Here is a 71663-nt window from a genome sequence, read left to right as displayed (position 1 = left end):
GTGAGAATTTTGTATTTATATCTCTGTGTTAACAGGAAAATAATTGGAAATTCGGGTCAGGCGAATATATAGGGGAAATGCTGCCCGATTTTCGTTAAGTCTTTAACTAATGGAAAACCCTAAACGAGGATGTTGAAGCTAAAGGATAAGTTCTATAAGAAATGGGCTATAGATTTGCGAACTAGAAAATATAGTTACTAACGATATCGTTATTCTTATATTAAATAGGCTAAAAGAGCGACGAGGCGAACGGATTTACGAATAGCCTCTAACAGGTATGTAAAGCCGATCCTTCCTTTCTTTCTTTTGGCATGTCCTAGATGTAAGTAAGATATGATATGAACTTTGGGGTAATTCTACTCACTAGTTCTGAGCATGACTTATGATTTTTATTTGTTTCTTGATGATAGAACTCTCAGGATAGTTGAGCTATTTCCCTCGAGTCTCTTATATGATTGACTAGTATATGATGTATAAAAGTTCCTATTCTTAAAGAATTCCATAATGAGTGGTGTCCTTGACTTTCATAAGCTATGTCGTATTAATTTGATACATGTCTATGATTCCTGAGACGTTCCTTGATATAGTTCGTAATGACATTTAGAAAGAACTTAATATAGCTATTATCCTGATACTTGAGAGCTGATTAGTCTACTTATCTATTGAGTCTCAAAAGACGATCTGTATGTATATGGTTACTCACTACTCTGCTCGTGCTTACTGTTACATCCTTCACTTAGTCCCGGGCCAGGACATGTTTTCGTGCACAGATCCACTGCATTATTCACCGAGTCCCTCACTAGAGGGCCGGGACACGTTATATATATGTATATGATGATATGATGACATGATGATATGGGGATGGCGGCCAGGATGGCACATGATGATCTTATTCACCGAGTCCCTCACTAGAGGGCCGGGACACGTTATATATATACATGATGATGATATGATTTTATTTACCGAGTCCCTCACTAGAGGGCCGGGACACGTTATACATATGCATATGAACATGATGATTCTCTAATGGAGACATTAAGTTTCATAACGAGTTAAGTCTGATATTGACACCATGATTTATGATTCAAAGGTAAGCCTTGTGGTTTTCTGGTTATTGTACCGGTTTTCTGTACTCCTCACTTCAGTATGATCTTGTTTATTGTATTTATGTTTTACATGCTCAGTACATATTCCGTACTGACCCCCTTTCTTCGGGGGGCTGCGTTCATGCCCGCAGGTACAGATGCTCACGTTGGTAACCCGCCAGCTTAGGAGTCCTATTCAACTATCTTGGAGAGCTCCCTTGTTCCGGAGCCTAGATTTTGGTACAGAATCTCTGTGGTGTATATGTATTTTATCCAGGGGTACGGTGGGGCCCTGTCCCGTCATATGATACTGTTGTTACTCTTAGAGGTCTGTAGACATATGTGTGGGTTGTGTATCGATGTTGTTCAGTTGTGTCTATATGGCTTATGTTTTGGGACGTTCCCATTCGTAGTGGCAACCTTGTCGGCTTGTGTAGATATATATATATGTTTTGAGAAGTAATGTGTTATGATAGCCTTGTCGGCTCGTTTATGGCGGGGATGTTCCCTTATATATTATGAAAGCCTTGTCGGCTTATGTACTATAATGTCTGTTGAAAGTTGTACCTCCCCACGAGACAGGTTGTTGTGATACGTCTAAATAATGCGACAGTTTTGAGATGACGCCTTGCCTTGGTATTGATAAGTCTGTATTATGCTAGTTGTGGATGATTATAGTTAACAGGTACATACGAGTGTCCAGCTCGGGCACTAGTCACGGCCTACGGGGTTGGGTCGTGACAGGTCCACAACCCAAAAGTCTTGGCATTTACAGCTACAACTTGCCCACAATGGGAGATAAGCCGTCAACCATAATGAATGATCATTCTAGTTGGAACGTCATTCACATAAAAAAAAATGGAAAGATTAATTGTCTTCTTATGTTTAATTTGTCCACAAAGCTTGAAATCATGGAAACCAAAAAAAATTTGAGAGAGGGGCGGCCCCACCCATCGTGGTGGTGGTTGATAGAAGGAGAGAGAGAATTTTTTTTAGGGATTTGAGAAATGAAATATCTGAAATGGGTAGTGAGTGAGAATAGAAAATGTCAAAAATTTATGAAAAAGGAGAGAGAATGATAATATATATTAAGTGATTAATATTGTTACCATTAAAAGGGGGATATGAGATTGGGAGTGCTAAATTTTAGGTGTATTTGTGCACCAGTAACTGAAAATTACTGTGTAGCTATATTAGTTAAATTCAAAAAGTATTTAGTTATTATTAGTAATTAAAACAAAAGGTAGTTAATATCACTAATTATGTACTAAAAGTAGCTATAACACGTAATTTTTCCTTTAAAATATTAATAGTTGTTTAAAATATGTGGACCACAATTTTTTTTTTGAGCCCACAAACGGACGACGAAGTGCCCAAACCGGTGCTTCTAATATAGTAGTAATGTCTAATAAGAACCCGATTTTCTTTTTCAAAAGAAAGATTCCATACACAAGGTTCCTTCAATGAACTAAATTTATCCTGAATTTCCACTTTAACCAAAATCTCTGATGATGCACAAAAGTTTTGACAAAAAGACGAAAAGAGAATTCAAGTCATTAATTGCTCAAATTAGTAAGCATTTACCCAAAAACTCGCCTCTCAATTGACAACTAGTGCAAGTCATCCTCAAAGTTGACATGTACATATAATGTTCAGTTGAATCAAAGCCCAAAAAAGAAAAATCGTACTACATATTTACATATTGTTTGCTCACGTCACAACCTAACAGGGCACTATTACACTACCCATTAAAAAATAACAAAAAAAGAAAAAAAAAGGTAACTCCCTCAAAGAGGGATCTTGACTTACTTATACATCTTATCATTATGCTTCTTAAAGTAAACAAAATTGTGATTTTTTTTTTAATCTCTGTGTATTGCTCAAGCTGGAGAGACAGAGGTAAATCCATATTTATCAGACAAGTTGGTTCTTGTCGAAGGTGAAAAATGCTCCATCTGCTGAATAAATTGCACGTCGTGTACCAAAGGATTACCGGTTCTTCCAGGAGGAGAACCGGAGTAACAAGATGGTGAATTTCTTCCATCTCTAGTCTGCATTGGAAACAGAAATTAAGACGTATAATCGACTTGCCAAATTAAAAAGAAGTACGTGAAAAATCATAAGACGCATGCAAGATTTGAAGTCATTAGAGAACAAACCTTTTCAGCGACAATGTTGAGAATCCCACTTCTTCCATCAAAATTCTTCTGGCTGATCACATGAATTTTCCAAATGTTATTTCTCAAGAGATCTCACAAATATAATACCCCATTTTGATAAAAATATTAAGCGTGAATTATTGGAGTAAAAGAATTAAGTACCTGTTATCATTGCAATTTAGGGATTTGAGGAATTCAGGAAGAGTAGAGGATCCAAGTCTTCTAGGCTTAGGGCAAATAGGCGGCACATCATTTTCTACATTTTTCTCCTCAACAAAAATGCTCTTCGCTGAAGAATGATACATCTGTCTCTCAATGTTTCTCTAATTAACATATGAAAAGTGTAATTCTACTAATTAAATGTCACAAGTAAGAGAACTTGTGACACTTTCTATAACTGTTCCTGCTTATTTATACCTTTCTGGAAAACGATTACACATGTTTTTACCATAAGTTAACATCGGCCACAAGTTGTGTCTCAAAGACTGGGACAAAGAAAGAGATAAAATAGTGATTAGTGAGGTGCACTGGCTTATACAAGTTTAGTTAGTTATAGTGAAAGGTTGAATGAGGCAATTAATTGCTTGGCCAAGATTTCCCGTAACTTAAGGTATTTGACTATAGTTTATTTTTCCTATTTCTTCTCCATTTCTCATCTTGCCTATAATTCATTTGGTCCAAGTATTTAGGTTTCCTAACACTTATTGCATTCATAATTTAACTCAATTCTCTGCTTATGTTTTGAGAAAATTATCTTTTAACGTATACATGCATTTGTTAATGTTAACTTCTTTAATCATAAGTAGGGTTAGGGTTGTCACTGTATGCCACAAGTTAATTCCCTAGATGATCACTCAAGTTTGGAGAATTGCCTCAAAATATCACTTTTGTTACTTTTAAGACAATACAATCACTCAATTATCACTATTTTCCTCAAAATATACTAAACACCTCAAAAGCCTCCTTCTTTCCTAGTTGGTATGCTATGTCATTAAAAATCAATTTTTTGAATAATATACCTATTTAACTCATCAAACTCATTTAACCAAATTCATATTTTATACTTAGTCAAATATAACCCGGTTAAAAAAGCGGCAAAGTAAACCATGCTTTCTATTATGCCAATTTTTCAAATCTATGTTTCTTTTTTCTCAATTCAAATAAAAGAAAATTTAAATTTAAGTAGGTTTGTCTTTCTATTCAAATTCAAATATTCTTAAATATCATATTTTTTTTTCACATTAAATGACATATTCTTTCCACATTAAAATGGAATTACATAGATAAAAAAAAAATTACTTTCGTATAAGCTTAACATATAAGAAAACTAATTGAATCTTATATTTTAAAAAATAAAGTTAGTGTAAAAATTTTCCTTTGTATTTTGAGTTATCTATCCTTAATTATGTAGTATGTAATTTTTTGGTATTTTAATTTCTAGACCATCGAGAAATTATCTTTGCATACATAAAGCACTTCTTCAGCTAACTTAGTTGTTACAAATTTAATTATTAGTATGCATAAGCAGATAATTCAATTCTTACAAAGTATACATAACCAAGAAAATTCAATTCAAGACTTATAAGAATCATCTATTCATATTTGAGTTATATATGTCAGATCCTGCTTATCATAATTTCTCCATTATCACATTATTAACTTTGTTGTTCTTTAGCATAAGTTCCTTTTTTCCAACAAACTACGACATAACTCAAAAAAGATTTATAGACGTCAATAAAGAGGATCTGTGGCCATCAAGAGTGGTGTTGACACTCAATTTTGTCCCGCCTCTCCTCCGAAATACCTATTTATGCTTCTAATATTTTTGGAAAAAATTAAAAAAAAAACATAACATATATATTTATATTTTACTATAATTATTAGCCTTTTATCAATACCGGCGTTTCATTATTCTATTACAGTTACTAGCCATCATCATCATCATTTATTATTATTATTATTATTATTACTATTACTATTACTATTATTATTATTATTATTATTATTATAATTACTATTATTATTATTATTATTATTATTATTATTATTATAATTCACAATTTTTATCATTTCGACATCTTACCAGCTTACGCACACGCATCACATTTATCTTTGCATAATTAAATAATAGTGCTTATTTACTGTGGATTTTCGAAATATTATTGCACGACTATTGCAACGCCATTTTTTATCTGAGCACTAATAATTGCATATTTTATATTAAGTAATATTTTAACACAAGTTATTTAAATAGGTCTTTTTTTTTAGTAGTCCAACCAACTCATACTATTTTCGGATCAATTCACAAAAAACCAGTCCACATTTTAATCTACCAGCCATTTCAATTCATCCCAACCCATTTTAATGCCCAATCCACATTTTAATCACCAGCCCAAACGGACCAGCCCAACAATTTACCCGACCCGGAAGCCCAATTCCGTTCAAAATAAGGGAACCCTAGGTTCCCTTCTCATTTTCTTCTTCTTCTGCGCCGCTTCCCCCTCCCGCTCCCTTCTCTCTCTTTCATCACCTTCCTCTCCACCACGCCCTGTCCCCCACGCCACTGCCACCCACGCGCGTCTGTCACCCCACTCCCGCTGTCCCCCCACGCTTCTGTTCCCTCCACCTCCGTCTGTCACCCCACTTCCCTTTGTCCCCGCTCCTCTCAAACTCAAAACCCTAATCTATCCTATAAATAATCCTATCTTGAGTCGTTTAGAACGGTTCTGGAATGGGCAAGAATCCCCTTACAAAAACGAGTTCTTGAACCCCAAAAATCCACTATAAAGACAGGTTTTTCGGAGTCGCAAAAGTTCCCCCCTAAGGTCTTTTCCTTCAGCCGTCGGGGAATTCCACAGGAATTAGAATCTTTTGTTTAGTCGCTCAAAATCCAAAAAAAAGTTTTAATGCTTAGTAGCTGTTGCAGTTTCTGATATCAAAAATCTATATCATTGTTTTTTGTTTTACCCCTTTGGTCTCTGTTTGGATCCGAGTGTGTACGAATTCGGGACTCGCAGTGTTCGAAGTAGATCAAAGATTCGAGGCCTCACTTCGCTGCACCCGAAGAAGGTAATTCTCCATTCTTTTTTTTATTTCTGTTGCGTCTTTGTTGTTCTGCCCTAAAATCGTAGCAAATAAGTTCCCTATTGATAGAATCTGTTAGACATGTGTTGTGTGACCCTGTATGTGACTCTGCATGCTTGCTTTCATTAATTGTATGTTTGCTTGCTTCTGTTTGTGTTTGTTAAACTAGGAACTGATGATGAAACATGGACTTAAGGGTAGTCTAAAGTTAGACAAGTATTGAAAGGTTGGCTTAAAAGGAGTATGGCATTTAATATATGGATGAATAAGAGTGTGATGCTCTATTCAAGTAAGATATATGTTGCGAATGTTGGTTAAACTGATTAGTTGTTAATGGGAATTTCACACCAGCAGTTTACAAATAGATCTGCATATACTCCTTATTCATTTTCTTTGTTATTTAGAGTTTTTACCTAATCTAAGTATGTTTGTGTTTGTTGAGTTAGCTTATGATTTGGTGTTTGTTTCATGGTGGTTCCCATTTGCTAAGGGAGCTGCTTTTATTAGTTCTGTGCTTAAACTTGTGGTCTATGTAAGGTAAAACAGTAAGAACAAGGTGAATGTTGCATTAAAATACATCTAAGAAAATGGGCTGTTCGAACCTCCTTTTAGTTTGCTTGCTCATATGATTCTAGTATTCCTATGTTGCTGGGAAATGATGTGATAGAAGTCTTTTTTTAAGTCTCATGTTTTTCCCTTTCCCTCCTTCCTCAAAGTCACATTAGTCGTTAATTACAATATTAAGCCTGTCCAATATTAACTTTGGTTCTGTTAGTCTATTATTAAAGTGGATGTAATGCTGTGATTGGACTAATTGAAACCTAGAAGTTGATGTTTATTGTGGTCTGATGTGTTCTTAACCCAAGGTTATCCTTATGTTTCGAATAAGTCTATTATCATCCAAATATATACTCGCATACTTCTCATCCCTCAAGTTGCTAGAATTGAGCAGCTCTGCTCTATCCCTTTGTTTACTCTGGTTTGTTCCCTTTGTTTACTTTTGGTTTGTTTTGCTTAATATTGCAGTTGGTAAGAAAACTATGTTCAGGTATTTAGTTTGTTTTGCTTAGTATGGCAGTTGATAAGGAGCTGTAATTAGCCTTTTAGTTTGTTTGCTTAATATTATAGTTGGTATGACACCATGTTTAGTCATTAAATCTATTCTGCTTAGGGTTATAATTAGAATAAAATTGCACTCAAAGTGGCCTAGTTTGTTTGCTCAATTTGAAACTGTGATCATAGTTGAAGGAGAAAGACCCTCCTGGTTTGCTTAGAAATTAAATTGCCTAGCCTGTTTAAAGTTAGTTTAGTTCGATGAAATTTGTCATACGATGAGTTATTTTTTTTTACAGTGAAGCATGGTTGGATGTTTGTTTGGCCTAGCATAGTCAAAGTGTGTTTTTATGTTATCCTAGCCTAAGTCTATCCATATTCAAGCATATGTAGAATATCCTGTTATGGTTAATTATGATTTATATGTCATATATATGTTATAGCTAGTGGCTGCATAGTGAATATTTAAAAAACAATCTGCTGCTTGTCCTTAAAATAAATGCCACTGGGCATAAAATCTGCTTCTTAAAGATGGAAAGGACAGTCATTCTTCTTCATTTCTAAGGAATATAATTTGATCCTAAGTCGAAGTTCGACACTGTTTTCTTTTGGAGTTAAAATGAATTAAAAGACTTCTGATATCTAGCCATAGTTACTAGTGCCTTGCCTTATAGTTTATTGCCATTTGGCGTTTAAATTTGGCGCGTCGTTGCAAGTATATATTTCAGTTGGTTATGTATATTCATGTATTACCGGTATACCTCTATTTAAAACCGCTATGAACATGTATACAGAAAGTATACTTAAATATACGTAGTATATACACGATCTGCTGATTTGTTTTGAGTTTATATTTCATATGTTCGATACTATTTACTGATCGTATACTAATCCTTTTCCTTTCATTTTTATGCATGACCATCATATACGAGTCCGAGGGACTCGTTCTTCTTCCGCATTCGGTGTTGGGCTAAAAGCCCAATGAAATCCTCTTGAGTCATTCTCCATCAGTCCATCCGCAACAGCGTATAAAAATTATTATTGGGCCAAAGCCCATACAGCAGCAACAGACTGCGGCCCTACAATGAAAGTTACTGGGCCGAATCCCAATGGCAGGAATAGTCCGCAGCAGTTGGGCCTGAAAAATGGGCCAGATCCATTCAATTTTCTTCCCCTGTACCTTATTTTACTGTTGTATATTTTTATTTGCTTTGTATGACTAACCTTATCTTATTTTATTTTTCTTAACTTAGATGAACCTTAGTAGAATTAGTGGGGCTTAGTCTTAGTCATGGGTAGTTAATTTAAGATAAACTAACAATAAATTCCATAAGTTATTATCTTCTTTTCATGCTTTTATTTTATTTGGAATAATTGATTTGCAAAATGGAATGACTATATATTTTAAGTAAAGGGAATCATATTTTATCATAAACGTTTCAAACGTCACTAATACGCAATTATAAGTATATTTTATAAATAACTCTTCAAGTTTGAATCAACCATGCATATTTTTAGCTAAGCATAATTAATAAGAAATAATAAAAAAAAAGGAGAAAGAAGACTCACTTCCTTTTGAATCCTATTTACAAGTCTAGATTTCCTACACTACTATACTGATATAATGTCATTTTATTCCAAGTTAAATTGACTAGATTTTCTCTTAAAAGCTTCTATTTATATACAAATCATTATATTTTGCAAGTCTCATTTTTACAATAAAATTATTATTTTAAGCTTAACAACATTTATAAGTTTTATTTTTGAAGTGGACTACTATGCATTTCTTCAAGTCAGTTTAAATAGCATCATTATGTTTTCCTTTTACCTCAATAATATTTACAACCTATTTTTCTTAAGATTTAAGCATTATAGTTAATCTTAATTAATTAACCTAAGTTTGGTCGGATAACCGTAAGTTAACGGATTCTAAAGGATGCCTAACCCCTTCCCTTTAGGATAATATAGAGCCCTTACCTAGAATCACATTGGTTAAGCAGACTATTAACAGAGGTTTAGTTTTAACTTTGCCTTAGTTAACATCTAGGTGTCCTAATTCACCGTTAAATTAATTAGGTGGCGACTCCTTAAATAAAACAAATAGGAATCTCCAATATGTTGTACTCCCGCTTCAACCCGGTTAAAATGGGGTATGACAGCTTGGCGAATCTGCTGGGGACTTTAGGCTCTAACCATAACAACTTAGGTTAACAAATAATTTGTTGGATGCTTTGTTTGTTCTGCTTTATTTTGCCTATATTGTTGTTTTATATGTTTTTAAGTATTTGTTATTGTTCCATTCCTTATGTGTATTTTCTATGTAATATGTATGTTACTGCTTTCCTTAAATTGGCATTCCGTTCATATCTCCTCCATTTCTGGAAAACTCACACTATCACACGTACACGCGAGGTGTGTTTTGCGCACCCGCAAATTTCTTCGTAGAATCCAAATTTTAGGAGAGTTGGCGTATGCGCGGGGTGCCCGAATAACGGGGACCGCGTAGCCTTCTCACTCGAGCAGTCCGCTCGGGAACCTTGTGTCTACTAAACCCACTCTTAGTCCGCCTAGGATAGAGCGAAAACCAAAACCTTGTAAGGACATGCATCATTTTAAACCTAGGAGGCTTAATACCCTTGGTGTATTAAGTTCATTAGTCAACCTTACCAAATGTCCAAATGAGTCTATGACTCTAAGTGACACTATTCACTATCTATGTGCATTATTTGAAGGACAAATATGTTGAATATGTGGACCTAGGACTCTATAGATAAATATTTCAGGAAAACTGACATTTTGTTGCAGGTTGCGTGGGGCATTCAAATTAATGTCGGAGGTTGGAGACAACCAAAGGAAATTAGTGGAGTTGAAGTATTAGATATCTTAGATTAATGTTGAGATGTATTATTGATTGGCATGTAATAATTTTTATTATTCACGTAAATCAGGAAGAGTTGTGAATGATACATAAAAGACATGTTTGTCCTTCAAATATTCGTTAGGCCTACCTCTGGCATAAAGAGGTCCCTTGCATTATAAAACGCGATGTATTATGTGCAATAATGTGTTTATATGCAATAATATGTCCTTACCGTATACTGACTTCTTTTTCTTTTTCTTTTTCTTGTTTTATCTTTTTTCTTTTTAAACTTATTTTCAAAACAAAAGGTTGACTTGTGCTAAAGGGGAACTGACGGAGCATTCTGTTTTCACACAGTCTAAAGTCAATAAATTAGACTCTGGCTCATCACTAACCACCTGGTTAACCAAAAAGACTCGTTCTAAAATGGAGCAAATTTTGATCAATGCAACCACTTCATCCGAGCCATCTCTTAGTTTACCGATCACAAGTAATCTCACATCCTCTAATGAACCAGAAACACATTTGGAGATAATTGCTCGTCTGGAGCGACGAGTTGCTGAACTAAGTCACATGGTACTCCAAAATCGGTCATTTTCTCAAACACCGCCACATATGACTCCATCCCATGGGGTTCGTTAGACTTTGCCTATGCCAGATTCTCAAACCAAGCAAGCTATTTTACCTCTTCTCGACCAGCTCATTCCGAATCAGGCGCCCACCTCATAATGCGGGTATTTTAAATTTCAATTTAGGCAACCCACATCGGGTTCGGCCCTCCCTTTATTAAAAACAAAAACTCAAAAGTTCTTATTTTGATCACGAACTACGTCTGGCCTGATTCCTTTGGGATACGTAGGCAACCCGAGGCGGGTTCGGCCCTTCTATTTTAAAATTTTCAATATCTTCGGTTTATCCAACCATTTTGGTTCCTATAGGATACATAAGGATTTTTATATAAGATTTTGGTCTTTCCACTGTATTAAATTCATGTGTCTTGGTATCCTGAAACTGGGACAAAATTTTGAAATCGGTCAAATCAATTTCAAAAACTTTAATTATAAGTCCTCACTTTTCAATCATTTAGAACCAAGTGTCTTCAGGACTGAAACTGGGACAAATTTTTAGAAGTAGCATAAAAGTGGTCTTAAATGTTTAACCATTTTAAACAAAAGTCCATCCATATATTTCTAAAATGCGGATAAATTCAAAAATCGAGTCTTCCTAATCATTTTACCGATTAGAGCCACTAAGTATTTCCTTTCGAAGTCATCCAAATCTCATTGCTTTTATTTTCAAAATACACTTTTTATAACTGAAACTCCCCGGCAAAGCAAAATATGTGGTGAGACATCGAAGAACGTGGACGCGACCGAAACAAGAATCAATTCAAGGGCCAAGTTCCCCGACATGCACAAGCCAATCAATTTTCTTTTAAACTCACAGTTTTTCTTTGATGAGACAGGTTTAATCAACATGAATGTGGTTCGTGTTTGGCTCCTTTTAAAATTTTAATTATGGACATGATCAAAGAATTGACTTTCTTCAAAAGGCAAATATTCTTCAATTCAAGGGTAGCTTGCGCTAAACGGTGGGCATTGTTCCACTCGTCATGAAATTTCGATCACAGCAGTGGACACAAACTCATCTTCTCAACCAAGGGTTGTGAGCATAATTCTTTCGAACCCAGCTATTTACATATTCTTATCACTAACAGTTGTTTTAGCTCGTGGCATTTCTCGATAGATCAAGTACACATAATCGTGGATTTAACCTTCTCCAAAGTGGATACTGACCTTGGTCACCTGTTATTGGTTAGAATTCCTCAATTTTGTCATCACTTTATACATATTCAAATCTCTATCAAATTCTTTTAGAATGAGGTATTTTAATAAGATAACAAGATCGAAATCTTGCGTCAAATTGCGGGGATAATTATAGATCTAACTTCCGTCACAAACGGGACATGGATTAAGATGTGGATACCTTTCTACAATACTATTTCTAAAGTGGACGTGGATTTACAGTTACATTACGGATGTGGGCGTGGAAGCGGAAGTAGATTTATATTACAAAAGAAAAATACACATATAATTATGGAAAGTGGATGCGGATTTATTTTTTCGAAAGTAGAAGTGGATTTATTTTTTGTACCGTATGATACGGACGTGGAAGTGGAAGTAGATTTATATTACAAAAGAAAAAATATACAAAGTGGATGCGGATTTATTTTTTCGAAAGTAGAAGTGGATTTATTTTTGCACCGTATAATACAGAGGTGGAAGTAGAAGTGGATTTATTTTTTTGCACCGTATAATACGGACGTGGAAGTAGAAGTGGATTTATTTTTCGCACCGTATAATACGGACGTGGAAGTAGAAGTGGATTTATTTTTTGTACCGTATAATACGGACGTGAAAGTGGACGTGGATTTATATTTCAGTTCAGGCACCCACCTTATAATGCGGGTATTTCAAATTTCAATCTAAGCACCCACCTTATAATGCCGGTATTTCAAATCTCGATTCAGGCACCCACCTCATAATGCGGGTATTTTAAATTTCAAACCAGGCACCCACCTTAAAATGCGGGTATTTCAAATTTCGATTCAGGCGCCCACCTTATAATGCGGGTATTTCAAATTTCAATTCAGGCGCCCACCTTATAATGCGGGTATTCAAATTTCAGTTCAGGCGCCCACCTTATAATGCGAGTATTTCAAATTTCAATTCAGGCGCCCACCTTATAATGCGGGTATTTCAAATTTCAGTTCAGGCGCCCACCTTATAATGCGGGTATTTCAAATTTCAATTGAGGCGCCCACCTTATAATGCGGGTATTTCAAATTTCAATTCAGGCGCCCACCTTATAATGCGGGTATTTCAAATTTCAATTCAGGCGCCCACCTTATAATGCAGGTATTTCAAATTTCAATTCAGGCGCCCACCTATAATGCGGGTATTTCAAATTTCAATTCAGGGGCCCACCTTATAATGCGGGTATTTCAAATTTCAATTCAGGCGCCCACCTTATAATGCGGGTATTTCAAATTTCATATAATGCGGGTATTTCAAATTCCAATTCAGGCACCCACCTTATAATGCGGGTATTTCAAATTTCAATTCAGGCGCCCACCTTATAATGCGGGTATTTCAAATTTCGATTCAGGCACCCACCTTATAATGCGGGTATTTCAATTATCAACTCAAAAGTGGATGTGGATTTATATTTCTTATACAGTGGAAGTGTGTGTAGATTTATATTTTTTCCTTAAAATAAACGTGGATGTGGATTTAGTTCTCGTTAAAGTGGATATCAATGTCGACTTAATTCCTCTTCAAGTGGAAGCCATAAAATTAATTCATCTCCAAAGTATATTGTGGATTCAACTTTCGAAACAGGGGTTACAAGTGTAAACTTCTCCAACCCTGTCTTATTTACACATATATTTCTTTGTTGCTAATAATTGTTTTTAGCTTGTGGCTTTTGACAATATTAAAGTTGGCATCACACATCAATTCGTGGAACTATTTCTTCGGCAGCGAACTGGGGCAATTTGTCGGGAAGGATAATCAAACTTTCCCGACACGGGTCAAAGATCTACCTCGAACACTCGTCTCTAACCACAAGTATTCTTTTGCATTCCAGCAATTCAATCTTCAGAATTCTCAAGCTCTATCATAATATCCAGTGTCATCATAATTCAACACTGGGACGATATTTTGCGAGATTCGCGCCAATCGGGGTTCAGGTGTCGTAGTTGTTCCAGAACTACACTCGACCTGATTCTCGTACAGCCCGAGATATGTAGGCAACTCAGAGACCGGAGTTCGGTCATAATCCTCTCAAGTTTCCTTTAGCCGGGACAAAATAGGGTACTGAGTCAACGTCTTTGCCCGACAACTCTTTTCATCATTACCGGGCAAAGAGGGACAAGTTGTTGACACCCAATTTTGTTCCGCCTCTCCTCTGAAATACCTATTTATGCTTCTAATATTTTTGGAAAAAATTAAAAAAAAAACATAACATATATATTTATATTTTACTATAATTATTAGCCTTTTATCAATACCAGCGTTTCATTATTCTATTACAGTTACTAGCCATCATCATCATCATTTATTATTATTATTATTATTATTACTATTACAATTACAATTACTATTATTATTATTATTATTATTATAATTCACAATTTTTATCATTTCGGCATCTTACCAGCTTACGCACACGCATCACATTTATCTTTGCATAATTAAATAATAGTGCTTATTTACTGTGGATTTTCGAAATATTATTGCACGGCTATTGCAACGCCATTTTTTATCTGAGCACTAATAATTGCATATTTTATATTAAGTAATATTTTAACACAAGTTATTTAAATAGGTCTTTTGTTTTAGTAGCCCAACCAACTCATACTATTTTCGGATCAATTCACAAAAAACCAGTCCACATTTTAATTTACCAGCCATTTCAATTCATCCCAACCCATTTTAATGCCCAATCCACATTTTAATCACCAACCCAACAATTTACCCGACCCGGAAGCCCAATTCCGTTCAAAATAAGGGAACCCTAGGTTCCCTTCTCATTTTCTTCTTCTTCTTCTGCGCCACTTCCCCCTCCCGCTCCCTTCTCTCTCTTTCATCACCTTCCTCTCCACCACGCCCTGTCCCCCACGCCACTGCCACCCACGCGCGTCTGTCACCCCACTCCCGCTGTCCCCCCACGCTTCTGTTCCCTCCACCTCCGTCTGTCACCCCACTTCCCTTTGTCCCCGCTCCTCTCAAACTCAAAACCCTAATCTATCCTATAAATAATCCTATCTTGAGTCGTTTAGAACGGTTCTGGAATGGGCAAGAATCCCCTTACAAAAATGAGTTCTTGAACCCCAAAAATCCACTATAAAGACAGGTTTTTCGGAGTCGCAAAAGTTTCCCCCTAAGGTCTTTTCCTTCAGCCGTCGGGGAATTCCACAAGAATTAGAATCTTTTGTTTAGTCGCTCAAAATCCAAAAAAAAGTTTTAATGCTTAGTAGCTGTTGCAGTTTCTGATATCAAAAATCTATATCATTGTTTTTTGTTTTACCCCTTTGGTCTCTGTTTGGATCCGAGTGTGTACGAATTCGGGACTCGCAGTGTTTGAAGTAGATCAAAGATTCGAGGCCTCACTTCGCTGCACCCGAAGAAGGTAATTCTCCATTCTTTTTTTTATTTCTGTTGCGTCTTTGTTGTTCTGTGTTATTTTAGTTTATTGTTCCATAATTCAAATATGTTAGTTTTAGTTAAGTTATTTTAGTTCGATAAATAAATCCGTTTCTGTTTAGTCTATTTTATGTGGTAAAACATGTTTATGCATAATAATTTAGTTTTGGTCTACTTAAGTATGTAAACAACTCTTCTTTATTGAGTTAATTTCTGTTTTAGCAGTCAAGATGTGTTCTTGTGTTTATATGCCAAGTTCGATTCAGGTTTAGTTAAATATGTTTCAGTTAGCCTTAATCTTGATGTTTGTTCATGTTTGGCATTATCTGAAGATTACCTTAGTATAAATCTGCATCTGTGTATTGGCTTGTTGATGTGGCGTGAATTTACACCATAATCGATGCTTTTTAACTATAAGTTTTACTTGTTTTTGAGCAAGTCTGTGTTATTTTACGTGGTTTTTGTCATGTTTCAGGTTATATGAGGTCCCTAGAGCCTAAGTGTGGAAAACAAGCAAAAAAGTTGCAAAACTGGGGATAACTGGAAGTTCTGGAAAATTTCGCGGAAAATTACTCTGCGCGATCGCGCCGTGTACTCACGCGATCGCGCCATAGCACAAAATTAATTCCACGCGACCGCGCCGAGACTTCACGCGACCGCGCCCACGCGCTATTTAAATGACACGCGATCGCGTCGACTCAAACCGCTATCGCGATTGAGGGACAGGGGACGCTGACGTCATGAACGCGATCGCGCTGTCTCGCGGCGCGATCGCACTGAAGGAATTATGAGTGTTTTCGACCAGAACCTGGGATTCGCCGATTTCTTCCATTCCAGTTCATATAAATAGAAAACTAGGGCAAATTTTCAGTTCATCTTTGGCAGTTTTTCATCAAGTTTGGAGACTAGTATTTACAACACACTTTGGGGTTGAAGATTTGAAGATTTGGTTGAGTATTTCTTAAACCTTTAATTCATTTCTTCAATTCCTTGCTTTGTATTGTATATCTAAGTGTGTAGCTTTCTATTCCATAACTTGAATCTCGTTTATGTAAGTATTCTTGATTAAAGTTTGGTTTGAAACTCTTGTTGTGCTTATGTATTGAATGGTTCTTATTGCTATTGAAGTGGGTCTTTGTTGATTTAATTAATCTCGTTCTTGAATGTTTCCAAAGGGATTAGCTAACCCTAGGACTCACCCATTTACTTAGATTGAGCTTGGAAAAGGAAATCTAGGTTGGGAAAGATTAATTAACAAGAATTTGGGTCATTAAACTCATCTAATAACTTGAGCTCGGAAGAGGATAGTTACTTGAGGTTAGATTGATTGTGCCTAATATCACACTCTAAGGCTTGGAAAAGCTTAGAGTGAAATTCATTGATTTGGTTGGAAGACTTTCAATGAGATTTTAGATATCATTATCTATTGACACAAACCCGTTCTTAGTTGTAAAATCGTGAAATACATTGGATCGTTACTTGAGTGTAATTTCCTTTGTATCCAAACTTGTGGCCATTGATCATTTTACTCGCTTTCTAGGTTAGTTTACATTTCCGCATTAGTTATAATATTTCTCAAAAACCTAAATATTATCCATCGTTTGGCTTTAGCGTAGTTGGTGAAAGTTCCTTACTTTCTTAATCGCCTAGCATATTGTTCCCTGTGGGATCGACCCCGACTCATAGTTGGGTAAATATATTGCATACGACCGTGTACACTTTCTCTTTGAGGAGTGTATTTGGACGTTATCACTTGTTTAATCAAATAGTATGATTGATAATCCTTAACTAACATACAGTAATCTCTGCCCTAAAATCGTAACAAATAAGTTCCCTATTGATAGAATCTGTTAGACATGTGTTGTGTGACCCCGTATGTGACTCTGCATGCTTGCTTTCATTAATTGTATGTTTGCTTGCTTCTGTTTGTGTTTGTTAAACTAGGAACTGATGATGAAACATGGACTTAAGGGTAGTCTAAAGTTAGACAAGTATTGAAAGGTTGGCTTAAAAGGAGTATGGCATTTAATATATGGATGAATAAGAGTGTGATGCTCTATTCAAGTAAGATATATGTTGCGAATGTTGGTTAAACTGATTAGCTGTTAATGGGAATTTCACACCAGCAGTTTACAAATAGATCTGCATATACTCCTTATTCATTTTCTTTGTTATTTAGAGTTTTTACCTAATCTAAGTATGTTTGTGTTAGTTGAGTTAGCTTATGATTTGGTGTTTGTTTCATGGTGGTTCCCATTTGCTAAGGGAGCTGCTTTTATTAGTTCTGTGCTTAAACTTGTGGTCTATGTAAGGTAAAACAGTAAGAACAAGGTGAATGTTGCATTAAAATACATCTAAGAAAATGGGCTGTTCGAACCTCCTTTTAGTTTGCTTGCTCATATGATTCTAGTATTCCTATGTTGTTGGGAAATGATGTGATAAAAGTCTTTTTTTAAGTCTCATGTTTTTCCCTTTCCCTCCTTCCTCAAAGTCACATTAGTCGTTAATTACAATATTAAGCCTGTCCAATATTAACTTTGGTTCTGTTAGTCTATTATTAAAGTGGATGTAATGCTGTGATTGGACTAATTGAAACCTAGAAGTTGATGTTTATTGTGGTCTGATGTGTTCTTAACCCAAGGTTATCCTTATGTTTCGAATAAGTCTATTATCATCCAAATATATACTCGCATACTTCTCATCCCTCAAGTTGCTAGAATTGAGCAGCTCTGCTCTATCCCTTTGTTTACTCTGGTTTGTTCCCTTTGTTTACTCTTGGTTTGTTTTGCTTAATATTGCAGTTGGTAAGAAAACTATGTTCAGGTATTTAGTTTGTTTTGCTTAGTATGGCAGTTGATAAGGAGCTGTAATTAGCCTTTTAGTTTGTTTGCTTAATATTATAGTTGGTATGACACCATGTTTAGTCATTAAATCTATTCTGCTTAGGGTTATAATTAGAATAAAATTGCACTCAAAGTGGCCTAGTTTGTTTGCTCAATTTGAAACTGTGATCATAGTTGAAGGAGAAAGACCCTCCTGGTTTGCTTAGAAATTAAATTGCCTAGCCTGTTTAAAGTTAGTTTAGTTCGATGAAATTTGTCATACGATGAGTTATTTTTTTTTACAGTGAAGCATGGTTGGATGTTTGTTTGGCCTAGCATAGTCAAAGTGTGTTTTTATGTTATCCTAGCCTAAGTCTATTCATATTCAAGCATATGTAGAATATCCTGTTATGGTTAATTATGATTTATATGTCATATATATGTTATAGCTAGTGGCTGCATAGTGAATATTTAAAAAACAATCTGCTGCTTGTCCTTAAAATAAATGCCACTGGGCATAAAATCTGCTTCTTAAAGATGGAAAGGACAGTCATTCTTCTTCATTTCTAAGGAATATAATTTGATCCTAAGTCGAAGTTCGACACTGTTTTCTTTTGGAGTTAAAATGAATTAAAAGACTTCTGGTATCTAGCCATAGTTACTAGTGCCTTGCCTTATAGTTTATTGCCATTTGGCGTTTAAATTTGGCGCGTCGTTGCAAGTATATATTTCAGTTGGTTATGTATATTCATGTATTACCGGTATACCTCTATTTAAAACCGCTATGAACATGTATACAGAAAGTATACTTAAATATACGTAGTATATACACAATCTGCTGATTTGTTTTGAGTTTATATTTCATATGTTCGATACTATTTACTGATCGTATACTAATCCTTTTCCTTTCATTTTTATGCATGACCATCATATACGAGTCCGAGGGACTCGTTCTTCTTCCGCATTCGGTGTTGGGCTAAAAGCCCAATGAAATCCTCTTGAGTCATTCTCCATCAGTCCATCCGCAACAGCGTATAAAAATTATTATTGGGCCAAAGCCCATACAGCAGCAACAGACTGCGGCCCTACAATGAAAGTTACTGGGCCGGATCCCAATGGCAGGAATAGTCCGCAGCAGTTGGGCCTGAAAAATGGGCCAGATCCATTCAATTTTCTTCCCCTGTACCTTATTTTACTGTTGTATATTTTTATTTGCTTTGTATGACTAACCTTATCTTATTTTATTTTTCTTAACTTAGATGAACCTTAGTAGAATTAGTGGGGTTTAGTCTTAGTCATGGGTAGTTAATTTAAGATAAACTAACAATAAATTCCATAAGTTATTCTCTTCTTTTCATGCTTTTATTTTATTTGGAATAATTGATTTGCAAAATGACATGACTATATATTTTAAGTAAAGGGAATCATATTTTATCATAAACGTTTCAAACGTCACTAATACGCAATTATAAGTATATTTTATAAATAACTCTTCAAGTTTGAATCAACCATGCATATTTTTAGCTAAGCATAATTAATAAGAAATAATAAAAAAAAAGGAGAAAGAAGACTCACTTCCTTTTGAATCCTATTTACAAGTCTAGATTTCCTACACTACTATACTGATATAATGTCATTTTATTCCAAGTTAAATTGGCTAGATTTTCTCTTAAAAGCTTCTATTTATATACAAATCATTATATTTTGCAAGTCTCATTTTTACAATAAAATTATTATTTTAAGCTTAACAACATTTATAAGTTTTATTTTTGAAGTGGACTACTATGCATTTCTTCAAGTCAGTTTAAATAGCATCATTATGTTTTCCTTTTACCTCAATAATATTTACAACCTATTTTTCTTAAGATTTAAGCATTATAGTTAATCTTAATTAATTAACCTAAGTTTGGTCGGATAACCGTAAGTTAACGGATTCTAAAGGATGCCTAACCCCTTCCCTTTAGGATAATATAGAGCCCTTACCTAGAATCACATTGGTTAAGCAGACTATTAACAGAGGTTTAGTTTTAACTTTGCCTTAGTTAACATCTAGGTGTCCTAATTCACCGTTAAATTAATTAGGTGGCGACTCCTTAAATAAAACAAATAGGAATCTCCAATATGTTGTACTCCCGCTTCAACCCGGTTAAAATGGGGTATGACAAGTGGAAGATGGAAATACTGAAAAATTACACACTACATATTTAAAGATAAATAACTCAAAATATAAAGGAAAAATTTACACTTACTTTATTTCTTAAGGTGGAAAGAATATATCGTTTAATGTGGGGGAAATATGATACTTAAAAATATTTGAATTTGAATAGAAAGATAAAACTACTTAAATTTAAAGTGAAAAATAATATATTTGAGTTGAGATAAAAGAATTTTAGATTTGAAAAAGTGACTTAATCGAAAGTATAGTTTGATTCCTTTGCCGTTTTTGATCGAATCATATTTAATTGGGTATAAAATATAGGTTTAGTTAAATAGGTTTGATGAGTTAAAAAAGTCTATTCTTTTTTTTTTAAAAGGAATTTAATGACATGACATGACAAATAGGAGAGAATGATGCTTTTGAAGTGTTTAGTATATTTTGAGGAAAATAGTAATAGTTGAGTGACTTTATTGTCTTAAAAGAAACAAAAGTGATATTTAAAGGCAATTTTCCAAACTTGAATTATGATTTAGGAATTAACTCGAATTACCTCTGTATGTCACTTGTACAACATTTCACGAGTTGGACAAGTGATATAATTTAGGATGACTTAAACTTGACAGAACCTGAATTGACCATTCAACGTTTCCTCTATCAACAAAAATAACTTCAAAGGGGAATAAATTCACACAATTTTTTTTATCCAATTGGAACAAGAATTGTTTGACAAGTGGTCTTGAGTGAGCTGAGCTATGTTCTGAGACACAACACGTATTTGACACAACATCTTGGAGCATTAATTATTGACAAATCGGGACATGATCTATATTTTGGTTATAGCCTATTTGACTGGCCCAATTTTGACTTGGTCCATTCATTTGATAGTCGAGGTTATTTTGGTACATGTACACATAAAATGCATTGTTCTTTAGAAGTGCAATACCATTAGTATCTTTCATTCTTAACCATTGTACCTCTAACGAACTGATTCCTTACCTCCTGGTAACAAAAACAAAAACAAAAATAGCAATTGTATCCTCTAAAAAAGTCTTAGGGTTTCATTAAACCAATTTATTACCCACTTCTTTGGCATAGGGTTGACCTACCAAGACAACAATCATATGCTAACGTGAACGCACGAGAAAACAGCAAACATCAAACCTTCTCCAAGAACCTAGTTTCTTAAACTTATCTTCCTGGTTGTAAGGCAATATTTTGAACTTAAAAAACCACACTACAGCTGTTACGACTACTATGAAATGGACTGTCCTGCAATGCTACAAAGTGAGGACAAACAAACAGGGCAACAGCAATTTTGCTGATACAATGAACATATTAAAAACTAGTTAAATGAAAATTCTAGTCCTTTGAGAAAGCCAAAAGTATATAATGTTTCTCCCAAGCAAAATGGACCAAATACGCAACAACTCTAAAGTAACCTTGAGCAGATGTTGGCGTAAACATCTATTCACTCAGTAGATTGGTCAAAACTTGATCTGCCAATGCTGTATTATGGATACAGAATAGCAGTGAGAACTAAATTTAGAAATCTCACACTAAGATAAATTGAAGGCATACTGTCGTCAAACACAACAATATTAAACAAGACCTGATCCTAACACTACGGACTACTAATACACTGGAACCAGGGTAGACATTAGAACATGTGACCCGTTGCTCGTGTGGTCCTAAGCCAAATATCTGTTTACAACTAAATGTTCCAGCCAAAGGACGAACCATGAAAAAGAGAAAGAGAGATCGATAGATGCAGAAACACATCCAATTACAAATAAGCATATATACAAATCTCAACACAAATCTTTGATTTTATTCACAAGTCATGAATTATATGTATCCCAGTCAAACGTAGGTTGTGAGAACACCTCATAATCAGTCGGCCCTTCTACAATGTTGTCAACAGTCTGTATGCCTTGTAATAAAGTTGGCTGAAAGGCATCATTATCAGAGGGCAAAATTTTATACATCACTAACAACCCCAGTGTGAATATGGCTTGAAGCTTTGTTGAGTCTCCTCGTACAGAAAAGAAAAGTAGCATCGCGAGGAGGAACAAGTCAACACAAAACCTCATGATAGATAATACAGTATCCATCAATCTCCCATCATTACCAGCAGGGAAACCTCGCACTCTGTATACAAACAGGAAGTTATACTTGTCAACCACATACCTGTAACCAAAGTAAACTGCACCAACAGGAACTACCAGAGGAGCAAACGAACAATAGATCAGGGTCAGGGCAAATATTGTCAGATTGAAGGCATAATATTGCGCAAAATCAAACTTCGGTTTTGGAACCGGTGAGGTTCGGCTGACTGGAGGGTATTCAGACAAATCTTGTCCTGGGAAATCAATTTCATTTGGAGATGCATCATTTAAAAATCCATTGTTGTCAGCAACCACAGTTGAACTCCTTTCATGAATCAGAGGCCTCTCCAAACTATCAATGTCTTGATTTTCCAATGGATAGTCCTCGATCCTTTCTGGCACCAGCTGAAGCATGTCATTTTTTCGAAACTTTTGAAGCTGCTTCTTAATCCAAGGGATTGGAGCTAATAAATCAAAAGATATACCCAAGAAACTGCTTGAAATTAAAAATGCAAGAGACGAAAGGCAAGACCTTGTCAAAAAGGAAGCACTCATGTACTGCTCGATCTTTTTGCAATCTTCTCCATCCAAATAACAGCGACCCATACTTAAGAGCGCACCCTCAAGAGTAGACTCGACCAGAGCCCTAAGGAGAATCAGATTTACCAGAAAGAAGCAAACCATTTTCAGTAGCGCAGCCCTTTGCTCACCAGATACAGTAAGATGTCGTTCAAATTTCGAAAGATAAGAAAGAACTGAAGGGACGACAATGTACATGCTCACAAAAATCAGAACATTGGGCAAAAATTGATATATTATTGTTGCTAGCCAGCTCGAGCTCTGCACCCAGTTCAGCCACATCTGAGCATGATCCATTGCTTCAGCATTGATTATTCTCCCTGCGCTTTGAATGGCACTAATCACAGCGAGTGGAGAACTGCAGAATAGCAGCATCAAGAGTAGGCATGTGTTCACCAACACTCTGCGTAACCTTAAAGAGAACTTTGTCGATCCCAGGTGGTTCCAGTATATGTCAGTAGCTAAAGGAGCTCTCTCTACTTTCCACTGGTTCCTCTGCAGTTGCAACTCAATGACAGAAAAGAATCGGCCATATCGCCTCCTCTTCTCATTTCGGAGGTCCTGGACAGCCTTATTAGCTGTAAAGACATCCTTAAACACCACAAAAGCTACACCAGCACCTCTTGCCCGCCCTTCTTTATAAGATGCCATTTCCATCTCCAAATCAGCTCTCAACTCTTGCAATTTTCTCAACCTCTCTTCATCTGAGAAACCCAACTGATCCATCACACGATACCGCATATCCTTGGCCTTTCTCCACATAAAGCACAGTCTCCCCAACAAACCTCGAGCCTTCACACTATCATTATCATCCTCATCATATTCCTCACCCTCATTCAAATAACCCCGTGACTCAATCCTCGACACTAACTTAGATATATCTTCCCGAACCTTCACCAACTCTGTAGCTAAATCATCCAATGCACACAAATCCATAGGCACAACTACTCTATACACCTTTCCCGGATACTTCTGCTGAAAATACTCTACCAATGGTCTCTTATCAAAACCTAAAGTTTTCGGTACACCCTGCACCATAATAGTAAAAATCGCACTGCTATTCCCACCAGGGCTACTCGGAATTCCATACCCATCTCTAAGCCTAGTAATTTTCAACCTTTTCTGTATTTCACTAATACCATAACGCACCAAAACAACAACAATCACAACAAATAAAAAATGAAGCCAAAGTAAAGGAGAACCTTTTTCAATATGATTAATCGTAGTTTTCGAGAACTGATCAGCCATAGGAGCCTTACCAGCATGAATATTCAAAGGCAACATAACAGCAAGTGCAAGAAAAGCTATAAATAACAGCAGCGCCGAGCTGCCGCCCTCAATGAGGAGATATTGCGCAGCGTCGGCCCCACAGTGGCGGGCGATTTCGATGCCCGTCGCGTGCCAGGCAGCGAGGAGTTTGGAGGCAATGGCTGTGGGACCGGGCATACGACGGTGGTCGCTACGAAGTTTCCCGAAGATGAAAATAGCAAGGCAAGTTAGAGCTCCAATAGCGGAGATATTGAGGAGGTACTGGATGTTACCATACCAGGCGACGTCGTAATTGAAGTCCCCGTCACCTGAAGGGGGTGGAGAGAAAGTAGTAAAGGATGACATGGAAGGTGGGTATGCAGGGGAAGTGGCAGGGATCATATTGAATTCAGATTGTTGAGATAGGGTTTGAAATTAATATGAAGGCACGAGAATTTGAGATTCATCTAGATTTAGGGTTTTTGGAATTGCAGAAACGATTGACCCGGAGAGGTGATCAGAATGTGGAAAGGTCATACCTTCGGCGTTAAGATCTGATTTCAATTTTTCAGGTATAAAAGTAAAATCCCTGTTCCTGTTAAAGCCTATCATAATGACACAACTAGTACTTTTTAGTTACTTCACGTCACCATGTCGGAAAGAAAAGGTACTGTTAACGCTCACACAACCGATATTGCTAGGCCCAATAGAGATAAACCGACTTTTTCTAAGATGGACCAAATACGATTCTGAGGCCCAAATTCGAGTGTCTGCTGAACATTGTAGATTTTGTTGAAGGGTCATTCGCACAAATGACCTATTCCGTGGTGGTCTTTAATTTTTTTCCTTCAGCAGTTTCGGTGCTGTATAACTTAGATTCCGCTCAGAAAAGTTTATATTTAGCTTCAGCATATATATCATAACATTCACACAAATTATGCCGGAAAATCCAAAACTATGACTAACTTAATTTGTACTGGACTTGTGCCGAGCGAGGCAAAAGTTTAGTTTCTGAAGATAAAAATGTTAAAAAACTTATGCCTAGCCGAAGCGGGACTGTATATTTTCATTAAATAAGCAGTAGGGACAAAAATTAAAAATCACAAATATGAGGGACAAAAAATTAAAGACCACTGCGTTTGAATGCCAATCCGCGCAAAAACTTCATATAACAACTCACACGACCGAAATTGTTGGGCCCAATAGAGATAAAACCGACTTTTTTCTAAAGGACCAAATACGATTCTGAGGCTCATATCTGAGTTTGTGTTGAACATAATAGATTCTATTGAACTGAGTACTACAATGGTAGATGTAGATCCATCACTGATTTCTGAGCAAATGATGGATAAAGACACCATTACAGGCTCGATAATAAAATTATAAATGCAATTACAGAGAGTCGCAAGTAGAGGTGTCAAATTAATGGATCAGGTCAAAGTTCGAACAGGTTGAGACGAGTCAAACGAATCAAAATTCAACTCACTCAAAGTTTACTTGAGTCAAAATGAATTGAATTAAGTTCTTGGTAGGACAAAGATAATAACCCAATTTTATTTAACTTGAACCCATTCAAATATCTTGCGAATATTTTCTCTGAAGAGGCTCATGCATTTAACAACAAATGCTAAATCTTCACACTCCTCCATTATTCATGCAATTATTTTTCTGCAACCGTAAACAGCTTATTCTTTTCCTTCTCCAATTTTCTTCTTTTGTCCACTAATACCTATTCAATAGGCTTTAATTTGTTATCAGTCTTCTCTTTTTTCCACCACCGTACGTCATGAAAAAATGTCAGGTTCATCAAGTGATTGGACCTTCAGATCAACACAATCTTCACGTATCCTGAAATAGTAAAACGTGAAGGCTCACTTCAAAATGGGCATCATATCTTATGTAGTATCTTACTTTACCCCATGAAAAATATATGTAGTTGACTTCAAATTCTTGAACTTACGAAGACCATTGGCTGGACATTTTCAGTTTCAGTGCTCAGCCTCAAATGTTTCATAATTAGGCGTTTATTATGGACTTGAGTGCTTGAGCTTTCCTTTTCTTTGTTGACTCCAGAATTTGTGCTTTCATATTTCGTTGCCTCCCATCATGTTGCTTCGGTCCTCATATGGCATTTGGACAACTTTTTTAATCTTTTCTTCTTCCTTTTTGAAAATTTTCTCTAATTAATTAACAAAATTGGATTTTTGGTACTTCTTTAAAATTGTTAAAGATAAAATGATTGTTTTGTAGTGGCCAAAATCTGACTTGGGCCAAACCTGCTGATTTTCGGCATCAAAATGGGTCCATGCAAGATGATTCACAGTACCTTTAACAATTACTCCTTCCATCTATTTTTAACCATACACCATACTAAAAATAAATGTCTATTTTTACTTGGAGAAACCTGAGATAATTTTACAATTCATACATATTTTACCCTTATTATTAATGCTTTAATTATTTCTAATTCTTCTCAACATTGGATGACTTGTAATAATTATGAGTAATATAGTAAAATTATCATTTTATTTATTGTTTCTAGCGGTGTGCATGTTTGGACAAGTAAATGAATAACTCTTAAGATTTCTCTTGAAGTGAAGATCTAGATGAAAATACTTTATTGCTCCTCTCTTTTGTTCTAAATTATTTATGTAATAGACTTAGATGAGACTGAAACATCTAGAAAAGTCCCATTATGTAATACGATGCATAAGTAGTAAACATAATATTATCTTTTGAAGCCCCATAAAAACTGTTCACCTTTATCATTCATTGTTATTACTATAATCAAAATATAAAGATTAATCAAATCTAATGCTGTGAGAACCATTCAAAACTGGAGTTACAAGTACCAAATAAAAGGAAAAAAGGCATTTTTAAGGAATACTTGACTACTAATGACGGGGTCAAAAAGGAAATTTGCACCTGACCTTTACCCTTTCATTATTTATATGTAAAAGCTGCGTAGTGCATCATCACATGGGTTGATCAATTAAAGCAGACACTATTATAATGACAATATGTAGATTAGCTTAATAAGAAGAACAAGCTCTTCTTGTAAATCATATATAATGGCTTGATTTGGTCCGTACAGAAAATAATTACTTACTTAAAGATTAAAATAAAGAAAAATTGAATTCTATTTTCAAATGAGGAAGATTTAATGTATAATTTGTTGACTTGATGATAATCACAGGTCTGTTCAATAAAATAAAATAGTCGACTGTATCGGGTATGCATTTCCTGCATATGTAGTCTGCCTTGAATTAATTGAGGTTAATTTTATTTTGAGTTTGACAATTGAGATTGTATCTTGATAAGAGTAGTTATAACACATTAAACACATGATCTTTTTCAATGATGACTTCCACCATAGGAAAACTTCAAGTTTGTGACATATACTCTAGGGGTGGGCACGGTACGGTATATACCGAATACCATATCGATATCGAAATTTTTAATACCGCGGTTTTGGTATTACGGTATTTGGTATGAATTTAAATTTTTTTTGGTATTCGGTACGGTATTTGGTATTTATAAAATGGATACAGAGATACCGTATACCGTACCGAAGTTTATAATACATCTATACAATCCATATATATTATATTTACTACTGCTAAATATATAGACTAGATTTCTTAGAAAAAATTACATCACATCTCATTTAATGCCAATTTATACTGTGGACCTGTTTCCATTTCTGCTTATGGTGATATTACTAAGATCTCTTCTTCTGTTCAACAAGCGTTAAATAATACTGGAATTGGCCTTAATCATGTTCCTGTAGGTATAATTTTGTTGACTTGTGTTAAGTTACGTTTTTTTTTATGTGTTTTTTTTTTTTGATTTATAATTGAAGTAATACTCACTTGCATATTGATGTTTACTGTGACCATGATAACTGCCAATAATCTTACAGCAGTCGTTTAAAATTTAACAAAAAAGAAAACCATATCTGAAACTCAAAACTACCACAAGAAAACTCCAAGCTTGTTTAGTAATAATAAAGCAAAACAAGTAAACAATGGGCCTTCTAACATAACTGAATCACAACATCTGGAGGAAAGCCTCTGTGAACCTAAGGGGTGCCACCTATTCGCGTCTATAGGATCTTTTTGTCTTTCAGTGGACCTCTTGGAATTTTGCTTAGAACCTTGACGTTAAAAACAGCATACTGCTTTTTGAACTCTGCCTCAGGATCGGTTAGATCTTGTTGGATTTTGGGTTTGTGAGTGTCCGGTTGGTGATGATATATATGTAAGTGGAAGTTAAATAAATTATGGTTACCGAAATACCGTACCGTGAAATACCGAAATCGAACTTAAAAATACCGAACCGTACCGAATTAGTTTGGTATGGTAATGGTATCGTATTTTTAAAAACCGAATACCGAAGTTTCAAATACCGTACCATACCGTACCATGCCCACCCCTAATATACTCCCTCTGTTCACTCTTCTCCAGTTTGGACTTTGCACGTCCTTTAAAAAATAAAAATTGATATGACTATTAGACCACATTATCCATATTAATTGATATTTAATCTTAGTCTTGAGAATAATTTGGGAATAAGTTTTAATGGTAAAGGTATAAAAATCTGAAATAAAATATGTTTTTCTCTTGATTTACTAAAAGTGATAAGTAAATGTGAAAACGTATTTTTAATATAGTGGACAAGTAATTGTGAACGGAGATATGGAGGGAGTATATATTAGGAAGTAATATGATTTCTTTTCACTATATAGTCTTTTTGCCAAAACAAGATAGAAGTGATAAACTTGTGAAAAGTAGAGGGTGCATTAATTATTCCAATTAATTATTTTGGTAAAAGGAAGTACTTATTATACGTACATCAAAAGTAAGTGGAGTTCGATATGATTTGAGTTAAGGAAGTAAGAAAAGGAATTTTTTATTTGTAAGCTGATCTAGAAAAAAAAAATCTAAATTAATCTTGAAGTTCCAATATTGATCACAACAAGCAGAAATGTCCCAATATTATATTATTGCTAGATTAAGTATTTAAAAACTGCAGGCGTTCTTGAAAAGAAACAAAATCTAAAAAAAATGTCAATCTTTCAGAGTAAAGAACAGCTTTGTTTCACACCTTTTGCCTCCATTCTTTCCTTGACAAAGAGCTCCCTGTCATATATATGGCTTATTGATTTTACTACTATGATATATACACTTCAATTAGTAATTATTTGAGACAACGTACACAAGCAAAGCTTATTGCATGTATTGTCCATTTTGACCCAACAAACTACTCATATCTATCCCTTGATCAGCTGTGCATCACCCAAAAGCGAATATCATGTTAAATTTGTATTATGCTTTAGAATTTTTTTTATTTTCTTTCTCATTTTAATACGAGATTTGCCTAAGATATCATGAAACTTTTTTGAGAAGTTTGTTAATCCTTAGCTATTTGACCCACCCTCCTAGGCTGACCCTCAGATAATGGGGCGTCAGATTAATAATAATCTCGCATATAATAAATATGTAGTTATCTTGCAAGCTATAACCAGATAGCAAAAAAAAAAAAATTATACTTTATTACGGAATTAATCAATTAAGCTATACCTATACTTAAATCATATACACCAAATCTTGGAAGATATGTAGAAGAGTTCGTGAAGTGTGAGCTCCTCAATGACGTCTTTAATTTCCCCCAAATCGTATCTGCCATGAGATCCTTAATTCTGCAAGTATTGTATGCATGAGATTACCATGATATTGCCACCCAAATTCGTAATTAATTTATTATAATAACACAGCTTTCAAGAAAACACCAACTTACACATTCACAAAAATCATTCAGTTTGAATCGCGTACGAAGAATATACAATGAAATATTCCATCTTATTGTGCCGCACTCACTTTAATAGAAAAATGATTGAGACTCGCTCTCTCGTACGTGTTATTTGGTCTAGAAGTATTACTCCCTCCGTTCACTTTCACTTGTCCATTTTGAATTTTTTACGATGTTTAAAAAATAATAAATGAAGTGCATAATTTATCAATGTACCCATATTAATTAGTGCATATTTTTATTGGATTTGAAAAATGATTTGAAGTGAGTAATTAATACTATGGGTAAAACAGGAAAAAATAAATTGTCTTATCTTGATATGCTAAAAGTGAAAATCTATTTTTGGAATACTGGATAAATAAAAGTGAACGGAGAGAGTATAACATTATAACACTAATTAATGATAACGAAAATTACTAACTAGATAATTAGAGATCGATGCTGTTTATAGTCAGCAAATGAACGTGATGGCTCTCGTGATTGCAAATTCAACAAGTTTCTGAAAATAAATTGGATGTTAATTTTTTATGAGAAGAATTGAGAGAGCACCATTAAATAATCTTGTGGTACTGAAATGTACGCAAACAAGATCGTGTACAAACACCCATATATAATACTAGTATACATGCATGCATAAGAATGAGTGCGTTCTTGTTCACATATACAAAAACAACACAGAGAACTTTCACACTTTCAGTAGGATTTAATCTAACGTAAGTAACGTAACAGCGAATATAATTTCATTCTAGGTTATTAATTCTACTTATTATGAATAATTAGATTTGATTATTTTTAAATTCATGATTTGACGTAAATTTCTTTTGCAAGAATAGTAATGACCAGTGCAGTTGTATTGACATATTGTTCATTCCAGTTAAGGAAAAAGTAATAATGGGAGTTGCATGAATGTTAGCTATTGCAATCAAAACTTTTTGATCCAAACAGGTTTGTTACAACTGTTCATGCACGTTAAGTTATGACGATTGCCTGAAAATTTCTTGAATTTGGTAAATTGAGCTGGAGCTTTGAGGGCAAGAGGGACAACACATAACTTTCTGGGCTTTGCTGATGTAACTTGTTAGATCACTGTATCAGATTTTTAGCTGTAAAAAACACTCTTGTTATCATTTGGGTTGATTCGTTTTAGCTCAGCCAATTTTTGGCATATTCCAAATCCAGTAAGTAATAGTATTCTCTTACCAAAACTCCTTTATTGACTCTGAAATAATTGATGCTAAAAATCATGAGAATGAGTACATTAATTAGATATTATATGTTCCAAAATGACATGTACGATGACTATAGGGGAATAAAATTGTGGACGTTCAATATGTGTCTGGAACATACGACCTCCGAACCAAATCTAAAAGAAAGGTCAGTGCCCAACTCAAACGGAAGTTTAATGGACAGTAAATCCGGAGATAGTTAAATTTCAAACTCGTGATTCTATAGTTTGAATTATGACCTTTTAGTGATTATTACAACAAAATTATTCGAGAATTTTGATCAATACAGTTTTTTTTTTTTTCATAAAGAATATTATTTTGTCCGTTATTAGATAGACTAGTTTCATTATTTTGCCCAACCTTGAATTTAGCATTCTTATTCATTGGATCCTACTGTAGATAGTTGTAAACTGACAATGTTGTATGCAATATTAAGGCTATAATTACATTTATAAAATAAGCTCTTCTCATGCTGGAATGTTTAGAGCATAATACTTCTTTGTGTTTGTTAATGGCGATAGTAATCATGCCATCTAAAATAGTTCCGCCAGGGAAGAAAAATTAGGCATATTACTAAATTGTGATCTTATCTACACCTTGCTAAGCGTAAAACATTATGTGTTAAATTAAGATTATAGTACAAAAACATGTTATAAAAAATTAATAGAGAGGCATCTTTGGCAAAAGAAAACAGAGTATTTTATTGACCTTATTAGTTGTTAAAAAATATTAACCTAGAAATATTATACAAGAGAGACTCTGTGGCAAAAGAAAACAAGAAAATTGTGGTGACATGACATCACGGTTTGAATTGTAAATTTTTAACTATTGAGCTATATCTTTTAGGTATGTTACAAATTTTATTTGAAGCAAAAAAAACAGGAGTGTTTGGAAGAAATGACAATGCAATCATTTGTTGGAACTAAGATTTTTGAGAAAATCAAGGAATAAACAAGAAATAAGAAAACCGCGATGTGCAGAAAGCGCCTCACTTATCCAGTTTCATTTTATTGTGCTAGTTTAAAGTTTAATTAGTTTAAGGGAGATAAGTAAACATATACAGATAGGCTTAATGCATATTTAGCCTCTCAATTTGTACGAAATCTCTTTCATACGTCTTTACAGCAAAAGTTTTACACGTAAAAAATTCCCCAACCGTGTCTGTAATTAATACGCACAACTACGTGGCACATACATGTTTAACCAAAAGATAAATATTCCAACTCACTAATTTAAACATGGATTTTGGCCTAATAAACTGTGTTAGAAAGTAAATTGCGCGAATAGTAACTTCTATATAAAAAGTTTTAAAACGAGGTAATGAAATAAAAATCATGATGGACATAAAAATTATTCGGGACTAAAAAACTTAGTGTTGGGCATGAAAAATCCAAATTCAACTAGAAGTTGTATTTTAAATTTAGAAAATAACTTATAGCTTATTTTTCAATTCACTTTTCACTATTGAAGTTATTCAATTTTTTCCGGATAAGGACTCGTTTGACCATGAGAATTATTTACTTTTTTTTGAAATACTTTTAACTTTTTTCAAAAATTAGTATTTGGCCATAGAAATTCCAAGTACGTACTTGAAGTTGTATTTAGACTTTGAAAAACAACAAAAAACTGTGTTTGTCACTTTTTCCATTTTCTAATTTGGACCCTTACTTTTGTTTTTCTGTTTTCAATTTTACCCTAAAACTTTTTTTTTTAATATAAAAAACCCCATTTATACTAAAGAATCAGCTTCGAAAGGGGAAAGAAATATGTTTTTTATTCTGGGTCATTCTTGTTTGAATCTTTTTCTAGTATTGATAGTGTTTAGCTATTTGGTTTAATTTTTATCGGGTTTTGTATGGAGTACAAGTGAAAGGTGGACTTGATGAAGCAGTTTTTATGCACTGATTGTGTTTATTACTAATTGCTTTAAGTGATTTTGCTATTTTTTTAAAATTAGGGGTATCAAATATTATTGCAAAAACGTACTAAACCAAACAAAACTCCTAACTTCAAAAATTCCAAAACAAGTGAAATTGTTTTGGATTTCTATGGCAAAAACGCGTACTTAGTTTGCTATACTACAGGGAAGTGAGCTATCTTTATCTTCTTTCTAGTGTCTTATTATAAGGTGGAGCCCATGGCAATTGGCAACCCATTTGCATTGCTGGTTTTCAGCCATCGATTTTGATGGTTTTTCTATTTAAAGGGTTTTTTTATCTGCTCAGAAACACAAGAAAAGAAACTCAAAATACGACATATAAAAAAAGAAAGACTTTCTCTTCAGTTAGTTCAATCACAAACTGATTCAGAAAAAAAAAAACCTTCTATTTCCTTCTTTATCTTCTTCAAATCTTCGTTTCCTTTCTCATCTCTCACCTTCAACTGAAAACCAGATAGAGAGAGAGAAAGGAAAACAAAAAACTGAACAGAAAAATAAAAGACAGGAAAAAGACTTAAATCTTTTTTCTGTATTGATATTCTTTAACCGTATATTTGCATAAGCAGGTCTTGTTTTTTGATGGATCTGTAGATCTAACACTTTCAGTAATTGACAAGAAGATAGCATATAAGGCCTAATCACAACTGTAAGTCTTCTTGTTTTCTTTATTTAAGAGGCAATTGTTAAAGCTGTGAACTTGGTATTGTTTTTTTTTATGATTTCCTGTGGGTCTTTACTGCTATTTTGTTCATTGCACATGTGGTTTTACTGGGTTTTGGCTTTTACAACCTTATAATTGACCCCCCCTTTTTTTTGTGACTGTAATGGGTTAGTTTGACCATGTTTTTTTGCCCCTAGTTGTGTTCAAATCTTGAGAGATTTGTAGTTTGTGGGTTATGATTATCTTCATTGGTGTTGAAATTGGGAGTTATTCTTTCAATTGAGTTGTTGATAAAGCTATGATCTTGTCTCTCTTCTGTGGTAGTTGAAGTTGTTGTTTACCTGAATCTCTTGTTGTATTTGTTACCAATTTGTAGGATAAGGGAGTAGTGGTGAAAGTTTTTAGTTTGGACAGTTTTTGCATCCGTTTGGATGTTGAGAAATTGGCGGTAAGCTAAAGGTGAAATGAGGGATGTTATCAAAGTTAATAAATTTCCTGAGGGCATGTTGGCGGCCATCTTCGGACCGTTATGTACATACTGGTCCAGATTCAGCTGGACGGCAAGATGGACTTCTTTGGTATAAGGACAATGGACAACACTTACTTGGTGACTTCTCTATGGCGGTTGTTCAGGCCAACTATTTGCTGGAGGATCAAAGCCAGATTGAGTCGGGTTCTTTAAGCTCGCTCGATTCTGGCCCCTATGGAACGTTTGTCGGGGTGTATGATGGTCATGGTGGGCCTGAAACATCACGGTATATCAATGATCACCTCTTTCAGCATCTCAAGGGTAAGCATATTGGATATATTTGTCTAAACTGCTTGTCTGCCAAGTATTCAGTTGATAACTTGATCTTGATTACTTTGCAACTTATATATTTGCAGGGTTTGCAGCTGAACAAAGTTCCATGTCTGTTGATGTAATACGAAAAGCATTTCAAGCAACAGAGGAGGGATTCCTTTCTCTAGTTGCCAAGCAGTGGCTAACGAAACCGCAGATGGCTGCTGTTGGATCTTGTTGTCTGGTTGGGGTGATCTGTGATGGGACCCTTTATGTTGCGAACCTTGGTGATTCCCGAGCTGTTTTGGGGAGACTTGTTAGGGCTACAGGAGAGGTGATAGCCCTTCAGCTTTCAGCTGAGCATAATGCAAGTTTTGAGTCTGTCAGACAGGAATTACATTCTATGCATCCGGATGATCCGCAGATAGTCGTTTTGAAGCATAATGTATGGCGTGTAAAGGGTCTGATACAGGTATGCAAGGCTAGGTTTTCATCCAGTATTATGTGCTTTACATGGATTTCCTATTTTAAAGTATCTTGTATTAATCTGACAGATTTCGAGATCTATTGGCGATTTATACCTCAAAAATGCGGAGTACAATAAGGAGCCATTGTATGCAAAATTTCGTTTGCGAGAACCTTTTAAAAGGCCCATATTGAGTGCGGATCCATCAATTTCAGTGCATGAACTCCAATCACATGATCAGTTTCTCATACTTGCTTCTGATGGTCTTTGGGAACATCTTAGCAATCAAGAGGCAGTTGATATCGTCCAAAATAGCTCTCGCAACGTATGCTCCTTCACTTGAAAGCATAACATATCTTATTCTTCTTTTAATTTCTTAAAATTTTTTTTTTACAGTCATGGATAGAAAGCTGGTCTGATTTCATTAGGCGGTGCATGTCTAATTTAACGTATATACAAACTGAAACCACATATCCTGTAATGGACTACTGCACTGAAAGCTTTAACTATGAAATATTCCTTTTTTGGTGATACACAATTGCATTGCATGTAAAAATTACATTATTTTACATGGTATTCACTTATTAGCTTGCTGGTTAAAGAACATATTATTTCGGTAATAACACCTTGAGGACACTTAGAGCCCGTTTGGATTGGCTTACAGCTTAAAGCTGTTTGCAGCTTATAAGCTGAAAAAAATAAGTTGGGGTAGTCCAACTTATTTTTTTTGGCTTATAAGCTGTTTTCAGCTTATAAGCTGCTTTAGATAAACTAAGGCAAATGGGTCCAATTATTTTTTTGAGCTTATTTTAAGCATAAAATGACTTTAAGCTGGCCAGCCAAACACTCAAAAAAGCTGAAAACAGCTTATAAGCCAACTTATAAGCCAATCCAAACGGGCTCTTAATATAGTGCTCATATAGAAGCACAGTACGTTAACAATATGCCCTGTCCTTGACATACAAGAAACAAATCTTACTCCTAATCCATTGATCCTCATCTGTAGTAAATAAAAGGCAAAACTATATGTAGCCACGATTCATCATTAGTTTGTCCTTTGGGGGACTTTTCTTCAAGTGACATGTCTCATTCATGTTATACAGACATGGTGAGATAAAAAGGTACAGAAATCGTGAGATAAACAGAAGTGCACAGGATGATTAAATACAAGACTGGGCAGCTATTGTCAAGGCATTGAAAGTTTACTGTTGCAGTCAAATTAAGAAATAAAAAACTGACTGTTGAAAAAGGCAATAAAGAATTGTTAGAAGCAGAAATCCTTAACAAAAGCTAATCAGATTAACAAATAACAATTGTTTTTTGAGTGATGAAAAATGGAACTAAGAACTTCACAGTTCGTTGTTCCAATGCCTGAATGGAAGTATGAAGGGTTTATATACTTTCCCTGCCAAATTCTCTTTTGTGCTATGCTCTTCTATGTCTTCCTGGCATGAATATGGTTGAGTTTCATCTGAATGTTGAGCTTATTGGTAAAGTAATTACATTTTCTAAATTGCAATCTTCAGGGAAGTGCTCGGCGGCTTGTAAAAACTGCACTGCAAGAAGCGGCAAAGAAAAGGGAGATGAGGTATTCTGATCTGAAGAAGATTGATCGTGGTGTGAGGAGACATTTTCATGATGACATCTCGGTCATAGTCGTGTTTCTCGATTCAAATCTTGTGAGTAGGGCCAGCTCACTTAGAGGGCCCTCTATATCTCTGAGAGGAGGTGGTCTGAACCTCCCAGCAAAAAGTCAGGCTCCCACTCCCACATAACTTGGTACTGCTTCAACTTTTCACTCTGTTGTATACTTTGCTGTGTCCTTTCTGAAACTTCTTATGACAAGATCTTGTAGTAGATTAAAGAGAAATAACAGAAGTTGCAGCGCTAATTTATTCTTTTGATGTGTAATGTAATGTTTAACTTGGAACATGCGTCTTATTAACTTTATGAGCAGGCAAGAAGATGGAAAGAATTTACTGTAGAGATTCTTTCTTGAGGATGTACTTTTCTGCTTATTTCATTTTCGTTCTTACCACCTGACTGATTCAAAGATATTATGATATAGATGTTGTAGAACTGAAGTCCAACGAATGAAGAATTATTATGTTCTATCATGGTTCTTTCTCCCCTGTTTGCCGTGGAATTGTAACTTTCTGGTAACTCGATTATTTGGTTTTCATGATTAATCACTCAAAATTACAAAGACGTTTAGAACAGTGCATCAAGTGCAGCTGTTGCAGCCAAACGCCATTCATCTTGCAGCCCATAATGTGTTTTTTTTCTCCTGGAAATGGATTCATGACTGTTGATTTTGGGCACTGTTTTCCAGTTTGGTTACCATGGCATCGGCCATGTATGGACGTTTATTTTTAGAGGAATTTTCCACTGGAAACGCAATTTATTTGTGTATCTTGAATTCCTGGCACCTAATAATCAGCAGTGAAGAATCCGTTGATAAGTTTTAATTTGGCAGTACAGCATTGATCACTACTAGGACCTTCCAGAAGCAGCACTGAATAATGGACCATGTACTTTATTGACATTATTTGTTTGACTGACCAACAGTAGTATGTGGGGGACAGATGAAAAATTGACCATTTCTCCGTGGTATCCATAAAAGTTTCCTCTGTACTTTGGGGTTGTTGATTAAGGAATTGTTGATTAATGAATTTATTCAGGTTTCCTATTCTCTGAATTCACATGTCAATTCGTCCAGTTTTTTATGCACTTATTTGCTACTATAACCTATTAAATTGTGTTGATAGTGTAAAGACCTGAAGACCCCTAAACTTTGACTCATCTTATATTTGTTACCCCCAGCAAAAGAAGAAAAAAAAAAGATTTCCAACATCTTCCATGAAACGTGCTTTAAAATTAGGTGGATTTTGATTTAAAAAATAAAAAATGAGAGCTTGCATGAGAGAGAGCGAGCATTTGTTAAAAGATATAGAAAGTTGACAACATTCTGGAAGAATTTCATCAATGTTCAGGCGATGACATTTTTATTATTCGAAGAAAGAAGATTAGTGGGTTGGGGAGGAGAGGAGAGAAAGTAGATAGAATTGGGAAGTCCAGTTTCACAAACTCATTTATTATTGCCACTAGTATTTGTTCAAGAACGGAATTGTAAGTTTAAATAAACCAGAAACCTATCGATCTATTACTCTAAGGATTAAAATCGCTCAAATCATTTAATTGAAGGTAAAAGTGGTAAGTTTGATTAACACAAGGATCAAAATCATTCTATAGAAGTAACCGATGGACTAAAAACGCCATTTCCCCTAAATTTTTTTAATGAACTTTTCTTATTAAATTGGGATTGTTCTTGTTTTCCGAATCAAATTAAGGTTTCCCACCCGTGTGGCCTAGGATTTGGGCTTTATAGAAAGGAAAATTTTGGGCTTTATAACAAGGAGTAGTTTCAAACTCATCACAAAGGTGAAGTTGCAGTTACAGACTTACAGTTGAATCATGGTGGCGGCAGCAGCACCACTTGAAGTTCCTTGGTTGATATTGGCGGGAGAAAGAGGGGAAGGAAGAAACACGTGAGTTTTTCGACTTGTCGAAAAGTTTTTATCTGCACTATGAGTTTCCCCGAACTAGTGGGCAAGTGTTGCTATGGTGTTGGATTTCCAGGTTGGCATTTAACTGCTGATGAACAAGGACACATGAATTTGTTTCATCTTTTTACGCGACCATAATAAACCTCCCAGACATGGGCATGTTGAAAGGTTTTGATTCCGAGGAGGAATTTTGTTGTGATCGTGTTACGAAAAAGCATTAATTTCTTCTGATCCTTTGTCGTCAAACAGACTATTTTTTGGCCCTGATTCAAGGGTCTCCTTGCACTTTTGCTTTCTGGAGGCCAGGGAGCTAGTCCTTTACTAGTCTGGACACAATACCTGATTGTGCCTATTCTGACATCACTTGGCATGATGGCCACTTCTATGGTGATCTTCGACTTCACATCTTCTCAGAAAGATTATTATCCAACCACTGCGAGAGTTGTCAGAGGTATACCTCCCGACTCGGTTGGCAGTTGCCAGGTTTTCGTCGTCTATTCAATGGGTGAACTATTAATGATCACTCGAGACAGAGCTTATAGTGACAAGGGCGATGATAGTGGTCATTATGGGGCTAAAACATTCCATGTGTACAAGATTAATGACGTCGATAGGGAGGGGGAGAGTACTAGTACTAGCTATCAGGAGATTAAAGACTTAGGGCAATAGGGTTTTGTTCGTTGGCAATAGTGCCACTGTGGCTATTGAACGATTAGCTGCTGGCATACAGGGCAGCCATATTTATTTCACAGATGATTGTAAAGACACATACTACAGTCGTTGGTGGCAAGGACATGGGTGTATACAACTTGCTTGATGGAACCATCGTGCCCCACTACACTGGTCAATCTTACCACAAAGCCACTCCACCACTTTGGGTTTTCAGCAACGTAACTCGCTCTTGATTTAGACTAGCTTATTTAATTTGCCACAGGGCCTATAAGTTACTTAGTTTACTTTACTATTGCTTTGTCTTTGCTTCCTAGCTTTCATTAGCGTTACTTAGTTTACTTAACTATTGCTTTGTCTTAGCTTCCTAGCTTTCATTAGCTTTCTTTCTGGTGTTACTGAATGGAAGTCTTTCTTTTTTAAATTTAATTTTGTCAATCAATTCCTTAGCTTTCATTAACTTTCTTTCTGCTGTTACTCAATGAAAGTCTTCTTTTTTTGTTTTCAAACATAATTTTGTCAATCAATTCCTTGTACATAGATTTGTCTGCTCTTGCCTGAACAAATCATGCCTAGTTATTGACTAAGAACTACTTACAAAGAAAAACGAATTCTGTTTAGGCTTTGAGCACAAAGCGTGCAATTGAAGGGAAAGATAAAAAGACTTACAAAGAAACACGAATTCTATTAAGGCTTTGAGCACAAATCGTCCAATTGAAGGGAAAGTTAAAAAGAATAAAGCCTAGTGGTTTTCATCTGTCTACCTGTGCTGCTGGAAGTAGCAGGTATTCCGTGGAAATAGTCGAAATGCGCACAAGCTGGTACTGACACCACAGTTACTAATCACTGCTAACTGGAATAATTTGTGATTATCATGGAAAAAGGTTAGTTAAATATCATCCTTATGATTGCCTTACTAGGAACATATTGTTGATCCATTCATTGCGGCAATCTTCGCCCAAATAATTTTGATTTTCTACATTCAACCGAAATTCAAGTATACAATTACCCGTCAATCTAAGCAAGTTGAAAATATATTAAAATATTATGTATTGTGAAGATTCATGATAACTTGACTAGGTTAACTCACAAGTTACAAGAGCTGATTACTGAGATATTGCTTGGTTCTAACATCAAAGAAGGTCAACCAAGATTGCAGTATGGGAAATGATGGGTGCAAATTCTTTAATCTGTTGATGAAAGTTTAAACTCTTACATTAATCAAACCTTAACTGATGTTAAATGTTAAGCCTAAACTCTTAGTTCCCACTCGTGGTAGTTCCCTCTGAAGTTCCTGTCAGGTTGTCTGAGTCGTCTTCAAAGCTTATACTATAGGCATCTAAGCACCTCAATTTTGCACTCCCAAAGGATATGCGGTCCATGTCCATATAAAATTTCTGCAACCTAATGCCATCTATGCTAACTAAGCTTTGAGAATAATCAAGTTGTTTCGATCGATGGTTTCCCCGTTCCACTGATAGGCTAGACAAGCTAGCTAATTTCAAAGAACCATTTGAAGGTTGCTTATATATGATATTCTCTGCAGAAAAGAGGGCAGACTCCAGTTCTTGCCACACTTGAGTCATTGTAGGCCTTTCTTTGGGGACTTTAACCGCACATTTCAGACCAAGCTGTCCCATTTTTAACATCATTTCCATGTTGCATTCCTCCATTAAGAGATTGGCATCTATTATTTCATCGATGCTTCCTCGTTCTAAGCTAGGTCTTGCCTGCATAACAAACAATCAATTGAGAAAATGAAGTGGAAAAATACTATAAGGCAGACAACTTTATCATATTGACATAGAATGTTTTGCACATTGAAATTTTTTACCCAATCAATAATGTGAAAATTAGGATGACCTCTAGTTTTCTCGACTACGGGTCTAGCAGCAACAAGCTGCAGTAGTATAACACCATAGCTGTAGACATCAGTAAAAGGAGTCAACTGGAGAGACGAACAGTAGGCAGGGTCAAGGTACCCTGGTGTTCCCTTTATCTGACTGCTAACATGTGATTGATCCCCAATAGGACCTGATTTCACAAGCCCAAAATCTGAGACCTTGGCCTCAAAGTTCTCTCCTACTAAGATGTTGCTTGGTTTTATGTCCCGATGAATTATACTTGGTTTGATTCCTTCATGCAGATGAGCTATCCCTGGGATAGCAAGTATTAATGTGTGTCAAAATCTGTCCTCTCATCTTCTCTTAATCAACCACATAAGGCACTGGAAACTTACCTTTAGCTGCTCCAATGGCTATCGTCACTCTTTGCCTCCATGTTAAGCTCCTTCCTCCCCTCCCTACAATAAGCATTTCCAGAAAATGTTAAATTTCAGAACTAAGCAAGAACACATGACTCTGGAGATGGAACTTACCCATGATGTGGTCTAGCAGAGAACCATTTGGAACATACTCATACACCAGAATTTTTGCTCCCTTTTGCCCTATTGATGCATAAAACAGCGTGATAAGCCTTACAATTTTTGCTTTATTTTATCATCACAGCTGTTTTTATCTGAATTTTTGAAATTTCTTGGCAGTAATTTAATAATAATAAGTGAAATGAATTTACCAGCGCCTTGGCAGAACCCCACCAAACTAACGAGATTTTTGTGTTTCACTTTTGAGACCAACCTGATCTCTGCATGGAGATAGCAGTTGTATCGATTACTGTAAAAATTTCAGGCGTTTAAACAGAAAGAGAGATGCTCGATTACCATTTTCAAACTCTTCAGTACTTGTGTATGATTCAGTATGTGCCTTCTTTATAGCTAGTTTTCCCTCCCCGTCGAATGATCCTAGGTAGACATTTCCAAATGCACCAGAACCAACCAGACAATCTTGACTGAAATTATTAGTTGCCTTCTGTAATTGTTCCAGCTGGAAATGCTTCAACATAAGTTGTTCAGCTTTTAGAGTTCCTACTTACCCAGAAAATGTCAGTAAAGGAAGATAAAATCTACAGAAGCAGATATCAAATGAATTCCGCATACAATCAGTTACCAATAGATAATGAATCTGATATAAATGTTTATTGAAAACTTATTTATTTCTTGATTAGCTTGCCTTCAACAGAAATGCTAATTTCTTAGGACGTTGAACACAATGCACTGTCCCCAATTTGACAGTAACTTACTGGTAATTCCTTAAAGGACGGACACTAGTGCAAAAATTCTGGACAAATACTTGGAGATATGGTTTTTTCCAATATTCCTTGATGAGGAAAGTAGGAACTTGTTGCATCGATGAGGGATTCACTAACCTTTTTGGTTCACCGGTAACGTAAAGCATGTATAAAGCTTTCTCTTGAAGCAGAAAAAAATTGAGCAACCAAAAAATACTATCAGAATTCCAGCTGATACTCCTCCCCATGTGTGTTGCTGACTTTGAAAGAAACCTCGACTCATTTTTCTTTTAGTTTTATCCCACTTCTACTCTACTAGGCTTTCCATGCCTTAATTTTCCTTTGCATTCAACTGCATTCCTAAGTGGGCAAAAGCAAGAATAGGTAGGTCTGTAATACTTATTCAAAAGGATTAGTATCTCTGCCGGCTAGCCATTCATTTGTTGTCTTTGCATGCCAAACCAGACTTGGTCAGTTATCCTTCTGTCCAAGCGGCACATACTGCCAAAGAGGACATGCAAACATATATATGCATGTAGATATGTTAAATATTCATCTGAAAATGACTTCACAGTAAAAACCAGAGAATGCGATGCATTTGTTTTATATTATATAGGGATATTTATAACAGGGGAGAAGCTTCTAATTGCAATGAAATGATGGTCATGTTTTCCATGATATTATATAGTTGTCGGCAGCATCAGACACATTATTTAGGAAAGACATCACTGTCTGGTTTATGTTAATAATAAAGAATTAGAAGGATTAAACATACTTACAATGGTCCATCTACTGATAGCAACCTCCCTTATTATATTAGCAGCTAAAGCACCGTCTTCATAATCAAATAGGGTATACTACTATAAAATTCATTGCAAAGCTGTAAAATTAAGTCGCGAACAAATTGTAAACTATAAGAATTCAAGAACCAGGAGTATCATCCCCTTGTCCTACCTTGCTTCTCAAGAACAAAAAGATCGAATCTATATTCATTGAATAAGTACAACAACTATGTTCTCTTCGGCTGTGTGCAAGTTCTTTTACATAAAGATTGGCATCTAACTAAAAGCTTGACAAAAGTTGAAGCTTCTCAAACTTAAAATTTTTGCAGATTAATGCAGTATGAAGGAGTCAAACCTTTTAGACTTCCAGATAATCTACAAGGAACTTGGACGCTGCACTATGCTTTCCCAAGCTTGTTTCTGCAGCCAAAAACGTCATCCAAACCAGGGGCGGATTTATATTGAAAAATTCAGTAAATATATAAGAAATACGATTTGGGAATCCATTAATAAAGTGTGTTGTTGGTTGAGTGACAAAGAAGGAACTCTTAAAGCTTTGTTTCTCTTGGTCAAGGGTTCGAATCCTTGGTCACCTGTAGATTATCAAATCCTGAATCCGCCTCTGATCCAAATGTCGGAATTACAAACAATCTTCCCTACATGGAAATTCTTTTAGGCAGTTATATGTAGTTATTTGTTAGATGACCTGATAGTGTAAGCGTTTAGAAGTGAAACTCTTGTGCAAATTATGCTGGTATGTTACTGTCCTGTTTCAGAGAGTGAGTTCCAGATCATGTAAAACAACATCGGTGAAAAGTGTCAAACCATATAGTCTTCTTTCTCGATACAATTGAGTACACTTGATGAAAAAACAAAAAGGCCAACTATTGCATCAAAATGAGCTATAAATGTTTATGAATCATATACAAATAAATCAGGAACATCAGAAAACTTCTTTTACACAACTGAAGAAACTCAACCAAAATTAAGCTATACATTAACCAAGACTCTATCTTGTAACAAAGTTTCTGCTGCTTTTTTCCCAGAAACCAAAGCTCCATCAAAGGTAGCACTAGTCACATAATCTCCACAAATGTACAACCCCGGTTTTATTTTGGGGTTCTTCTTCAAGTTAGTGGGTGGACATTGGTTCGGTTGGGCAAACCCAATCCGATACATCCTCAAGTAACTCCACGATCCAACTGCCGACTCTCCAAACCAACCCGATAGCTCCTTCATAACCCGATCCACCAAATCCTCATCCGCCACGTCACCATAAACCCCCACAAGCGTGACAGACACCAATGCCTTCCCAGCCGGAGCATATGAGGGAGCAACATTGGTCGCGAAGAACATGTTATTTACTATCCCTTTACCCGACCCGTTAAGAAGAAGAACCGGGTCCCGTACCGGAACTTTTTCTTGGTCAGCTGAAAAATACAAACAAACCGTGCTCCGAACCGGTTCCCGAACCTCAGCGGTTTTTTCTCCCGCCAATAACTTAACTGCTTCAGGTTCTTCAACTGCCAATATTACCCCAAATTCACTTTCCAACATTTCTCCATTTTGTAGTTTCACTCTCATTCTTGAACTCGAATTCGACTCCAAATCAACAGAAACAACTCGTGTATTGAACAGTATCGAATCCAATGGCAATTTCGACGCCAATTGTTCTGGAATGGCAGCAATACCCTTTGCCGGAAGTGTATTGTCACCAAGAGCTAAGCATTTGAAGATAAAATTAAACAGCCGCGACGTCGTTTGTAACTCTCTATCAAAGAAAATCCCGCCAAAAAACGGTCGAAAGAACCTTTCTAATATCGTATCCGAAAAACCAATCTTTTTCAATAAATCAATGGTGGGTACTTCTTCAGCACTCAATATTTCATCATCTTCTTTCGTTAAAACGTTCAATCTAGTCAATCCAATAAGTAATTTATCTACAACTGTACCGATTGGGTTGGTTAAAGATTGCAGAGAATCAGAAAAGTGGCGTAGAGGATCAGCAACAGTGTGGAAGCGACCACCATAGTAAACCTGCGCCCCAGAATAGAATTTTCTTAGGTCTAACGAGTCATAATCAAGGATTTTTCGGGCTTCAGGGTAACCAGTGATGAAAATCTGGAAACCACGATCAAGGGTATAACCGTCAATTATGTCTGTGCGAACACGACCACCAACGGCATCAGAAGCTTCTAGAAGGAGAAATGGGATGTTGTCGGCTTGAAGGCGCGTGGAAGCTGCTAAGCCGGCTAAGCCGCCGCCGATGACGATGACTCCAGTGGTTTTCGGGTTTGAGGTTTGATTGGGTAATGGAGAGTTGAAGGATATCTGTGAGGAAGCATTAGGTGGTTTTAGGAGACGAAAGCGGTGGCGCGTGGAGAGGAGAGAGTGAGTGGCGGGGAGACAGAGACACGGCGGCATTTAGGATAACGGAAACGTGAGGGACAGTTCTAAATGTGGATTTCGTTAATTGTATTCTATCCATTTGGTGGGGCTGAATTCTGTGGTTGCAGGTTCAGGGCCTGTTTGGCCTATGGGTTTTTGAAAAATTTGAGGTGTTTGATGAATTGGTAAAATTGCTTTTAATTAGAGGTAAAAGTAGTTTTTCTTCCGTTGGAGAGAAGCCGAAGCAGAAAGCTATTATTTTTCAAGATAAAAATATCTCTATCATTAATATATATTACGAAGTATATCCCTTATTAATACAATAATTTTTAATTAATAATAATTATTTTTATTTTATGTAGTATAAAGTTAGCTTTCACATATGTCATAGACTTTTATGATTTGTGGAATGATTTTAAATTTTATTTTGATTGTAGATTTTTAGTATATTTAAATCATCATGTTGATATTATGTTATATGTATTATATTAATTGAAAATTTTAATTTATACTTTTAAATTTTAATTAAATAAAAGTAAAAACTTAATTAAAATCTTTCATAATAGATATTTAAAATAATATCTCTCTATAAAATAATCCTGATAGTAAACGTTCATTGATAATTGTCTTTTTTCGTAATTTGACACTCAAAAACACTTTTTTAAGTAGATTAGCCAAACACAATCTGCTTATTAAAAGCAGTCAAAAGCACGTTTCAAATAAATTAGCCAAATACAAACCACTTCTCACAAAAAGTATATTTTTGAAAATTACTTTTCAAAATAAGCAGTTTTTAGCCGCTAGACCAAACAGACTCTCAGGCAGCTTTTCCAGTTCCTTATTTCTACATTTTTATTTATTTTTGGTCACCCGATTAAATACTACTACAATATAAAGTAATTGCAGTCTTAATGTAACTGATGAAGTTCGATTTGTGGAAATAATCTCTTGCAGAAATGCAGGGTAAGGCTGCGTACAATAGATCTTTATGGTTCAGTTGTTCTCGAACCTCGGACACAGCTAGATCTTAATGCACTAGACTTCCCTTTTTTAATACTTTCTCGGTCCCATATTACTTGTCCACTTTCCTTTTTTAAAAGTTAAAGTATATAACTTTGACCAACACTTTGAGATATAATTTTTCATCATATTAATATGAAAAAAAAATTGTAACTTGTAGCACTTTTCGTGCAATTTTGAAATATTTAAATTGTAATTTTAAAATATTTAATTGATCTAATTCAATTTATCTCCGATGATTAGTTAACTTGACTCTTAAAGCGAAACAGGACATCTAAGATGAAACAGATGGAGTACTGATCGTAAAATTGGAACGTTATGTGGTGCTCATTAAGAGTGAGATGTTATTAATCTACCTTTTTACGTATTACATGGACAACGATGATCTACTGAATTCTTATCTACGACACTCCAGTTCTAATTTGTATTTTGCTTTGGATAAAAATTTCAATGTCTTTGCAAAAATTGTTTTTTCACCAAGCTACAAGGAAAATTGGAAAACTTTTAGTTTTCTCTCAACGTGTTTTGTCTGAAAAAATACACTTTTTTTGCCAAAAGAAAATGACCGCCGAGTTATGCTAGACCGCAAAAGATGACACTTTCCATATGCACAAATTCTAATTCACCTTTAGCATATATCAACGTCTATTTGAAAATTGAATGCAGCGTATTGATTTCGAAATTGGCATTTGTTCGTTTGGTTTTGTGGCAACTGGCAAGTGTGCTTGAACTATCATTCTTTGACCGGCTCAAATCCACAAAATTGAACTGATGTTTCAACTTACGCTTCATAATTCATTCTCACACGGGCCTGTCAGCTCACATTTTATTGATTTGGAAACGTTTAAATGGATCGACATATTCAAAATGTTGTCCCACGAACTATAAGACTCACCGTAGCATATGAAAAACAATTTCCTGGTCAATGGTTGCAGTACAGAAAGAAAGCATTTATGGTCAGAAATTAGAAGCTGAGTAGGCTTGGCAGATTCAGCTCCATTTGCTGAAGTGTAAAACGCTTTCATTTCAGAATTTTCTGCCTCTTAACTTTCCTGTATGCAAGAATCTCCTATTAATAGAAAAATCTTACTGGCTCTCTCCGTTACTCCTGGTGGCGTACATATTACGGATTTGAATTTTCAAACATTAATTAAGGCACCAGACCCCAATTCCCAACCTTGGTGTGACAACCAGCCACTTCATCATGCCGTTTAGGCGCCATTTGGAATTATTTTTGCCATGCAGGAAGCTTATGTGAGCAAGAAAGCCAGCACATACAGAGATTTTCCTTGGAAGGACCTAGATCCCTGTGAATTTGCTAGGAAAGGCCTTGAACCTTCAAGCCTCGTAGAGAATTTTAGAGAAAGCCCTTATCTAGTCAAAATGAAAGATTTGTACACAAATATTATTTGCACTCTATTAGTATTTATGGCCCATAGGAGGCTAAAATATAAAAGGGGTCATTCATTTGTAATTCATCATTCAAGTCTTGAGCAATATAAAAGCTTCATTCGGCAAATCTCTCGTCTTTCTTATCTAGCATTCTCTTTCATATTTAACATTCCCTAAGCGATTTTGAGTGTAGTAAGATTGACTTAGCATAGCAAGAAGCGTGAGCAAGTTGTCAAGATCAAGGGTGAGTTGCCCCGTATCACATGGTGTGCTTAGTCTAAGGCTGTGACATTGGGCTATAAAATATTGAAAGTTCAGACGAGTTCCCGAAATGAGTGGGATTGAGGCAGGGGCGGGATTACAGCTAGTTCTCAAGCAAATAGAATGAGGCAAGCTACCTATGAAGTCGAGCATCCTACCTAAAACAAAGAAAAAGTAAAAACAGGGAGACCTTGCAACCCTCTAAATGCATAGCAGTTCCAAAAAGTCAAGTAAAGGTACATAACTAACTTTATAAAGTTGCAAAAAGTCAAGCGAAAGTACATTAACTAACAATTGTTGATGAAATTCAACAATCATGACCAAGCTCAATATCCTGCAATTGGCACCGGCCGGCCAAAAATATGTTATACATCTACTCGTTACAGGCTTGCCAAGTAGGCATAAACAAAAATTAATACTTTGCACTGCAACTGCCAAATTTAGGTATGACTTTATGCAGAGGTGTAAGTTGAAATATCAGCAGCAGAATGGTTGGTGCATGAACATTTACTGTATGAAGATCTTTTGGCCAACTATTTCTTTCCTCATTGATTGAGAAAAATCACCCACTTTTTAAACATATTCATTTCACTACTTAACTAAAGTGTTGGCTATACGGAGCACCACAAGTAATTTACAATTTACAATAGGCATAGGTCAAGTACTTTCTTGAAAGCACCTTGTCTAAGAGGAGAATTTCATATGTTCTGTTTAAGTACTTAGGATCAAGGTAGACCATATCTTGCACAAGGAGATAGCAAAACAAGAGGCACACCAAAACAACGTGCTACTTCGTGGAAGTAGAGTACACTATGATTGCTCAAAATTCTATACAGGAGGGTAATCAACCACAAAGACCAAGCTCAAAGGAGCACATACTCTAATTACATCATATTTCCAGGAAAATTGGTACAAGTGAGAGAGAGAGATCCTACAAGCGAGTACGAAGAAATAAAAAAACCATGTAATCATATACAGAGTGCAGTCACCTACAGATCCCTTCTGCACAATGGACAAGATCCATGTCTCAACAGCCATGTATCAATGCACGGAAGGTGAAACATGTGATGACATTGTGGCAAACATCTAGCAGTCTCTCCCAGTTGAAAGTCCTGGAAATATAGAAACCAAAATCAGCGTTCAGAATCAATTAAGCAATTTCAATAACACACAGTAGAATAGCAAACAAAAGGTACAAATGTGTCTTACCTGTAGGCAGACTGAACAGGAGACTCTCTCTCCAGAATCATCAACATCGTTATCATTAGTAATTACAATCTTAGGGATCTTTTCAACAGAATCACAAGGTAAACCCTTTGCACCGCCTGTATCGAAAATGTTAGGGATCTCGTCATATGCAGTTTCAACGGCTCCCATCTGTTACAACAATAAGCGAGTGTTACAAACGAAGGTGAATCAAGGTTCAGCAGAATTCTACAGGTCAATCAATTAGGTCGCGACATACCTGACTTTGCACTGCACTTAGCATAGCTGGACCAATCCGCTCACGAACTAGTCTACCGCTTAACAGGCTCCCAATTACATCAATCTGTACAGTTCAAGAGCTCTATTAATTAATCAAATGCCGAGGATCATAAAACACAACTTACATTTCTCTCATTATGTTTGAATTTCACCCCATTTCTCTCAACAGTACACATTGGATCTTACTCTATTGTAAAGGAGAAATATTCATAAAGTCATCTCTTTAAACAATATCAATTAGAAGAAGCAATGATGCTTACCAAATAAAGAAGACATCCAATTCCAGATTCATCAGTCTGCCATAGTAATAGAGATGATTCAAAGACTTCAAGAGAGAAAACAGCACCAGATATGGCACCAACTGCAGCACCTCTAACAAATCCACTTTCTGTTTCTTGCCCTATCAAAGCTCCAGTCATTGCTCCTAATAAAGTTCCCACTGCAACAACCAAGTCCATTCTCATTAGTTTCACCAAAAATCGAAAAAAAAGAAACAACTTTTAGAAATTAAAAGGCCAAAAATTGTCCCTTCTTAGATTCTTTGATACCCTAATTTTCAACTCCAAGAACAAACTTAACAAAGAACTCCAAATTGGCGATTGTAAAAAGAAATTTCCAAGAACCCCTTGTTATAAAATTGTAAGCCATCAAATGGGATGCACAATTTGGGGCAAATCAAATATAAACACAATCAAAGAAAATTAATACGCACCTAGTGCAAAGAAGAAGGTGAAGATTGCAGAGAATACATTGCCGACAATTGTAGAAACCGCAAGGCTGAAGCAATCTTTAACCCTTTCAACCAAATTCCCAATTGAAAAAGAAGAAATAGATGATGATGATGATGATGATGATGATGATGAAGGCAAAGCACGAGATGGATATGCATAAAACTCCATTTTTTTTTTTGGGTGATTCAAGAAAATCTTGGGGTTTGTCCGTCACTATCTGTGGTAATAAAGATATTGGGGTTCCAAGAAAGCAGCTATAGAACAGACAGATATAGAAATATATTTTGTTATTTGAAAGTAGCGCTGTATATATAACAAGAGAAGAAGTTAAATGGAAGATGTATAAGGCAAAGGGAAGGGAGTAATCTTAGTGGCTAAGCCAAAGGTGATGACAATAACCTACACAAACCAACTCGCATTTATGGCTTTGCTTACTTTTTTTTCCTCCCACGATGATGATAGTAAAAAGAAAAAGGCACAAGAGAAAAATATATGATCGGGATTGAATTAATATTTGGCTTCTTTTGCCTAAAATTCAAAGGCCACTAGAAAAAGTGAAGCTTCTTTTTTGATAAATGAATATTATTTTTATGTCTTTGGTAATTGCTGTAGTGTTTTATGGGATCCGCGAATTGAAATCACATGCCAAGCTTCCCTATTTATACTTTGTATGTAAGTTGGAGAAATGGTCTGCGGAAAGGTTGTTTCATTGGACTTGCTATCTTGCGGAGGCTGCCTTTTATAGAATTCCCGGTAGATATTTTCTTTTTCCTATTATTATAATGATATAAGCGAGTACGTGACGTACTCTTCTTGTTAATACATGTGGAATTAAAAAAAATTATGTTGACAAGTGCTCAGTCTATTTGGTCAAATTAATAAACACGAAATGCGTATGATCTTATACTCATACAATTATTTATGACATGTTTTAAATTACAAATTTTAATAATATTTCATTTTTTTTTAAATTTGTCATCAGTCAAACACTGCCATATAAATTGAGTAAATGAAATAATTAAGATTATCATATTCACTGACAGTAGAAAATACTTTTTATACTAGTCACTTAAGAAATTACCCCTCTTGTTTCGGGGAGCGAAAAATCTAAAATGTAAGGTAAGTAACATGTTGCAAGTTGCAACAGATAAATTTATATTAATAGTGTAAAATTCTCTCCAAGAACAAAGTATATGAGCTAAATCCATGTGATATTTTTAGCCAATATAGAAAATATCCTTTTTACCAATATAAGCAATCCCAATGGCCTGTACAGTGGATACCAAGCTGTGCAGGCTGCTTATCGCGACATGTAGAAAAAAGCTTATTGTTCTCCTTTTGCGTCTGCTAATACAATGATTCAAATTGACTGGCATATTTTACCATACATAAAACTTGAAGTAGGTTTTATTCATTTTTCACATTCTTCTTGGCTTTTGAATTTCCCCTTTTTTTCTTAGATAAGAATTAGGAATATTAAAGAAAGTGGTGGTTTGGTGAAGGGTGGATGGATCACAGTACATTTTATTGAAGATTTAGTCAGAGATATTTTCCGGGGGAGGACAGGGAATGTGCATGTCAGAGCAGAAAATAACTTATTTAAATATCGATATTAACAAAAATAAAAGGTCCGTATTGTATGTTCATTATAACTCTTAGTGGGAGTGTATAAAGGAAATCGACAAACCGCACCAAATCGACAATTTGAATCAAATCGAGAAAAAAATCCGACTAGTAATTTGGTTTGATTTTAATTTAAAAAAGTCAAATCGAACCAAACCAACCCGACATTACATATATAAAACTTCAAACATATTTTATACACAAAAATGTTTATTTATAATGTAATTTATAAATATTTCATAAATTTTTTCATAGTTTTTTGTCTTTTAATATATTATTTCAAGCTTGGATTTAGAATTCTGAATAGTCCAATAAGATTTATAATCTGTAAATGTTAGTAACTCAACAAAAATCAAATTCATACTAATGCTAAAATAAAAATACTGGGAATGACAAAAAAAAAACTAATGCTAAAAAAAGAAATCAATTCTAAAATAGTGAAATACATAACTTTATGTTATTTTTTTCTTTAATATCTAGTCAAGTAATTAATACTTACCTTACTTATTTTAGCATGACTTGGTACTTTTAGATTATGATCATTTTCAATATGCCTTATAAATTAGCCGTATTATTATAGCATGATTTAGTACTTTTAGATTATGATCATTTTATTTTATGCGATTTTCTCGTTACTTTTTTGTTGTTGAATATTTTAGTACATTGTCATCTCTCATCTAACATTTTGTGTTATTTTCTTAAATAATATCTTAATTAGATAGTCATATCTTACTAGGACTAAAGAAGTATTTGAAGTACAAGTTATATATTTTGTATGAAGACTTTGTCGGAAAAAACCCGAAAAACCCGAGCAACCCGAAAAAACCGAGAAAACCCGAGATCGAAAAACCCGACTTTTGTTGGTTTGGTTTGGTTTATAGATTTAAAACCCGATGCAATTGGTTTGATTTGGTATTTGAAAAACTCGCACCAACCCGGTCCATGTACACCCCTAACTCTTAGGATTAATTTATTTAACTTGATATAGATACAGAATACCAATAAACATTTCTCCTTGAAACGGCGCGGTCTGATCAGTAGCCCACTGAGCTTCAGGTATAGGCGATCCTTTACCCCATTAGTCCCAATTTATATGGGATGTTTTCCTTGGCAAGGAATAAAAAATAAAAGAACACTTTGAAAATTTATGATCTAAAATGAACTATAAATATTTGTGTGGCGGTAAAAATTATTTCATTAAGAATAAAATGAGTATTATAAAGTTAAATTGTTACTAAATATATAAATGTGTCATATTAATTGAGATGAATGAATTATACGGTTTACTTTTTCATCCGCCATCACCTAGCTAGATTTACTGTTACCCTTCGCTTTCATGCCCTTGATCTGTGAAGAAGAAAAAGTTCTAAAATTTTACTTAAATTATGACTCAGATATCACTAACCCTTTAATTAATTATGATAGTGGAAAAGCTGAAATAATGATTAATGACACTCCCAATCCCAAATATTCATGATGACAAAAATTTGTTAGTCTTACTAGAGTTAATTCCTCAAAATTGCTACTCAAGTTAACCAAATTACTTAGAAAAGTTACTAAAGTTTACTCAACTATTGCATTTTCTCTCAAAAATCAAAGTACCCTAAAAATTAGTCATTCTCAAAAATGAGTTGGCATTACTGTTAACTTTATTTCTTCTGCCAATAAAACCATTTTAATTATATTAACCCAGAAAACGAAATACCAGATATAATGAACAAACAATTAACTTGGTTTAATGGTTACTCAAGTTAACCTAAAATAAGGGGTAGATGTTTACTGTTTAGGAAAAAGGATTATAGTCTTATAGATACCTCATCAGAAAAGAAGAGGACGAACCATGGTTGGAGACTTGCAGTTTTGGAGACGTATCTTAATTTTCAATACTATTCAATCTCGCTGACTATATGTTAAATTTTAGAAAGAAAAATTACAACATATCGGGAAAGAGGATTAGTATCAGTTGTAGGAATATTTTTTAAGTATTATAGTTAGGGTGACTTACGTAACTTCTTGTATTTTGATATCAACCTGGACCTTATCTCTCTATAAAATATAAAGTAGTAGATTGCATACATGAGTATATATACTTGGTAAGCTTAGGGAGGCAAACACAGTTATGACTTATGAGAAAAGAAATATATTGGTGTCGGTATTTGTACCAAATGCGGAGTACAACTAAGTAGTATTTTTTGTATATTTAATTACATGAGTCCGGAGCCAAAATGACTTATTTTTGCAGCCATTAGACCAAAATAGGCTGTCTTTTTTTTTTATACCATAATGGGTATTCCAACGAAATACCCACACAAGGCACTGTTCATAGCCGGATTGTTTTGTTGCATTTCGCTACACTTGTAGCGAAATGCAACAAATATTTTTTTTTATTTTTTTTGCATTTCGTGAGTTAATCAACGAAATGCAACATTTTTTTTTATTTTTTTTTTTGCATTTCGTGAATTAATAAACGAAATGCAACAATTTTTATTTTTATTTTTATTTTTTGCATTTCGTGAATTAATAAACGAATTTTTATTTTTATTTTTGCATTTCGTGAATAAAAAAACGAAATAAGAAATTATATATATATATATATATATTTTGCATTTCGTGTATTAAATAAAGAAATAGGATAAAAAAAAAATCGTTCATATAAAAACGAAATTGGAAAATATATATATATATTTTATTTTTGCATTTCGTTGGTATATCTGCGAAATAGTAAAAAAAAAAAATTGTATTTCGTTTATTAAAAAACGAAATATGAAAATAATTTTTTTTTGTAATTTTGTATTTCGTTTATATAAAAAAATAGGAAAATAATTTTATTTTCATTTCGTTTATATAAAAACGAAATAGGAATACATATATATATATTTCATATACCAATGAAATAGGATAAATATATATTTTTTTTTTTGTATTTCATTTATATAAAAACGAAATAGGAAAATAATTATTTTTTTTCGTTTATATACCAATGAAATAGGAATAAATACATATATATATATATATATATATTATTTCTTTTATTTTATTTGAAATATGAATTTTTTTTTATTTCATTCATATCAAAACGAAATTGGTAAATATATATATATATATATATATATATATATATATATATATATATATATATATATATATATATATATATTGCATTTTGTTGGTGCATTTCGTTGGTATATCAACGAAATAGTATATTTTTTCTTTTTTGTATTTCGTTTATTAGTCAACTTTATATGTCGAGAAAATTAGTCAGCTTTATTTTCAAAAATTGAAACCGCAGAAGTAAAATTGACATTCACAGCTACATTACCCCAAGATTTTTACGTTGAAATCTATTGCATATCATCATCTTATAAGTAAATAAAACTGAAAATTTCACGCCAATTTGGGGAAAATTGAAATTGAATGGGATAAAAGCTTTTTTTTTTAAAATCGGCTGGGCCAAAGTTATGACCATCTAAAGTTTGACGACTTTACAACTAGTTTTTCTCCCTATATTTTTTAGAATTACATTTATATTCAAAATAAAGTTATGTCTTGACTTTACAACTATTTATTTTTTTGTTTATTAAAAAACGAAATAAGAATTTTTTTTTATTTCGTTCATCTAAAAACGAAATATGAAAATAAGTTTTTTTGTATTTTTGTATTTTGTTTATATAAAAAAATAGGAAAATAATTTTATATATAAAAACGAAATAGGAATACATATACCAATGAAATAGGATAAATATATATATATTTTTTTTGTATTTCATTTATATAAAAACGAAATTGGAAAATATTATTTTTTTATATGAATATATATTTTGTTGGTATATAAACGAAAAAAAATAATTATTTTCCTATTTCGTTTTTATATAAATGAAATACAAAAAAAAATATATATATATTTATCCTATTTCATTGGTATATGAAATATATATATATGTGTATTCCTATTTCGTTTTTATATAAACGAAATGAAAATAAAATTATTTTCCTATTTTTTTATATAAACGAAATACAAAAATACAAAAAAAAAAAAAATCATATTTCGTTTTTTAATAAACGAAATACAAATTATTTTTTTTACTATTTCGTAGATATACCAACGAAATGCAAAATATATATATATATATATATATATATATATATATATATATATATATATATTTTCCAATTTCGTTTTTATATGAACGAAATTAATTTTTTTTTTATCCTATTTCGTTTTTTAATACACGAAATGCAAAAAAAAAAATATATATATATATAATTTCTTATATCGTTTTTTTATTCACGAAATGCAAAAAAAAAAAAAAAAATTGTTGCATTTCGCTACAAGTGTAGTGAAATGCAACAAAAAAATCCGGCTATGAACAGTGCCTTGTGTGAGTATTTCGTTGGATAACCAACGAAATACCCATTGTGGTATAAAAAAAAAAAGACAGTCTATTTTGGTCTAATGACTACAAAAATAAGTCATTTTGGCTCTGGACTCTTAATTAAATGTTGGCTAATGACAGAGTTCATAATGTTAAAAAAGTATGCCCTCTGGGGTGTGACATTTGCATCCTAATAAAGGAAAAAAACATTGGAATTATCTCTAAAATATATGCATAGTTATTTTGGGCTGCAATTTATTTTTCTTTTGGAGTGATCTATCTTGACAGAACCATTATCAAACTAAAAGATGTTGATGATTAACTAATTGACGGCATGCCTCAAATTATAGGGTAGAAAAAATGGAAAAAAAAGACATTCCGACGTAAGTATGCACGAAAGTCTTACCCACCAACTATATCTTTAAGTTTTTTCCCAAGGAAAGAGGGAAATAATAAATTAAAAAAAAACTCTCAAGTCAATGAATGATCTGTTTTATTGTAATGTTAATTTGAAGGGGAGATAGCGATTTTAGTCCCTGTGTTATAGTTTTACTCCAGTTTTGATTCTTGTGTAATTTGACTTAGCATATTTAACCTTCAATTAACATATATGTGCTATTTTGATCCCTCAAACTAACGGAATCATTATTTTTATTCAAATAAAAAAAGAAAATTGAGATTCGAGCTATCACTCAAAGGGTTACTTGGCTCTATATCTTCTTCTTCTTCTTCAGAATTTGCGCCCATAGCAGTATTGGGCGAAAGGTTCAAACTTCTTAACTCGGATTTGAATATTTGAGACACAAAGGGGCCAAAATGCCCCTAATAACTTATTCAATTTGACTTTAACAGTTTATATTTGTTAAATTCATCTAAGAAGTGTTTTTTAGTATTCGATAAATATATTGTGTTTGGTCAATATTTTGAATAAATGCTTTTAAATGTCCTTTAATTTACTAGACCACAAATCCTCAACTTTTTTTGGCTTAAAGATATCCTTACCCTATTGAATTTTGCACAAAAATACTCGTTTTCCATCTATTGGACCAAAAAGGCCCTCAACGGTTTTTTTTTTTTTTTTTTTTTTTTTGGGTTTTAGCTTAAAGCCCCTAAAACTAATGGTTGACTTATTAACTAGATGAGGCTTCACAAAAAGTCACGTGGCACAGTGAGATTGGTCCAAGTGTTAATCCAGTGTGATTTAATTCAATACGTACGAGTTGGGTAATTTAATCACATTTTGATTAATAATTGAACAATCATACACTGCCACATGGCTTTTATAAAGTTTAGTCTGATCAACTAGTCGATTATTAGTTTTGGGGGCATTTTTAAGCAAAAAAAAAAAAAACAATATTGAGAGTATTTTTTGTCAATAGGTGGAAGAACAGTATTTTTTAGCCAACTTCAATAAGCTAGGGGCATTTTCAAGCCAAAAAAAACGTTGAAACATTTTCTATCCAATAGATGGAAGTAGGGTATTTTCTTAGCCAAATTCAATAGATTAGTTTTTTTTTTTTTTTTTTTTTTTTTGCCGTTTTCCGTATTTGATATAAGCAGAACTTTTTATATGTTTTTTCAGCTTCGAGAATTTGAAACATTTTTCTGGAAACAAACTTCACTTAAGTGTATGTTTGGCCCAGTTATCAGAAATACTTATTTTAGAAATATTATTATTTTTGTTAAAATAATTTCAACTTTTAAAAAAGATGCATTTTCTTGAGAAAAGATACAAGTAATTGTCGGTTGTGTATTCCGTTGATTCGGTTGTGTATTTCGTTAAGATAATTAATGGCGGCATCTGTACTAATGAAGTTTAAAAAAAAAAAAAAAAAAAACAAGAAAACATATGGAAGTCTGTCAATTTTTATATCCCATAAAAGAAGGTGTCTCTTGAAAGCAAGTAGCCTAAGTTTTTAAGATGACTTTTGGTTTGTAAAGCATAATTCTCCTTTAAGATCTTTAATTGAAGTATTTTATTACGCAAATGTTTTCTTCACCGATTCAGACAATCCTTTGTCTGTCAATTTTTTATCAGAAATCTTCAATTACTGATGAATCTTCGGTGATCTTAGCCGGAAAAAATGCTTATTTTTATTTTCAGAAAAGTACTTTAGGAGGAAAACAATTTGTATTTGTTAAATTAATTTGAGAAGTGTTTTTTAGTATTCGATAAATCTATTGTGTTGGTCAATCTTTTGAATAAATGCTTCTAAATGATTGCGGAAAGGACTTGTATTATAGCACATTTTACTATTAGAATTCGAACTACATAAACAGAAAAATTATTTTAAATACTTATTATGATTTTTTTTAAGTTATGTGAATAAAATTTAGTCGTAACTCCTTTCAATTGTATTTGGCGATGTCTTTATTACAAAGAGGAATAGAAGAGATTGAAAAAATAGAACGTAGAAAAAAAAAAAAAAAAAAAAAAAGCGAGAGAGAAACAATTCGTATTTATAGTTGTGGGACTATTTCAAAGAGGAAGATGACAAGGAAAAGAGAGATAGGGAAAAAATTAAAACAAAGACATGGTGGAAACCAAAAAAGAGAAAAAAAATTGTATCTAATTGAAAGATAGATGTGTTAAATTAGTAAGGAATAATTGTTTGGTGAATATCATTTTATGATAAGGATTTGTTTGCCTTGAAAAAATAATTTTCAACTTTTGCTTCTACTTCTTGGAAAAAATCATAAATTTGTAGTTTATTTCCAATAAAATAAAAATTACTTATGTTACTATTCATAAATACATTTTTTGCTGGCCAAATACATTGAAATTTATATGATCATCAGTTCATCACCTTGAGAACAACTCATTTAGAAGTTTTTCTAGTCCTGCTAGAAGTTCGTTTGCGTCCATTATTTCCTATAGTCAGTTACAATTTTAAAAGATAAAAATAATTTTATAAAAATCTCACGTATTTTCTTTATCAATCTCTTGTATTATGTTCTGTCAATATTTTATGCAAATGATCATATAGTTAAGTTCTAAAGGACCATAAATCCGATCTCCTCATCAAACAGCTGGTAACCCGTATAATGTAGTACTATTGTTCTGCTGCCTACCAATTCTGGATCATTATTTGGTTCACTCTTCTTAAGAAGGCTGGTTAACGTGAGATAGTTAAACTAAAATCAATCCGGTTGCATTTTTGTCACTTTCGCTGATTTATGGAATTGCTCAAATTGCCTCGATGTCCAAGGCTCTAATTTTCTCCAGCATTGTCTTAATTGGTGTGATGAAAAATCAAAAATAGTTTCTGCTATGATGGAAAATCAAAAAATAGACGGCAAAAGAAGACTATTCAACTTAAGACAGACCAGTCTCATATTAGCAACTATTGCAACACGAAGCAAATTAAACACTCAATTAAACATTTGGAAGATTAATTGAAGCCCACATCATACGTTACGTTCACCTGGGGTTGCGAGTCATTAATATCCATACTCTTGAAAATGTACTAACAAATATAACTAAATCAACTGGTGATTTGGTTTTAATTGCTCCCTTAATTAGTTAGAGTGCTTAACGTGTAAGTAACTTTTAAATAACCACTTTAAATAAATTCATAAGCCATCCATTTAGCTGATTTTGAAAGCTATTGTACTCCCTTTTCCTAGTTCTTTCAGTCTCAGAGGAGCGTATCCTATACATGAAAAACATTAGTTTATCAAGGAAAAAGTTTCTGATAAATTGTAATTAATTACAAACGTTAATCGAACATATATTCCTTGTAAAATATGTTGAAGTGTCACAAGGGGGGAAACTACTCAGTATAATTTAGATGACGATGATCTTGGATGTGATCTCCGATTTATCATAGGTTATTCGATTCGGATTCTAAATTAAGTCTTTCCTTGATCAAGTTAAACTTAATCTAATAGGGAAATTTAATTAGGTAAAATTTAATCTTATGGGGTGTTGCTACTTAATTGACACCAAACCAATAAATACATAATATGTGTTTGCACATACACTTCCATTACTAACCATGATTGATTAATGCATATTTTTACTTCATTAAATCACCTAATAATGATAAATTAAGTTAATTTGGTATCAACTTTCAAAGTGGATAAGTGTTTGCCATCTAATGATGATCAAACAACTAAGAAGCATTAATTAAAAGCACAACTGGATAAACAATTTTCTTTTATGTTATATTTGTTGAGGATATAATTTTTAAAAAATAAACGTGCTTTCGGTAATAATTTAATATAGATATAGGGACTTAGTAGCTCAGTTGGTTGATTACCTGAACTTTCACCTTGTTAGTGAGGGTTCGAATCCCCACATTGTAATCCCCTCCTCATTTCCCCTTCCCCTACACCCTCATGTATTAAAAACAATTTAAAAATTAAAAAAAAAAAAAAAAAAAAACACTTCAATTTTAGATGAGATATCACATATTTAGCTGTGCTTGTTATCCAACTTCTAACAGTAATCTCTACAAGTAAAGAAATAACATTGTATGCACGTTTTAACTAGTAGTAATTTTTACATGAAGCCATCTTAATTAATGCAAAAGTATTAAATGAAGCAATCTTTTCAGACAACGTATAGTACAACTCAGGAGTAAGTAATTAATATTAGGTTGAAATATCTAAATCAACCAGTAAATAAGGCAGTCTTAATCTAACTATCCTTACATTACACACATTGTAAACATCTCTCACTATATTAATTTCGTGTTACAACCGGTGGCAGAGCCACATGCATTCAAGGGGTGTCAACTATCAACAAACCCCCTTTGCCGAAAAATCACACTGTGTAAATACGTAAAAGAATTTTTTTATGTATATATACTATGTGTTGAACCCTTTAATTTCGTCGTATATTCACTTTTTTATATTTCACACTCCTTACTAAAAATCTTAATTCCGCCACTTGTTATAACTCCTCGGTTATCCACCTTTAAAATCCTTAACATGCAATACAGATTACTTATTTGTCACTATAAAATTTATTTATTAATGTGGTAGGGGCATGTAAGAAAATAATGGATCTCTCTAGAAATATATAGTACTGATAATTTTAGTATGTTTTGTACTTGACTTATCTTAACCATGAAGGCAAATTATGAATTAATGATGATTCTATTTTTTCGAGTGGCCGTCAAACTGTACCGCAGTCATTTTCATGGGGGTTCAAACTAATTATATTCAAACATTTCAAACTGAATTGTAAGCTATTTAAAGTTTTAAACAATGACATGAAGAAATCCAAGTTCATTCCCGCTCTCTACCGGTGCAATTTTTTTTATAACCGTAATGCTTGAGTCAACTTACACGCACCTCCTAATTTCACAAGAAATCTGTCACCAACCATCCGCAATAAATATTAGGTAACTTTGTCCACTAAAGTTAAAATGGATGGGAAGAGGTCACCTAGTGTTTTTATTTTCGCTATCTGATTTTTGAACCTGAGACTCATGGTTATCAACCCACTTCATTGACCACTAGGCTATACCCTTGAATGTAGTTTTACATATTATTATTTCCTCCGTACCAACTATGTGGCGGTGCTTGAATTTAAATATTTTAAAGTTTTAATTATTATGATTTATAGCACTTGTTACGTCATACTCAAATATATAAAAAAAATTAAAGAACTTATATTCAAATCGACGCTCAAAATTTGGGAGTGTGAGAGAGTACTTTATTTTTCGAAAACCGCATCAGACAATTTATACAGAAGGTTACTTATTTATAGATCAACTTAATTTAATAGTGTAATTTTTGTTGTTATATCAGTAAAACATAAACTCTAATTTCTTAATATTCTAATAAAACCCCACATATCGTGGTGTTTACGTGATTAGGAAATAGTCTATCCTATATAAAAGGTAGGATTATCATAATTATAATCTTGAGATAAACTTATTTTGAACCAAATTAAACAAGCAGTGTCCCAGTACTGACTGTAGCTATTTAAATAATAATTAAAGACGAAGATTATATGGTATCTCTTAATTACTTTTATCCAAAATCAAATGAACTTCCTTTTCTTTTTTCTTGTGGTTTTATCTCTATACCAACCGAGCAAGCATAGAATCATAGATAACTACTTTTATTATGTTCCTTCACGCATTCAACTCTAATCTCTTGATTTCGACCAGATAATTTTTATCACTAAGGTAAGCCACATTACATCAACTGTTCTTCGACCAAAAAAAAAAAAAAAAGAAACTTCTCGTTCTTAATTTGCTTTAGGTCCTCAGTTCTTTTCTTATTGAATGAGTCTTTCCTACAATTAACGAGCACAGAAATTTTCTGAATCCCGGTGGGCTAAGTTCAATGGTAGCCAGCGTTATAGTTACGGATAGACAAAGTAGCTTTGACTCAAAATTTATATGTATTAAAAGATTTACTGACTAATAATATTTATAAACAATCTTTCAAAATTCAGTAAGCAAAAAGAACTATAATCTATAATTCATAAACTAAATATTTTGGCTCCGCTTCAAATTAGTTTACAACTCGTGGAAGATTTAGAAACAATTAATGATAGATTTGGTTGGGCAACTGATTACGTATTTTCCAGGGAGAATCTATTTGCCATGACATAAAATTCAACATTACTAAAGATTATGTTTCTGCTTTCTGTTTCCAGACATTTCACGTAAATGTCATTAACCAGCCAACTTCAATTAATTATTAGAGGTCGCTTGACCAAAGAATCATACATTAATAGTAGTTCTTCCAATATTGTCGTTGGAGACTGCTTGAAATTGTGAAGTGACGACGAATTAATATGAAGAACCGTATACCAATCTAGAAATAAATCTTGAAACAATAACTGCGCAGAAGTTGATGAAAATTCTAGATTATTTGGGGGAAGCCACTGACGGATCCGGTATTTAAACTTGAAACCTGATCAAGGTAAATTTTGAACCCCTTAACCAACCTCTAATGTTGTGTTTAGGGGATTCAAATCTATATATGTACATAAAAAAAAAAAAAAATTACTTTATATGTACATTGTAATTTTTTTGCTGAGGTGTTCACCCGAACACCCTCACCCCCTCCTAGATCCGCCCCGGGGAGCATAGTCCTTGTCCCCTCAAGCCTTTAATTCGTTTATGTATTTTTATGTATGTCTATTTACTACTTATTTGTAGCATTCAATGTCATCTTTTTCGATCCCATCGGCCAAAATGGGTAGTGATAACAATAATATAATGTATTGCTATAATAAATATCTATAACCATAAAGATCACCAAAATATCTTCCTTTTCGTCTTTTTCTATTTTTATTTCTTGAGCTAAAAAGGTAATGGATCTATTAAAAAAAAAATCAATACCTGATACTAGTTGATTTTTAAAAATTTATTTTGAGGAAGATATTACCACATTTAATACCCAATTGAAGTACATTTCAATTAGCCAAAAAAAAAAAAAAAAACGTACATTTCTTCCTTTTTAGTTCTTGACGACAATTTTCAAGTGTCTTGTGGTGGTGATAAAACATGCGCAAGATTGAAGACTCCTCCTACCCTTTTCTTGACGTAATTATTATAGTAATACTTGAACCTAAATGGAGGAGGGAAACAAAAACTCTTGCTCTATTGTATGTTCTAGGTTCTTCAGATATATGCTGCATTATTGAACGACAACATTTTTTTAAAAGAATATTTTATTACATAGAGGATGGGGGAAAGGGAATAGGGACAATGAAAATACCAATATACTAGCTAAATTGTAAGCACAGGCCTAACTCTAGATTTGTTAATTAATGTAATGATTTTGAATTATATAAATTCACCGCAGTATGTGTGAAGAACTTTTTACGCTATCATTGTAATTTAACATATTATAGCATGTGACTTGCAATTTAATCTAGGTATCGATCAATTAATGATATTAAATATAATAAATTGTAATTACCATTTGTGTGACCTGATTGTATAAATACTTTTTACTCTATCAATACGTAAAACTTATATTAAAATGTATATAGGTAGCTACCCAGAATTTCCTAGTATATTCCTGAAGATATTTTTGTGCTATTTTTCCAGACTGCTCTGAGCTGTATTTGATTCTCTAGAGATTCCATTGTTATTTTCTTTGTCTATTTGGTGGGAAGCTAGAAATAGAATGTGACCTTAAAATTGAGTTTCCTCAAATTTTAAAAGGCTTTGCAGCAATATTCATTTCCTACTCCAACAGTTCATCAGTTGAAGTCTCTTTTTTTAGCAAACATTTATGAAACCTGCAGAAATGCATGGTCCAGTCCGTATGTCCGCGAGTTATATATAATTGGAAATTATAATTGATGCATTCTGAGATAAATTTTATTATTTATTTACACTCATGGAGTATAGTATGGCTGGCATGATATTGAACTTGTATAGTATGGCTAGCATGATATTGAACTGACATTTTCCTCTTGCTACGCATAGTTTAGCGAGATAGTGCGTTCATTAAAGACCTCACCATACATTGCTAGTGTGTTTTTTCGTATTGATTGTCAGTATTTTAATCCTTTTTAGCAATTTTTAGTTGAAGTAAGTGAGTGAGTAGGATGAAAGATCATGGGGAAATTTAAAACCTACACAGTTGTGTATAATGGAGTTATACTCCCAAGAGTGCAACCTCAGTACAGTGTCAGAACTAGAATTTTTACTAAGAGACTCAAAATATGAAGAAGTAAACACACGAAGAAGCTAGCTATATAGGGGGATTCAACATCTACTATATACACATAAAATATAATTTTAACCTTATATATACAGTATAATTTTCTGAAAGAAATCCCTTGCTTCCACCTGGCTACGCCTGCCTCAGTGGGAGCATTTTCGCATTGATAAACAAGACTGGCTTAACAGGTAGTGTCTACTCCATTTGCTTATGATACTCTTTCTCTATACAATGTTCTTGGATAATTATAATTTATCTTACAATAAGGAGTATAAAGGAGGGATATATTAAAAAAATTGTGGTGAAATGAATCTAATTGAGTAGCGAACACAGCCGGATTCTCTTTCTTATTATAGAGTTATTAATATGTCAAAGGAGTAGTTGCATTATTAATCAACAAAATCTTTCGATAGATTTCTGTTCCAGTGTGTTCTCTTTTCTTTATATTTTTGTAGTATACATTTGTCATATTCAGTTAATTTAGTGCTACTAATTCGATAGGTAGATAATGTCTTGCAATTTTTCAGGTAGTTGCTGCAACTTGCAGTACTTGAAATTGACCACCCACGATTGGATGGATAATTAGTCAGGCGTCGGTCTGTTGTACTTACGTTTTCTTTCTTAGCCTACAGCCATCTAGAATATGTTAGAATATTGCCTTCACAGCAGTAGTGGTTTAATTTTACAAATTTCATTATAGTTATGCATTTATTTTTACAATGTCTGTTCTTTTATTTAAATCTTAAACTGATCATAAGAGGATTATTTTCTCTCAACCATAAAGGGCGTGGTTGGATGATGAATGCATCAATCATTTATCAGAGGTTTTAATTCAAGTTTTGAGAATGGATAATTTCTGGGCATTGACCCCTTTACCTTCTTCGTGGACCGACTCTTACAAAAATTTGAATTAGTCGGACCAAAACTGTTCAAACACTAAATATTTTTTTGGACAAGAATTACAAAAGCTGTGATCGGACACATGACGAGTGACTGATGGTTACTGCATGAGAAAAAATCTTGAGTAATTTTTTACATGTGCAATGCAGAGTGTCGGTAGTGAGAGTAAGAAAAGTCTGCACACAATATTTTGCATGTCTCACAACTCACTAAGTAAAGCGTAAAAAGAAGGGAAAAAGGAGAAGCAAATGTTAATCCAAGTATGTTTACAACCTTCCATTGCTTCTTTAATACTCCTTTTGGTGGTAGTTGCTACATTGAGAATTTAATAAGAAGATGCATTGTGAAACATGTAATGTTAGTGCTACACTTCAAATCAAAATAATCAGGCTATCTAGTAAGTGGTAGCTATGCTTACCCAACTTAACCCGAGTACTTCTTCCTTTCCATTTTGTTTTACACTATTTTCTGATTAGCCCATTTAAAAGCAATGATACAAACATTGACATGTTTAAGACCACATGTTTCAATAGTTTTTCAACCACATAAATGTTAATGATATATTTAAGATCTCCCTCCATATGACAAGAGTGAATTGGCAAACGAGTCCTACCGGTAGATTAAAGCTTAGTAATTCGGATGGTAACAGTGGCAACCATCAAAAGAATGCTGAGATTGGAGGAATTAATAGGTATAGAAATGGAGAAATCATCGTGGATTCATGGTATTTGCCAAATCCGTCCGTTATAATATTGCTTGAACTTCCTATCCCTTATATAAAAATTGTCTATCATGTCACATATTTTATATTATGTATGTACAACTGTTAGTTTTCCTTTTTTTTTTGAAGAGTCCGGAACCTAAATGACCCAAGCAAAATAAAAGTGACCAAAGTAACCCAAGAAAGCTCACAACATTCACCATGTACAGGAGGGGTCGTCATTTCTTTTTGACACTAACACAAGTTGTATAGGGATGGTAGTCATCTAGCACTTCAATAGGAGCATGACACGTCGCTTTTTAAAGTTGAAAATGAAATTTTAACGGATGAGGAATAAATATACTAATTTTAACGGGTGAGGAATAAATATAACTCTAAAATATGACTGTAGGGGGTGTATTTGTCGAAAAGGTATAGCGGAGGACAAATATGACTTATTTTCAATAGTAGAGGGAAAAATATGACCCTTTTCCGTTATTTTTTAAATGATGATTTTTGTCTCCACAAACACCAACCAAACGACCCCCGAATTGTAGGTTTTGACGTAGACCACACTGATTCCATCTAGCAACTAAACACAACGGATGATTTCTCCACCCTCTGTGGGAAAAAGATTGATTGATCTGGAGTGCGGTGATCAAAACATAAAACTTTGATTGTACATACATAAACACACGAGAAATACTAAGTCATAATCTATTAAAACTAAAAATATTTATAAATACATAAACACACGAGAAATACTCCGAGTCATAATCTATTAAAACTAAAAATATTTAGATGATCATAGTCCACCTAGAAAGTAGAAACAAGTTAAAACTCTCCAAGTAGTAATAGCATCCAATAAAGTAGGACACAGTAATTGCCATAATTCCCGCGGTTCATGAATACACCTCATAAATCGAACGAAGCTTCTCACAACTTTATTATTCTAATTAAACTCATAGATGAAAGATACACAAATACAACTATGTAAGCTTCAACTTTATAGAAAACAAAAGGAAAAAGAATGTCGAGTATGAGTACTATTAAAGTAAAATCGAAGCTGAAAATAAGTCAGAAGCTTCATGTGGTGATTGAAAGCAGAGGGCTCTATTCAAGACTACAAAGATTATCCTTTTGATACAAATCGCACAACTGTGAGTTAGTGACTGCATCCAAACTCAAAACTGGACCTGCAAAACCAATAACTATTAATCAATTAATACAAGAGGACACTAGAGGTGGCAACCGGTTTGGCCTTACCGGTTTTAACCGGTAACCGGACCGGTTAAACCGGAACCGGAACCGGTAGAACCGGTTAACCGGTTCCGGTTAACCGTTTAATGGTTTACCGGTCCGGTTCCAATATTTTGGAAACAGGAACCGGTTAAACCGGTAAAAAATTAAAAAAAAAAAAAAAAACTAAAGTATATAAGTAAGTATATATAGTATATAGTACATATATATAAATATATATAGTATATATATATATTTTTTTTTTATTAGCCACGGGTGTCCGAGTCTCTTTGAGCCCCGACTAATCCCGTGGGTGCACAGGCCCTCGGCAAGGAGTTTCCCGCAAGTGCACCACGGTTAATTCAGGGTTTCCCCAGTCCGATGGCCCTCAGAAATTGTTTGCACCCAGTGGGTTTCGAACTTGAGACCTTGAAAGGGAGCACCCCAAGGCTAAAGTCAATTGCCATCAGGCCAACCCCTGAGGGTTGTATATATATTAAGTATATATAGTATATATAGTAGATATGTATATATTTAGTATATATATTAAGTTAGACATATATATAGTATATATAATAAGTTATACATATATATATATAGTATATAGTACATATATATAAGTATGTATAGCATATTAAGTTATACATATATTTATTAAGTTATACATATATATACATATATATAGTATATATATATATATTTAGTAAATATATATATATATACTATATATATGTATATATATGTATAACTTAATAAATATATGTATATATATATATATAGTATACGAAAAACACTATTCTGTATTGTTGACTTGCTGTTAGGCTGTTAGTCAGTAAATATTTAAACTTTAATTATAAAGTTGTATAACATATGAAAATATAGCTACAATATACAAATAAATACTATAATATATATATATAATACAAAAAAAAAATAGATTTTAACCACTCCGAACCGGACCGGTTCGGGTTTGAGGTTTAAAACCGGTAAACCGGAACCGGCCGGTTCCTTAACCGGTTCCATAACCGGTTCCGGTTGGAACCGGTTGCCACCCTTAGAGGACACCACTAACATAAAAGCTTGGTCCATGGAAAATAGATTGCCGCTCTTTAAGCGACATACATTAGAGGTGCCAAATGGTGAGATAAACTAATTACCAACATAAATAAGCAAAAACTTTGAGAATATAATCAACTACATTAAAGGACTGGATTAGAAAAAATAGAAACGACAACTAATAAAAATACCAGTCTCATTACTTGCTATAATTTTAAAGGTTAAAATTCGTAATTTCCTATCTGTTTCATAAGGACTACTCTAGAAATTTTCGCATTGAATTGTTGTGATTTCCATTGTGCGGAAAAGCATCATGGCATATTCCATCTCACATAAACCGATGCCTAAAATCCTACTATTAATCAGCATCGTCAAATTCTTTCCTTGGAACTCAAATGTTATCCAAACTGCTTGGTATTTTTTCCAGACAACAGCACTGGATAAGTCCAGATAAAACCTTCTCCCCTGAACTTTTCTTCTTTTCCTCGCAAGATACACCAGGCTACAATCTCGGTATACGCTTCCTGTGCAATCAGAGGTACACTAGGTCTACCCCCTTCCCACAAATACACATTTTCTCGTGCAAGGGCTGCAAACGTCTAGGGTAGTATACGAAAAGAATATGCCAAATGTTCACTTCATAGGACTTCGTACTGAGTTTATGGATCTGGGATCAATACTAAAACACCAAACCAATTTGAAAGATGCACTGGAAGAGTTAAAAAATCAGAATGTAATATAAATCACTGAAATAGCTACAGTAGCGATACAGCCACATAATTGCAAAGTACAAGCAAATAAAACAAGTTTACACCACAACAATTGTGTACATCCTATGTAAGACGACATCAGAGGATGCACATATATTATGTGTATTTAACACCATCCAGGCAAAGATGTTTACCTCTAGCAGTAGGTTAAGCCTTGTATTCATGGACACGCATCCATTTTGTAGATGACCATTTGTTACCTTTAATCACAGGGCACCCACCTAAAACAAGATATACATAACTCTACTTAGCTGTCAATCAATTAACCATGCTCATGACTCCACAATAAAGTATAGCAATTGAAACTTTGTGAGCTAGAAGATGGGCATCATTATCCAAATCTGTTTGTATGGAGATTACTCACCATGCAAACTTGATGGATCCAGAGTTGCATCAGGTTTCATGCTCCAGAAAAGCAATGCATCACCCATCTTTGGTTTTACAGAGAGTCCACCTTTTCCACATTCAGATAGTTCATTCCACCAAGGGACCGCACTATAATTTCCCTTTGCAGCTGGGAATACTGTTTCACCCCCTTCTTCAACATCCGACCTGCAGTGCACCAAGAGAATCAACTAAGGATTCCATAAAAATATATTAAGCTTAAACCTCACAGAGCAAAAGTCACTTACAAGTACATTAAAACCGTAGCAATGCGCTGACCTCCATTTTTAGTGTTAAACTCATCAAGAAAGTAATCATAGTGGGGCTCATACTTTTGCCCCACTTCGTAGTGGAGAATTTGAAGACCTTCACCATGCTCTGTATACAGCAGCAGAAACATCAGTGCAAGCGTAGTTTAAGACATTGCACAATGAAAAAGTGTTAAATAGCCCACTACTGAAAGAGGCAACTTGAGCAAGTTTAGCAGCATCATCCATAGGAAGAACACTGGCTATGCATGAAGATGATGCATCTCTTTAAGATCCTTTTGAAAAGAAAGTTTACGAGCACAAAGTTTCATAGAGTCTGTTCTAACTAATTAGTAAGTCTTGCAGGATAGACAGATTACTACATCGAGTTTGGACATTGAATTAAATTCAAACTCATCCCCAGCCACCATCTCCCAACTCAATGCATAGTAAATCTGCATCCAACAACTGACCAAAAATAACACATCTAACTTTATTTTGGATAATGCATACAGCTCCAGAAATCATTGATAAAACGAAATTAGTACATAATTTGGTTGCAAATATAGGGCTCTTTCTCCTGGAGCTCCAAAGGAGCATTCCCTCTTAGAGTAAAACTAATTTAGCATACTGAAACTCCTAACAAATATATCACGTATCTTCTGCTATTACTCGTGATGGCAAAGAAACCTGCCGGATTTCCATATCTTATGGAAAAATAGTGTTACTTCCTCGAGACCCAATTTGTTTTGGCATAGTTCAACTGGACATGGGTTTAAATAAGTAAAAAGACTTCTGACAGATAAGCTAAATATGAATAAAATATCAGAACTACCATTATACCAAGCAATCTGTCTCGTATAAGATGGAGTAACAAGTCAAGTCAATGGAAAACGAGAATGTACAATTTTTAGTTTCTAAAAACGAAAGGTGTCGGGATGGACAAAAAGAAAAACAACAACAACAACAAACCCAGTGTAATCCAACAAGTGGGTTCTGGAGAGGGTAGTGTGTAAGCAGACCTTACCCCTACCTTGTTGAGGTAGAGAGGTTGTTTCCG

At 34.2% G+C, this 71663-nt stretch overlaps 7 protein-coding genes across 9 annotated transcripts in view; 1 reads left to right on the top strand and 6 right to left on the bottom strand.

The window, feature by feature from the left end:
* Window positions 1–2578: 2578 nt before the first annotated feature.
* On the bottom strand, window positions 2579–3642 carry LOC132625045 (uncharacterized). Its single transcript, XM_060339817.1, has 3 exons — window positions 3407–3642; window positions 3245–3296; window positions 2579–3136 (listed from the first exon to the last, which is right to left on the bottom strand). The coding sequence occupies exons 1-3, from the start codon at window positions 3547–3549 to the stop codon at window positions 2966–2968; spliced, it is 366 nt and encodes a 121-aa protein (XP_060195800.1). The 5' UTR covers window positions 3550–3642; the 3' UTR covers window positions 2579–2965.
* Window positions 3643–21969: 18327 nt separating this feature from the next.
* On the bottom strand, window positions 21970–24997 carry LOC132621308 (CSC1-like protein At4g35870). The gene has a single exon (XM_060335527.1). It carries the CDS (start codon window positions 24760–24762, stop codon window positions 22267–22269), a length of 2496 nt encoding a protein of 831 aa, XP_060191510.1. The 5' UTR covers window positions 24763–24997; the 3' UTR covers window positions 21970–22266.
* An 8630-nt stretch (window positions 24998–33627) lies between these two features.
* On the top strand, window positions 33628–37942 carry LOC132625095 (probable protein phosphatase 2C 60). 2 transcript variants are annotated; one of them, XM_060339868.1, is made up of 6 exons: window positions 33628–33982; window positions 34374–34787; window positions 34883–35250; window positions 35333–35569; window positions 36771–37023; window positions 37313–37942. In XM_060339868.1, the coding sequence occupies exons 2-5, from the start codon at window positions 34469–34471 to the stop codon at window positions 37017–37019; spliced, it is 1173 nt and encodes a 390-aa protein (XP_060195851.1). In that variant the 5' UTR covers window positions 33628–33982; window positions 34374–34468; the 3' UTR covers window positions 37020–37023; window positions 37313–37942. The 2 variants fall into 2 exon arrangements, with proteins under 2 accessions (XP_060195851.1, XP_060195850.1); XM_060339867.1 differs by lacking the exon at window positions 37313–37942 and having other exon boundaries at window positions 36771–37230.
* Window positions 37943–40628: 2686 nt separating this feature from the next.
* Window positions 40629–42997, bottom strand: LOC132623240 (receptor-like protein kinase ANXUR1). Its single transcript, XM_060337971.1, has 7 exons — window positions 42744–42997; window positions 42199–42402; window positions 42054–42122; window positions 41857–41925; window positions 41719–41781; window positions 41314–41636; window positions 40629–41209 (listed from the first exon to the last, which is right to left on the bottom strand). Exons 1-7 carry the CDS (start codon window positions 42886–42888, stop codon window positions 40739–40741), a joined length of 1344 nt encoding a protein of 447 aa, XP_060193954.1. The 5' UTR covers window positions 42889–42997; the 3' UTR covers window positions 40629–40738.
* A 1196-nt stretch (window positions 42998–44193) lies between these two features.
* Window positions 44194–45949, bottom strand: LOC132622298 (15-cis-phytoene desaturase, chloroplastic/chromoplastic). The gene has a single exon (XM_060336883.1). It carries the CDS (start codon window positions 45809–45811, stop codon window positions 44378–44380), a length of 1434 nt encoding a protein of 477 aa, XP_060192866.1. The 5' UTR covers window positions 45812–45949; the 3' UTR covers window positions 44194–44377.
* Window positions 45950–49216: 3267 nt separating this feature from the next.
* On the bottom strand, window positions 49217–51360 carry LOC132622830 (NEP1-interacting protein-like 1). The gene is made up of 5 exons (XM_060337502.1): window positions 50646–51360; window positions 50194–50372; window positions 49914–49997; window positions 49658–49825; window positions 49217–49560 (listed from the first exon to the last, which is right to left on the bottom strand). The coding sequence occupies exons 1-5, from the start codon at window positions 50830–50832 to the stop codon at window positions 49438–49440; spliced, it is 741 nt and encodes a 246-aa protein (XP_060193485.1). The 5' UTR covers window positions 50833–51360; the 3' UTR covers window positions 49217–49437.
* Window positions 51361–67755: 16395 nt separating this feature from the next.
* Window positions 67756–71663, bottom strand: part of LOC132621911 (probable prolyl 4-hydroxylase 10) — a 5831-nt gene continuing 1923 nt past the window's right edge. Inside the window, exons 5-8 of one of the 2 annotated variants that reach the window (XM_060336387.1) lie at window positions 70604–70733; window positions 70336–70523; window positions 70106–70192; window positions 67756–68117 (exon numbers count right to left, since the gene is read on the bottom strand). In XM_060336387.1, coding sequence (XP_060192370.1) covers window positions 70119–70192; window positions 70336–70523; window positions 70604–70733 — 392 coding nt within the window. In that variant the 3' untranslated portion in view covers window positions 67756–68117; window positions 70106–70118. The remainder of the gene's footprint in view (window positions 68118–70105; window positions 70193–70335; window positions 70524–70603; window positions 70734–71663) is intronic. The other variant, XM_060336386.1, reaches the window with a different exon arrangement.

The sequence above is a fragment of the Lycium barbarum genome, chromosome 12 (genome assembly GCF_019175385.1).
Source record: "Lycium barbarum isolate Lr01 chromosome 12, ASM1917538v2, whole genome shotgun sequence".
Classification (NCBI taxonomy): Eukaryota; Viridiplantae; Streptophyta; class Magnoliopsida; order Solanales; family Solanaceae; genus Lycium; species Lycium barbarum.
This window is presented reverse-complemented; position numbering and strand designations above follow the sequence as displayed.

What these genes read in the sequence shown, in the direction of transcription:
- LOC132625045 (XM_060339817.1), bottom strand. Translation starts at nt 3,549, where the DNA reads ATGTATCATTCTTCAGCGAAGAGCATTTTTGTTGAGGAGAAAAATGTA. An exon ending in CTAAATTGCAATGATAACAG is followed by an intron (nt 3,297 to 3,406) that starts GTACTTAATTCT and finishes TCATGTGATCAG; the next exon opens with CCAGAAGAATTTTGATGGAA. An exon ending in TCAACATTGTCGCTGAAAAG is followed by an intron (nt 3,137 to 3,244) that starts GTTTGTTCTCTA and finishes TTTCCAATGCAG; the next exon opens with ACTAGAGATGGAAGAAATTC.
- LOC132623240 (XM_060337971.1), bottom strand. Translation starts at nt 42,888, where the DNA reads ATGAGTCGAGGTTTCTTTCAAAGTCAGCAACACACATGGGGAGGAGTA. An exon ending in GTTACCGGTGAACCAAAAAG is followed by an intron (nt 42,403 to 42,743) that starts GTTAGTGAATCC and finishes CTGGGTAAGTAG; the next exon opens with GAACTCTAAAAGCTGAACAA. An exon ending in ATTTTCACATTATTGATTGG is followed by an intron (nt 41,210 to 41,313) that starts GTAAAAAATTTC and finishes TTTGTTATGCAG; the next exon opens with GCAAGACCTAGCTTAGAACG.
- LOC132622830 (XM_060337502.1), bottom strand. Translation starts at nt 50,832, where the DNA reads ATGGAGTTTTATGCATATCCATCTCGTGCTTTGCCTTCATCATCATCA. An exon ending in TTGGATGTCTTCTTTATTTG is followed by an intron (nt 49,998 to 50,193) that starts GTAAGCATCATT and finishes TGAACTGTACAG; the next exon opens with ATTGATGTAATTGGGAGCCT. An exon ending in CCTGTTCAGTCTGCCTACAG is followed by an intron (nt 49,561 to 49,657) that starts GTAAGACACATT and finishes CTATATTTCCAG; the next exon opens with GACTTTCAACTGGGAGAGAC.
- LOC132625095 (XM_060339868.1), top strand. Translation starts at nt 34,469, where the DNA reads ATGTTATCAAAGTTAATAAATTTCCTGAGGGCATGTTGGCGGCCATCT. An exon ending in GTGTAAAGGGTCTGATACAG is followed by an intron (nt 35,251 to 35,332) that starts GTATGCAAGGCT and finishes TTAATCTGACAG; the next exon opens with ATTTCGAGATCTATTGGCGA. An exon ending in TCCAAAATAGCTCTCGCAAC is followed by an intron (nt 35,570 to 36,770) that starts GTATGCTCCTTC and finishes TGCAATCTTCAG; the next exon opens with GGAAGTGCTCGGCGGCTTGT.
- LOC132621308 (XM_060335527.1), bottom strand. Translation starts at nt 24,762, where the DNA reads ATGATCCCTGCCACTTCCCCTGCATACCCACCTTCCATGTCATCCTTT.
- LOC132622298 (XM_060336883.1), bottom strand. Translation starts at nt 45,811, where the DNA reads ATGCCGCCGTGTCTCTGTCTCCCCGCCACTCACTCTCTCCTCTCCACG.